At 40.6% G+C, this 69666-nt stretch overlaps 2 protein-coding genes across 5 annotated transcripts; both read left to right on the top strand.

Annotated features, from left to right (window-relative positions):
* The first annotated feature begins 1817 nt into the window (after positions 1–1817).
* Positions 1818–53994, top strand: ube2e2 (ubiquitin-conjugating enzyme E2E 2). Of its 2 annotated transcripts, none has more exons than XM_061237140.1 (6): positions 1818–1993; positions 4341–4523; positions 5604–5654; positions 48819–48951; positions 50948–51095; positions 53228–53994. In XM_061237140.1, exons 1-6 carry the CDS (start codon positions 1821–1823, stop codon positions 53323–53325), a joined length of 786 nt encoding a protein of 261 aa, XP_061093124.1. In that variant the 5' UTR covers positions 1818–1820; the 3' UTR covers positions 53326–53994. The 2 variants fall into 2 exon arrangements, with proteins under 2 accessions (XP_061093124.1, XP_061093133.1); XM_061237149.1 differs by lacking the exon at positions 1818–1993 and adding an exon at positions 2102–2239.
* Positions 53995–60838: 6844 nt separating this feature from the next.
* On the top strand, positions 60839–69301 carry LOC133132358 (ubiquitin-conjugating enzyme E2 E1). 3 transcript variants are annotated; one of them, XM_061247757.1, is made up of 6 exons: positions 60839–60995; positions 62046–62228; positions 62968–63018; positions 67678–67810; positions 68268–68415; positions 69100–69301. In XM_061247757.1, the coding sequence occupies exons 2-6, from the start codon at positions 62077–62079 to the stop codon at positions 69195–69197; spliced, it is 582 nt and encodes a 193-aa protein (XP_061103741.1). In that variant the 5' UTR covers positions 60839–60995; positions 62046–62076; the 3' UTR covers positions 69198–69301. The 3 variants fall into 3 exon arrangements, with proteins under 3 accessions (XP_061103741.1, XP_061103731.1, XP_061103748.1); XM_061247747.1 differs by lacking the exon at positions 60839–60995 and adding an exon at positions 61066–61209; XM_061247764.1 differs by lacking the exon at positions 60839–60995 and adding an exon at positions 61465–61936.
* The last annotated feature ends 365 nt before the right edge of the window (positions 69302–69666 follow it).

A 69666-nucleotide genomic window follows, 5' to 3' on the forward strand; every position in this document is an offset into this window, starting at 1 on the left:
AGAGTTCACAAGCTGTAGGGCTTCCACAAGCTTGGCTGACAATCGCATGATTAATAAAGTATAATAAAGTTAAAATGTTCCTAATAAAGTGCTGGGTGAGTGCATATATATTATATACAGTATGTGTAACAGACAAACACACACACACACCTGTGTAAATGAGTTTAATATGATCCTCTATCATAATAATAACTGGATTATTTTCTCTTTCTCCATGGGCGTTTGAATGAGACAATGCTGGATCATTTCCATGATACTGCATTTAGTGCTACATTCTGGATTTATGGACAGTTGCAGTTGAGGGAGTTAGACACCGTCCACAGCTCATTTTTCCATCTGTGTCAGAGTCATCAAAAGTCATCAGAGAGTTTATAAATTAGCAGATCCAGCTGCTGCAGAAACCCAGAAAGTAATCGACCAATCAGGATCTTTTCTGTCATTCCACTTGCTACAAGTGGCCAGATATACAGTAGCTATGGGCTAGCAGCTGTTTAAGGTGACACCAGGTTTCTATGGTTCATAGTAACAGATACACACACCTTTGGGAATATGAGAAATGAACACATTGTTTTCAGTGAAAACAATTGTATTTGATTTCACTGGAGTATTGTTGATTCTTCCTTTACAATTTCTGTATCATTTTTTAAAAGCATAACATTTGTTTAGAATAAAATCAAGCCAGTCCGATTCACTTGATTCAAACCTGTCCGGCCAGCACCCAATATCCCACAACTTCATGCCATGTATTGAAACATGATCAGCAATGTATATATTGAAAGAAAAAAGTTTACAACCCACTTCACCCAATGCTCCAAGTTGTTACCCTTAAACCCCTTAAAGCGTTTACCCAGCTAAGCGTTGCCCTGATTGTCCATAACAGACAGACCTTGTGCATTCCTGTGGCTGTCCCATTCATTTTAGTGCAGTAATGAGAGAGAAGGGTGAGCAGAGGCATCGCCTGGGTACAATTGTCCTACATTTGTGCAAGGTATTTACATCACAAAGCCATTCTGTCATTCTGCACACTGCAGCACAGCACTGACCTTGAGCCCTGACAGGAAGTGCTGGGGCAGAATCCACTGCTATTCACACCAGCCCACAGGGCACTGCTGGTCCCTCCATCGCCACCACGATTGTTATGCTGATCTGAGGGCCACACGGGGTAAGCCAAAGCCTGCGCAGATTTAGGTCTGAATTCATCAACGTTCAAAAAGGAGTGTGGAGGCATTGCCTGAAGAGGAGTGTGCTGTCCAAATTCAATATTCGTCTCAGTAAATAGAAAGAGATGTTTTCAGTTATCATAAATTAAACATTCCCGCCTTTTCATCAGGGGACAGTATGCACAAATCAGGGAAGATGGTCATTAACCTTGTACTTATTTTTGGGAAATAATAACTGATGGACATTGTACAAGACAAACGTTACTAACAAAATATGCATGAACCATATAAGCATTATTGTGTGACGTACAAACAGCATTGAACCTTTGGAATAAGCTCACAGCTGTGGGTGCTAAGCTTATTCAGTAATTATGTCGCTGTGTAATGCATACAAACTCAATCAAAATATCATACTCTTCCAATGAATATATAAGTTACAAGAAACTAAACAGCAGCATATCAGAATGGTCATTTTGGGTTTCTCCTTGTTCTGAAGAGATCTCTGCAACATTCATTTTCCAAAACCCGATATGATCCATACTTTTAAAATACATTTAATACACTATTTCCGTCCGATTCGGGGTATAGTTTGAGATTGATGGTCTATAATCCTATATTAGTCAACATTAATCGAGCGCACAAGACCGCGCAGCGCGCTCAATGTTTGGGAGCGCGCGCGGAGGCGGTCCGGTTACCTCAGTTTCTCGCGTCCTCCGTTTTTTTCAGTCGCTTAAGAAAAGAGAGCTAGGAACGAACGAGCGGGTTGGTAATCTGGAGATACTTTACATCGGGGTTCAAAACATTGATTTTTTGCAACGACAGCCGCTTTACAGGTAATATGACCGCTTCTTTTTGTGACTGTGCTTCGAAAGTGTTTACAAAGTGGGAAATGCCCCGTGGAAGTGGGCGTTTTCACACGGAGGGGGATGTGCTGTGTCTTTGTGCAGAGCCAGAGGCAGCTCTCATTGTGGTCACTGGAGAAACGCAGCGAGCAGAATTTGCACATATTCCAAGGTGCTTGCTTTTTGGTGCCTACATCGTATCGACCGAGTTGTCTTAGATTCCATGCTTCTTTGAGGGTGAGATTCCAGACTAATACGGGCTATCGGGCTTTTATTTCGTGCGGTAAAAATTTCAGGCCTCCTTAAATAATGATCAGTACATATGATACAGTGCTTATCCTGCAGTTTGATGTTCCTCCACGGCGTTTTGACAGCTCCGCATGAAAAGAGGGGTATATTTACACAACAAAGCGGGGGTGGAAGGGGGGCGAGGGGTGCTTGGGATTGAGATAGAGATTTTTCGCTCTAGATATCTCAACACAACGATACAGGCTTCTGGTTCAAACTTAACTATATTTTTAATTGACTCTACATGTCTCTGCAGTTACATTAACTTTACAGACCAGCTCGTAAGACATATGTGATATGAGCTATCGCTGTTTTGCGTGTGTATCTATAGGCTGTAGTTTTTTTTTTCAAAAGGTATTTCGAATATTAGTTTTGAAAAATACTAATCTGAATATTTAGTAACTGTCTTTGCTAAATATTGCAAATTAGTGCGCGAATGCAAATAAACATTTTGTTTTCAAACAGTTTACTTAAGTTTTCCAGCTATCTTATGTCGTCTATAAACAGTTGGTGTCTTGAGATTGTAGCTACCTGCTTGATTAATTTGATGAATAGCTAACCGTAAGATCACCCTCTGGATAAATAGCTAAACGTGCCTGGCTTACTATTAATTAGTAAAAATAGATGTAAAATGTTCAGAAGCCTATCCTCAAGCCAAAATATTGAGTTGAAATCTACGCTTAAACACGTGAGGAAGATAATTTTGCTCCTTGCTTGAAATAGATATGTCCCTTAGTCTATGATAAACAGGAATAGCTACACGTATGATGTTCATCTGCTTTAAAGATTTGGAGAAGTGAATTTCCTTTCATAGCAGCAACACGGCGTCGCTGTTTAAAAGTGATACGATTTTAGAAGTGTTGTGAATCAAATTGATCGCCAGTATTTTTTAATAGTATGTTATGTTGTTGCTAAAACGTGTTCATAAAAAATGTCGATATTGCTTTGACGGCAACATCGTAGCTGTAAATTTGACAGGTCTATTGCTGCTGAGATACATGCTTCAATTTCGCAGATAACTACAAATAAAAAAGCCTTTGTCATGGGATCCAGACATAACCCACATTGTCCGCATCTGTGCATTCGCAGTTTATGTTGTAGTCAAAATTACTAATGCTTGATCATTTGGAGCTCCAGGTTATTTTGTACTACTGATTACGACTTATTTTACTTTTAACTTTAGCTGATAGTATTTTCCTTTGTATCAGTGTGGTAACGTCCCACAGGGAGTGGATGGAAGTAACATACGCTCACTCACCAGTTTATTAGGTAGACCGCTTGTTAATGCAACTATTTAATCAGCCAACCATGTGGCAGCAACTAAATGCTTAAAAGTATGCAAATGTCCAAATGTCAGAATCGGGAAGAAATGTGAACTTTGACTGGGTGGTTTGAATATCTCAGAAACTGCTGATCTCCTGGGATGTTCACTTACAAAAATCTTTGCAGAGTTTGCAGAGAATGGTGTGAAAAAATAACAAAACATTCAGTGAGCATCAGTTCTCTGTGCAAAAATGTGTTGTTAATGAGAGAGGTCAGAGGAGAAGGACCCGACTGGCCAAAGTCGACAGGAAGGTGACAGTAATGCAAATAACCACACATTACAACAGTGGTATGCAGAAGAGTATCTCTGAACACACGATGCGTCACATAAAACCACAAAATGGATCGGCTACAGCAGCAGAAGACTTAATAAGTCTAATAAATAACTAATAAAGTTTCTCTTGAGCAAAAAATCAAGAAACATGCACAGATGTTGATGTGTCAATACAGTGTTTCACTGCTGTGTAGTTGTATTGGTGTTGGAATGGAAGTTCTTGGGAGAAATGTAAAATGTTAAAATAAGGCCAGATCAGATCTTTTGCACAGCTGATAATGTCGCTTTTGAAAAAATGTTTGAAAAAAATGTGAACTCCAGCAGATGGATGAAGGTTCCAGACGCTGGAGTCTGTAAGCATATCTCCGGTGTTGTCAGATGAGAGATTGGCCCAGCAGAATGCATGAAAGCTGGGGTTGTGACCAGAGTGTGGTATGGGTGGTGTGATCACAGGGCCAGGATGTCCAGTGAGGTGCAGAGACCAGACGACAGCCCCAGCACAAGCGGGGGCAGCTCGGATATCGAGCAGCGCGAGGCTGCTCCTGCGGAGCAGGAGCGAGAACAGACACAGCCCAAGAAGAAGGAGACCAAGATCTCCAGCAAGACGGCTGCCAAGCTCTCCACCAGCGCCAAGAGGTAACGCTGCACTCCTGCTTCACACGTTATCTCAGGTGGTGAACGCTGTTCTGTGCAGCACTCCTGTACCAATGACATGAGGGCCTAAGCAATACCCAAAATTGTCATCTCTGCTGTAACCAGTGTTGCACAGTGTACAAGTCAATTACATTGGGTAGCAGTGAGAAACTGCTCTTGTAACCTTAAGGCTGCATCCATGGTCCAAGTAAATGTTGCATAAATGCATGATATGTAAAAAAGTGAGATATGCAAGTGACCCTGGGCAAGGGCATCTGTAGAGCAAATACATGATGTATCAATAAGAGCATTTAGCGAGGTTGGGTAAAGAGGACGGCACCCCAAAGGTATCAGAGATGTGTCCTGTTTTGTTCTCAGCCTGCCCTTGCTCATGAGAATCGAAATCTTTGGGAGAAATACTGCAAGGATGGAATTATGCAACCAGCTGTGTGGTGAAACTCTCAGGCCTTAGCACTTTTATGGCCGCCCATGTAATGTGCTTGTTCCCGTGTGTGCGCCGCTGTAATCCGTCCCCACTCTGTTAGACTTTGAAGGAGAGTTTAATGTTGTGATGGGCATTGCGTTGATTTCGCTGTTGCCTCGTGCTGTGTGATTCATATGTATTCCACATTAGTGGGAATATTTTAAAAATTGCATGTCGTTATTGTGCATTGTCATTATCTTACCTCATTCCTGACATCATCAGTAAACCTTTCTCTTTTCCAACCCTTCCCTTTCCCAAAAGACTTTTATCTCAAAGCACAATATTGTCACGTGATGAACTTTCACACTTGGATTCTAGTGTGGGTTTGGGAGAAAACATGGGCTAGCTCTTACATTATACATTATAACCCTGTCATAATCAATAATAATGTCTGTATCATGTATAAGTACAAATGTCCTTGTTTTCACTACTCAATGAATGAAGAAAAATCCATAAATCTTATCAAAACATTCAAGTAGTTTAAATTTGATGTAGCCATACCCTGGAGTTATGCTTGTTGCATTGAGCTTTAATCTGTACATTTCTGTTTATCTCCAGTTTACATGTGATCAGTAATAATCTGCAACCTTTGTTTGCAGGATTCAAAAGGAATTAGCTGAAATCACACTCGACCCCCCGCCGAACTGCAGGTAAGGGCCAGCAGGCCTTAATCATTTCGAAGCAGTGTCTTGTTTCTCAACCAACCTTTCTCTGTGCCTCTGCCATGCAGAGCAGTCTGCAGTCGATTAGACCTGCCGGTCATAACATGAATAAAAGAGAGAGGTTTTCCAGCACAGGACAAGTGGATTCTGCACCAGCATGGGCCTGAATTAGTGGCTTTTGTGGGTTGAAGAGCTGTCATTAGACGCAGTAGTGAATCAGTCGTTTCTAGCGCTGAAAGTGTACGTAGCTTCTGTTTGCTGAAACGTGGGGTTTCGGAACTCTTTGTGCAGCAGTGACTGCTGAAAAAAGTAAATGTGGTTAGCGTGATTGCTATGCCACATGCTTTGCACCTTGACTTCATTACCATTTGAAGAGGAGAGGTGACAATACAGAGAAAGGCATTAGTAATTTGAAGTAAGAATTATGTGCTATTGTCCACTGGCAAATCTTGACTAATATAATGTGCAACATAATTGGGCCCATGAACTTTTATTTTCTAACAGTGGAGCTTTTCATTCTGTATTTTGTGTGGTTGTCAAAGTGCTGGCCTGTGGGCCAGTACCTTTTTAGTGTGAAACAGTTGTGCCTTTTAGCAGTGGCATTTACTTCAATCACCTCCATAAAAAGACAGATGCAGGAATTTTTCAGAATTGTAGAACTGTAAACATGGTAACTGCTCCTGGACACAGGTGCCTGATAAGTGCATGAATAATGGTAAAACATGATAATAACAGTGTGGCCACCAAGGCTGATATATTCGTCATCCAGAGCTCAGCACAGATGGGAAAAGTGATTTTAGGAAAACTAAATTGCGGTGAACAACGTAACGGCACGCTGTGTGAAAGATTGGTTTGCTGGAAGGCTTGCCAATTTTGTGAGGAATGGATTTGCTCTGATGACGGCAGCAGTTGGGCCCTTCAGACAGGTGCAATAACTCTACCCTAGTTGTGACTTGTCATTTAACTTGTGTTTTTGATCTTTGAGATTTTTTTTCCACCCTGAAAAATGTGAAGGGTAAGAAATGCTAAGAGAAAGAACGTCTACCTATCTGCTCTGTCTTGTTTGCGATAGAATTGCCTGAGATGAATTCACAGACATTGTGGCTGCAAAGAAATGTGCCTGTTCTCTTGTCAATATTTTGCCACAACATATTGTTGACATTTAAATACACAGTGCTTGAATCTTCATTTTTGTTTTTCTTCGTTTGTCTTGTGATCTCAGCTCCAGTCATCCAGCATGGCTAGTGTCTACGGTTTCCCAGACGCTTACCACTTTCTTTTATTTTTTTGCTTGCCTAAAAATTCATGACACTCGTCAGACTCCCGTTCCTGGAGAAATGCATGTCCTTGGAAGCGTTTTTTTTGAAGGTGGTGTTTATTCTTTGGGGAAATTATCGCAGACAAAGGTTATTGTGCATCTCTGTGGCCGGTGGTTCTCTGAGGCAGGGAGACGGCAGAGTGTGGCGGGTGCCAGACACATCGGCATCGCGGCTGAATAACAACACAGCGCTCCGCTGGGACCGTCTCTGATAAAGCCGGCCCTTATTGACTGGAATATTACAGCTTGACACGTCATTGATTATTCTCCTGTTTCCAGCGTGAGTGTAATTACTTGTGCTGCTGCTTTCAAAAGGCAAATCGGTAGAAAAAAAGCATTATTCACCAAGTGACTTCTTTTTTCTTTTTTTTTCTTTTTTACTGCAACTTGAGTTGGATTGGTCGGGACCCTTTTATCCCAAGTGCTAGAGTGAGACATTCTGAATTCTATAATCTCTGTGTGAAGGAACTGTATCCACTGGAACTGCAGCCCTTGTTGTTAATTTTGTGTGAGGAAATGTGTGTCTTCAGTTTGCTTGCTTGTTCAGTTCAGCAGCCACCAATCCCATCACTATGATAGTATGTGAGTAAAGTAACACTTGCTTAAATCCACCTGGTGAAGCCATTGAGCAGATTAGACAGCACACAGGCCGCAGTGCCCAGTGGAGGTTAGCTCAGGGAGGCTTGAGTTCAGACTTGCGCTGTGTGGTTTTATGTTTTTTGCTCTCTCATAAGGATACTCGACTCCCCTGTGGCTTTCTCAAAAGAGGAACGAGAAAGTTTTCAGTTTCATTCTTGTCTGCTACAATCTGTCCGTCTTCCAACTCTGACCTAATATGTTTTGAAATCATGTGGTTTCCCCCATGTTCCATGGCGACCTGTTAAATGATATCAAATACTCAATTTGACTTTGCTTCCTAAGGACCACATGCTTGGTTGTTTCAGATGTGGTGAAAGACATCAGCCTAAACACCCACTTAACGTGTAGCGCAGTCCGTCAATGGGCTGCCTCTCGAGCCACATGCGAATCCCCCCGCTCCGGGTGCGATTCCTGTCATGGACTTGTCTCCGTTGTGATTCATTCTCTGTCCTAGAACCCACTTTGTATTTTCGGTTTCTTTCTCGCTTTGCTGGAAGCATTGTGCCATTGACAATTTCCTGTACAAACAAATGAATGCAAAGCCACAATTTCTACACTAATCACTGTGTTGGCTATTTGTGGCAGGCCCACAGGTATGGTACATTTGCCCGTGTTGATTGGTAGGGAATGAAAACAGTATCTGTAAGAGAAGATGTTCTTCTCGTTTGCTTGACCAAAGCACATAATATGCCCTTGTATCAGATCCCTGTCTACAAGACATCTGTCTAGATGTTTACGAACATTCACACCGAAGCGGAAAGTGCTATTTTGGCCAGGGTCAGCAGGATGCTTCATCAGCTCTCAGGCAGGGGTATATTGTACTGCGGGTGTACTGGTTGTGTTTTGTGTTTTCACATTTATGCTCGCATGCTTTCATTCCTCGCTTTGCTTATCTTAGAGCAGTTTCATATTTGCGGAGAGGTGTCTGACCTCAGCGTTCTTCTCAATGACAGGGCCAACGTAAATCTGTTTGTTATGATAGAGATAAATTGGGTGCTGTTATCAGTTTGTAGGTTTTAGTTATCAGACACTAGGAAAGTATTCTGCAGTACACCTCATTATGTTCTCTGTAATGGGCTCATTTAAAAGATGTGTCCCTCTAGGCAGGAAAATAATGTTCTCATTAATATCAACACTTTATAGATTTCTTAATTCGCTCATTTTTACTCACACCGTAGTCATAAATATGTCATTCCCAATGGGGGGGAAAAAAACAGGGAAAAAAGCGAATAGACAGATTGTTATGCATTTGTTAAACCTGGATTTCAGAACAGTGAAGAGAAAGCTATTGTTGAGGATGATCATATTTTCTTGCATTCCCCTGGCAGCGTTATGATAACAATTGTTCCTTGTTGACAGTGTAAGCAATACTGAGTCAGGGGGAGATCTGTCACAGTGCTGCTCGTTCTGCCTTATGCCTACATGGCCTCTGTGATCCCTGGATAACCGCACAACTTGTAATGTGCTCCACGTGTCCAAAAGGAATGACCCTATTGTCAATACAACTGTGGTGCCCGTTCTAATTCTGTAAGGCAACTGGTATGAATTTGTGAACACCAGAAGTTAATGGCAGCTATGGTGCAATAATCATAACAGAAATGGTGTGCTGCTTTTATTACCTTATCATTGTGATTTGACTTGAGTCACAGGGATATTAGCTACATTTATTCCACTGTAAAACATATTTTTCTTTTCTCTGTGACCTTTTTTGAGACTTTCATTTTGTTTCATTGCAAATGACACGTTGAGTACATGGCTTCAGCAAAGGTTCTCGAGGCAGGTCATGAGATGGTGATGCATTTGCTCTCTCTCCCCCTTTCTCTCTCTCTCTCTCTCTCTCTCTCTCTCTCTCTCTCTCTCTCTCTCTCTCTCTCCCTCTCCCTCTCCCTGTCTCTCTAATGCACACCCTCTCACCGTCTCATTTTGATATGAGCTCATTAAATACACTGTCTGTACTGTCGTAAAGACTGTCTGACCTTCCAGTCCTTGTTTGGAAAAAGACATTTCTTCAATAGTAAGCTACTTAACTTCAGTTTGCTTGCTGGCAGTGGCTAGCAAGCCAAACTTAATAAAGTCGTACCTCATCAGAACTGCATGCATCTTGGTTATGCTCTTGACCTACTTCCATGCCATTGTAACAGCTGCTTGTTTAGACATAATTTACTGGAACCATCATTTTTTAATGCTATCAACATGCTGAAGTAATGGATAGTTGTTGGCTAAGTGAAGCCACTAGCTTTGCTGGAAATTGTAATAAGCTATGTTGTGTGTTCCATGTGCGAAAGTGGCTATTAATTGCTGCTGTCAAATAAAGATAATGTATTTGGCCATATGCTATTGTCTGACCATATGCTCCCAGTGCCTGCGCAACAAACTGTTTTACATAGAATGAGCCATTATGAAATCGGGTGTTGTCTGTTTGTAAACTTAACTTTGAAATGAGCATTGAAAAAGACTGCTATGTGTAAGAAGTGGCATTAATGCATTACCATTCATTGAGATTGTGTGATTGGCACTAATTATATTAATAACAAAGGTACTGAATGAGCAGCAAAGAGGCAGACTTTGGGTAGATGCTGTGAAACAATTTCTGTGCTTAAAATTATTTGGATATTTGAATTAATATGCATTCACTTAATGCTTTCACTCCTCTGAGTGCAGATGATTCTAGAGCGCCAAAATAAGTCATTGTCTCCTGATGATGTCAGAACACAGACGGATGGAGTCTGTTTCTGAGAGTCTGGGGGGATGCAGTAGAAGTCCAGCTGTGAAAAGCTCCAGTTGGCTTCATTCCAGTGCACCACTGTTCCACACTGCAGTCCTACAGAATCTTCCAAATGGCAGCTGCCAATGCAGAGAAAACGTACCAAACAGCTGACTGCTGATGGGTGATGAGAACAGCACTACTTCCTGTTAATGGTAGTCAGGCAGTCAGGGCCTACATCTGATTGGTGCTGGGCTCCTCAGGGATTCTGTGACCATACCTCATTTTTTGACCATTGATTAACGACTGCAAAGACATAAATATTCATGAGGAAGGAGGGCCACAAAGGCCTCTGGGAAATCTGTGTGTTGATATCTGCAGAAAGCCAATGTCTAAACATGTGCAGCCCTCTCAAATCAAGTCATTTATGTGCAGGTTTGAAGAGAAAGCTAACAATATTAATTAAGGAACACAACAAAATCCACCTGATCATTAATATCAAGCCTTGAAATCCAATAGGTGTTTGTCAGATTAATGTGTTCACACAGATCACATTGATGGTATGTTCTGTTCAAAAAGTCATCCGAGGAATCAGTAATACAATGTGTCTGAATGAACAGTGGATAAATGGCTTTTTTATTCTTTTGTTGTTTATGGATAATCACTTTTGATGTGCTGGAGACAAATATATAAGTCGTTTTTTTATGTGTGCAGGTGCCTTGAGGAATTGGCTTTAATCTATTTTAGCGAGCAGTATTTCTCTGTCAGTGCAGTATTGTACAAATGGCCTGTTTTACATGACTATAGTGCAATAGATACTACTTTAATGTTTGTTAGTTTACCTCACAAATGTGAGTTCCAAGTCATAATATAAGGCTGTAATTGCATACCCGGCTGACACAACATGGTTTTCTATTCTATTCATGCGTTAGGAGCTTCTTTTTTTTTTTTACTGTGCATGTTGGATGAAACCAGCTCCCGTGGGTTCTTCTTAAAGGTGGGCTTCAAATCTGTCTGCCAGCGCTTTGAAAATTAGCATGTTTGCATCATCAAACACTTTAAATCTAACACAAAGCAGTGTGAAAGAACCTTCCATCCTCATTAGTTCTGTCTTGTTCCGTCCTAGGCAGACGACACTTCTCTTCTCAGTGCTGTGGTGCCATTGTGTGTGGGAGTTTTGTAGCAGTAGGTGGACTCACTTTGAGTCAGCTTGTTCAGATACTTAGGCTAAATGTCAAAAAAAGCCCTGGAAACTCAAGATCTAATCATTTGAATAAAATGGTTCTCTCTAGGCACCAAAAATGTGCCTTGGTCAAACTATTACTAATGTGGTCTGAAGTATTTTCATGTTTGGTGAAGGGTTCAAATTGGAGGACAATTGGTTATCGTCGTGGATGCCTTCTTTTTGCACTTAGTGGCCTTCAAAATAACCACCTGCATGACCATAATCAATATATGTGTGGTGCCCTCTGGAGAAGAAAGCAGCTACCTTTTCCTGCTCATGGAAATATGTAATTCTCGAGAGTGTTTTCCACTGCACGTCAAAGCTGCACTGTTCGGCAGCCTTCTTCCCATGGTATTATGATCACCTAGATGTGAGCCTCACATGCTCTTTTACATCACACTCTCAAGCACTCACATCAGCCTGACTGCTGCTTTGTATAGCTACTTCAATGTGACAGGAGCTTGTCCATGAAAGTTATCATTGACGGAAGCTATCCAAATCCTATTTTGTCATGACATTCATAATTCTCTAGTTGCATAGCTATATTTAGTAATGTTTATGAACAACAGTTTGTCGTACCATGTCTGGAATTATACAGAGCCATCCAAATACAATGTGAGAACTTACAGCTGACTTACAAGTCATCACAATGAATCATAATAGTACAATTAAATATATATTATGTATATTATATATATATATTATATATATGTGTACAGTCAGATCCATGAATAGTGGGACATCGACACAATTCTCCTCTTTTTGGCTCTATACACCACCAAAATTTGAAATGAAACAAACAAGATATTCTTTAACTGCAGACTTTCAGCTTTAATTTGAGGGTATTTACATCCAAGTCAGGTGAACGGTGTAGGAATTACAACAGTTTCTATATGTGCCTCTCACTTTTTAAGGGACCAATAGTAATGGGACAATTGGCTGCTCAGCTGTTCCATGGCCAGGTGTGTGTTATTCCCTCATTATCTCATTTACAAGGAGCAGATAAAAGGTCTAGAGTTCATTTCAAGTGTGCTGTTTGCATTTGGAATCTGTTGCTGTCAACTCTCAATATGAGATCCAAAGAGCTGTCACTACCAGTGAAGCAAGCCATCATTAGGCTGAAAAATCAAAACAAACCCATCAGAGAGATAGCAAAAACATTATGTGTGGCCAAATCAACTGTTTGGAACATTCTTAAAAAGAAAGAACGCACCGGTGAGCTCAGCAACACCAAAAGACCCGGAAGACCACGGAAAACAACTGTGGTGGATGACAGAAGAATTCTTTCCCTGGTGAAAAAACCCCTTCACAACAGTTGGCCAGATCAAAAACACTCTCCAGGAGGTAGGTGTATGTGTGTCAAAGTCAACAATCAAGAGAAGACTTCACCAGAGTGAATACAGAGGGTTCACCACAAGATGTAAACCATTGGTGAGCCTCAAAAACAGGAAGACCAGATTAGAGTTTGCCAAACAACATCTAAAAAAGCCTTTACAGTTCTGGAACAACATCCTATGGACAGATGAGACAAAGATCAGATTGATGGGAAGAGAAGAGTATGGAGAAGGAAAGGAACTGCTCATGATCCAAAACATACCACCTCATCAGTGAAGCATGGTGGTGGTAGTGTCATGGCGTGGGCATGTATGGCTGCCAATGGAACTGGTTCCCTTGTATTTATTGATGATATAACTGCTGACAAAAGCAGCAGGATGAATTCTGAAGTATTTCAGGCAATATTATCTGCTCATATTCAGCCAAATGCTTCAGAACTCATTGGACGCCACTTCACAGTGCAGATGGACAATGACCCGAAGCATACTGCAAAGCAACCAAAGAGTTTTTTAAGGCAAAGAAGTGGAATGTTATGCAATGGCCAATGGCCTGAATCCCATTGAACATGCATTTCACTTGCTGAAGACAAAACTGAAGGGAAAATGCCCCAAGAACAAGCAGGAACTGAAGACAGTTGCAGTAGAGGCCTGGCAGAGCATCACCAGGGATGAAACCCAGCGTCTGGTGATGTCTATGTGTTCCAGACTTAAGGCTGTAATTGACTGCAAAGGATTTGCAACCAAGTATTAAAAGTGAAAGTTTGATTTATGATTGTTAGTTTGTCCCATTACTTTTGGTCCCTTAAAAAGTGGGAGGCACATATACAAACTGTTGTAATTCCTACATCGTTCACCTGATTTGGATGTAAATACCCTCAAATTAAAGCTGAAAGTCTGCAGTTTCAAGTCGTTTCATTTCAAATCCATTGTGGTGGTGTATAGAGCCAAAAAGAGGAGAATTGTGTCGATGTCCCAATATTTATAGACCTGACTGTATATAAATAACCGCATAGTCTACAATCTCAGTAGTTACCAATATCTATATTGTTCGTTTTTTTGGTATTAATAAATAGTTTTGTTATAAACAGTTAAACTGCTGTTCGCTGCTTTCTCTTGTAACTTTTGATTGTCTGAATGGGATAAGTACTTTTACAGTGTGTTTTGTGGCCTTCATGCCCTCATGGCAAATTACATTTTAGACTTACTGCCTTCTGAGCTGGCCTTCTGATTTTGGCTTTGCCAGGGCAATAGTGGACTTGCCCTAAAACTGATGAATTTGAAGGCCTGTCATTGCATTTCATTGCATAACTATGATTGGAACCATGTGTTTCTGGTTGACAGTAGTGACTGTTGTAACATTGCGGTTATTGGCTTTTCCTTCATGTAGAATACATCAGCTGCTCACTTAGTGCATGAGTGTGGGAAGATGCAGTCATGGTTTCAGTGTTTATATATATCCAAGATTGAGAGCTGAGCTGTCAAGGACATGTTGAAAATGGTAGGTTTATTGGTTTTCTGTGATCTCACAAACATCAAAATACCACAGCTAGTGTTAACAGCGTTTTAATTTAAGTTGTATATTGGGAAACAGTCTTGTGGCATTAATAAAATATCCGGTTCTACAAAACACATTAATTTCATTCTGTACTGTATAATTACAATATTTCTTTCTCGAAAAAAGGTCAACAAGCACCTAGTTTAAAAATTGCCTTCATAACATGCAACAATTGTAGGTGCATTTGTGAGCTGTAGTGTGTCAAATGTGTTATTTAAGATGCATTGCATGGTGCATATTCTTTACTTCCTTGCAAATTTACACAGTGTGCACAGACCTGCAGGTAACAGAAATGAAAGGAAATCAAAAGGAGTCTGAAAATGTAAAACAATATAGCCTATTACACAAGAAGTGTTACTTGCCCTAGCTGTGTGAATCATTTACAAATTAGCTTTTTCTTTAATGACTTCTTGTTTTGACACAACATGCCTCCAAATTTTAGCACCTGGGCTAAAGTGTGGGATTAGGTGAGATTCAGCAGCAGACAGAGATGTCATGTTTAAGTTTCTCAGAGATGCTGATGTCAGAGGAGATGCTGCAGTGGAACGCCTTCTGAGTTGAATGTTGAGATGAATGTTTTTATTTTATTTTGTATCATTATTTGTTCATCATCATTATTATTATTTATTTATTTTTCTTCATGTAAATCCTATTTAAATATTAGTTTGACACCTGCGTACCTAATACAAAAAAGAAAAAAAATCACATATGTAATATATCTGAACATAAGCTATACAAGAACCTACGGATCATTACATTTAGATAGCTAGCCGTTAGGCACTATATCACTGTTAGCAAAGTCAAGAGACCCTTTTCTGGTTACTCTAGCTCAATGCTTTCAGGCGCAGCTAGGAAGCAAAAAAATGTGACAGAAAAGTTCCTTTCCCCTGGTGCATCGAAATGTAAAGTTAATGATACTGAAATTAACTTGTCGCCGACCGAACATGTGGTCTCCTTAACTCTAAACACCGCAAAAAGGTCCCCTTGTGAGGTGATCCCAGCAGCTTGTAATTGCCACAGAAAGACTTCTTCTGGAGGAAAGGATTTGAACAGTGATCACTATAAGTTTCAGAATGTTGTGCCTGTCTGATTTTCCTTGCTGCAAATGTGAATCAGTTTGTGCGTTTCTATTTCCAATGATCCCCTGAATTTTCATATTCGTGTGGGCAACTAGAGCTGTTTTTCCAGTTCTTAAATCCAGTAGTCACGGCACTTTCTTTTTTTGAACAATACAGTATATTGAATAAGACAGAGCCACAAGATGGTGAGTAAACGCCTTTCTCTCAACGGTGTTTCTTCATTCAGTATTTTCTCACCTGGTCCCTCGTTAAACTCCATGCTTCCTGACTGAACACGAAAAATGTTTTCTTGGCCCTAATCTAGCCCTGTTTATCTTAACACTCCTCCACTGCAGCAGGCAGCAGAGCCTCATGTTTGGTCGGTCTGGTTATTTTTGGCCTCTTTTTGTACTTTTTTCGCTGCATTTAAAAAAATTTAATTATGTCATAGGCTATGACAACAGAATGTTGTGTGGTGGTAGCCTATTTTTTAGGACAGTGACACTTTACAATGGGTCAGAATATGTGCGGGAGCATTTGGTGGGGAGGAGGGCCAGAGAAAGAATGTTTGCCTTGTGTAATCTGGCCATTTAATCCGGCCATGCTGACACAGGCTATTTTTACCTCTCATCTCTGCATGCTGCCCAGCCACAGAAGAAGCCTGAAGTCCTGCCCACCTTTATTTATTTCCTTTCTTCTTTTTTATTACTGTTTTTGCTTTAAATATGTTTATTACAGAAGCAAGATGTAAAAGCAATTCAGGCAAATATACAATTGCTACAATTTTAAATGATTTATTTTATTTTAATAAGATGATCTGATCTCTCCATAACATTCTTCTTTTAAGCTCCTCTTCTGTCATTGAATAACAAAGTACAATGACTAGAGGATAAATGCTTATTCTAAAAGACAAACGATCATTACTATGCTATCTTGTTGGGCAAAAGGATATTTGGACTAATAAGGGGGAAATCAGTGTCTCCACTTTAAAAGATGTTATAATTTGTCCTCAAACTAGGCTAAACCATTGTGCATACAGTATATAAAGTGTTCTCATGTCATGTTAATCTTGAGGAACTGCAGTTATTTTAAGTCTTGAATAGTCTCCCTGTGCACATGTGAGATTGTGAAACTGAAATAATGCCCCGCAATAATCTGGTATTGTTGCACACTTGCCACCTGGGATATGCTAAATAATGTGTCATGCAGGTCTCAATTACAGTCATAAAAGAGCTTCACTGCATCTCAAAGGACAGAAATGAATATTAATCTCCTTTGAAACTGACTGATATTTTCCTTTGTGTTGATTAGACACAACGTTATTTTCCATGCTTATTTAGTCCATTACTGTGGATAAAGGCCTGTTCTTGAATTGCTACTTCAGTGCAGTAGGGAAAAAGAGTACTCATCTTTTTATGTGATGGGGAAGCAATAATGGGTACATATAATTGCGTTGTGTGTGCACTAATACAGCAAAGCACTAGCAATTGTTAGTTTTAAAACCTGGTGCCCTTTGATAATATTTTTGCTGAACTAGTTCACATCGCCCTGCAGTGCAGTTCAGAAATGATGATCTTGTGTTTTGCCAAGTTAGGATAATGCTCTTAAATAAAACATTTTTATGAATTTAGAATAGATTAATCAAAAATGTCAACCACGAAACCTCCAAACATTTGTTTTCCAGTACTCTGAATGACATTGCACTGTATAGATGGATCACTTCCTCTTTAACAAATGAATGTCAGCGCTGAGTTATTTCAGCATAGGTTATTTTATCTGCTTGAAGAAGGGAAAGATGTTGTGTTGTGATGTGCAAATTGATGCAAACCATAAATGTGTGCTTGCGCCAAACCTGTTTCCCCGTCATTTGTTTGACAAGGTAGCATGTGGAGCCTTCGCAGTCCTCTTGACAATTTATCATACATCTACAATGTGGAATCAATACTCAAGTGTGAAAACACAGCTAGCGTAAGAAAGATGTGTGGGTGCTATGCCCAGTCAGCTGGCTAATGAGCTGGCCCCTGTCACTCAGCACACAGTACTCTCTCCAGAGTAAGTGCTCTTTCACTGAGAGTCACTCATCTCTCTGCATTTACTGGCTGTCAGAAAAAATCTGATCCTATTCAGTCTTTCAATAAAATGCTCAGATTTGATTTGCCTCTTTTACATGACAGACATGTTGAATCAGTAATGCTTCAAGGTTTGTAGAATATCTAGACCTCTGGTGCTACTGGAAATAACCTTTATAGCATAGCCTGCATGCATATTTCATGCAGTGCCTGGTGTACTCCCAGTGAACAGAAAATGTGTGGATGCCACAACAGACATGCAGTTTAAAATTACATTTAGATTCTAAAACATGGCAGCACGGGGTGCCTCCATCTGGTTTTCTTTTAATAACCACTCCTTACCCTAGCTTTTGTAGCTGAAGAACAGCACGCACCATTTATAAGTGTAAAACAAATATTTCCAGGTTTGACCTTCCCATTTTTTTGTATCGCCTTTCAGGGTAGCTCTCGGATTAGCCTGTCTGTTTGGGACTTGTCACTGACCATTGAAATTTGCTGAATTCTCTGTGAGTAAAGGGAGAACACTGATTCAGTTTTGAGTTTATTGAATTTCCAGGGCTTTGTTGGACATTTAACCTACTGTAAGTATCTGAACCAGCTGACTCTAATCAAGTCGACCTACTCCTATAAAACTCCCACACACATTGGCACCATGGCACTGACAAGACAAGTGTCCTTTGCATAGGAAAGAACTGGTCCTAATGAGGATGGAAGATTCTTTCACACTGCTTTGTGTTAGATTCAGTTAATCTCAAAATACTTTATTCCTACAAGTGGTATATTAATAAAATAATTGTATTAATTTAAATGACTGAATCAACAGGATTTGCTAACAGGATATTCATAAGTTACAGACATACCACATTTTCTTACGTAATGTTAAGCCAAATGTTAATAAACTAAATGCCGTATTAATCCTGCCAGTGAAGCGTTTTTCATTATTCTTTCAGGATTAGAATTTCTAGTGAACATAACCACAATGAGATGCTAGATTTTAACTAAATTTGCCAACCATAATCTAAATTCTCTAATGCAAAATTAACTTGTGAAATGTAAATAGAGCATTTCACTCTTTGGAAAACCTGTCCACTGTTAGGGAACACTTCTCCAGTTTGCCTTTGTTTTAAATGACTTGAATGCTTGTGACTGAGACTTTTTAGAGCGTAGACAAAAACTGTGTTGCTTTACTTTTCAACTTTTAACTTTCAGACTGTAATATTAGTTGAACGGGACACATTTTTCATTCACAGAAATAAAATTTATTTTAGCTGCCTTGTTGAAGAACAGGCTCTTATTTCTTGTGACCCGGTTTAATGAAAGATTTTATATAGTAATGTAATGCTGGGTCGGCTATGCAAGTCTGTACAGATTTATAATGAAAGTTCCTCTTATTACCTCATTTATTATGCTGGAAAATTATTATTACAAGACATTTATAGATTGTGCATTCTATGAATTCCATGAATAATTTTGTTTTGCTGAGCTGGAAATTAGTAGAAATGGTAGAATTTTTATTACATGTCAAGTGTTTAAACTGCATTTGTATGAACTGTATGAACAATGCCATCCCACAGATTTTCATCATTATAGCAGCGTTATAATTATATCCAATAAGCTTACAAGTTGGTTCTGCTGCGTATTGGTCTTATTCTCAGTTGATCTTATGAATAATTGTGTGGCATAGTGTGTATACTGTGGTTGAAGGCATTTGTTCTTTTTGACCTTCTCTACATTTGGATTTAGCACATGGCCATGTCCTGTTTAGCATAGGTCTATATCTTCATTCTCTTCATTAAAATTCACTGCATGTTTCTCCTGCAATTGTACGACACGTCGGCACTTATTTTCTCCAGTGCCTTATTCTCAGTACACTGTGATAGACAATCAGGAAATGATTTGAGCCATCTATGTCAGTAAATCATCCCCCCGCAATATGTTGCTGATAACATCGGCCTAAGTGCAGTGGCATTGGTAAGGCACAGCGCTAGCGCTAATGCACCGCTAATCATCATGTAATCTCAAACAGTGCACCTTTTCACGCTCTTTATAGATTTTATTTCAGCCAGGATCATCCCCTCCAGTAAATCTCTGTTTAATTGTCTCTGTGCAGGTTTAGGTTTCACGGACTGCATGGCTGCTTGTTATTCATGGCTGCCCTTGAATTATCAGTGCACCTCTTCTCCCTTCTCACCATGGATTTCCTGCAGGGCTTTGCCCTGTACCTTGACCAACTTTTTCTCTAATCCCTTTTTATCTGGGCACTTAAATTGCATTGCTATTTAGTCTTTTCTGAAATAATGTAATAAGTTGAGGATAGCTCCACGATTTCTCAGTGAGGAACGGGCTTTGAGAAACTTGCTCTCTGGGGCAGACGAGGCTCTCGGCAGACTGACAGAATGGTAATCCGCAGCTGATGTGTAAGCAAACAGCAGACTCTTGGCATGTGAACAAATAACTCAAAAGCAAACACTTGCTCTGGGATACCATTACCGCTTTGGCACAAATGCCGTCACAGGCATAATGGATTCTCCTAGTAACAAAAGGAAAGAACCAGCAGGAGGAAGAAAAAAATGGATCTCTTTTATAATCTCAATTATCGCCGCTGGTTTATTAAAGTTAAACTGCCTAACATTATTAACCTGAGCTCAAAAGAAGATGATTAGCGATTGGTGAATGCTCACTACTACATAAACTAAACTGTTGTTTAGATCACGAAGACCCTACAAGTTTGTGAGTAATTTCTGTGTAGTCACACGTCATGCCAGTGTGACATTGAATCAATGCCTCTGGTCATGTCTACAGGCTGAGAGGTTGTGAAAGGCAATGATGAAAGACAATGTGGGCTCTCTTTACCTTTGAAGTTAGGAGGGGGATTTCATGTGAGTTAACAGCCTGCTTCTAAGTTCATTCAGCTAAATAATGGAGACTCTGTTTCATTTTACTTCAGTTCAACTTCCCTCTATAGGGAAGATGCCTGACTTTATGTCATTGTAATTATTTGCTGTGAGAATGTATGTAGATGTCAAGAAGAACATGTATAAACAAATGAGCATTGAGCATGAACAAAGAGTTTTAGAGTGCAAGTAAAGAGAGACTGACAGCCACTGGATAGCACACAGCAGAATTGACGCAGTGAGCAGAGGAGGCCAATAGAGTAGTACACATCTACAGCAGCTTCAATTGACATGGAACCTAACATAGAAATTGCCCTTATTCCGGCTCAGGAACCATGACCAAAACCTGGACATTATTCTCTGTGTAATATACTGTATTGTTAAACTGATTGTGTTGAAGTTTTTCCAGACTAGAGCTACCGTTGGGTTATTGCAGAGGAGGATGTGGGCAGATATATATAGACCCTTGAGAAATTGAGAGGTCAACAAAAAAGGAAGAACAACCCTGAACAAATAAAATGGCAGAGATTAGTTTGGTGAAGGTCTAAGTTTCAGATGTTGGGCAAACAGGAAGTTGACAGGGCAGCTTCACCAGAAAAGGAAATTTGTCAGAATGCAGAAGGGTTGGGCGAGACCGTGTAGGGAGCCCACTCACAGCCCATAGACAAACCCAGTGCTGCTGGGAGTTCTGTCCCCAACAATGGTACTGTATACTGTGACCCCGCTTCTCTACTAAGCCCTGTTTGTTTTCCCCCTTTGAAAACAAGAAAGAATACAGGAGGACAGGAGGGGGAAAGGGCATTGGCAGTGATGGACCCTACTTGACAAAGAAATATCACGATATCCGGGAGGAATGGCAGAGCCGCGGGTGTGATGGTGAGAACAGTGATGAGGAAAGATCAGGCCTAATTGACGTTTGTATCTGTGGATGGGAGATTGTGAGAGATTATGTGTGAAGCAGGATAAGAAAAGCTAGCCAAAAGGTCAGTACCGCAGTAATTAATGCTAAAATTGCAGTACATATGAAGAGAGCCACGTCTGCACAACATCGTACTGTTTCCAGAAGAAGTGCAGCACTTCCGATGCTCTGATAGAACAATACGGTCCCTTAATTAATGTATGTCTTCAGCAGAACAAATGTTCAGTGCTGCTGAGCTGGCGTTAATATTCATGGCTTCTGCTCAGACTTTGTCTTCCGAGCTGTCAGCAGGGGAGATGTGCTCAGTTTGAAAGATCATTTGGTAGCAGCTGCGGTGATCTGTGAAGCCCATTATCTGGTGTTTTGTGTTGTTTTTGCTGATTTCCTGTTTCTGTGCATGCTGGGAGTCTGTCCATAGATTGATATGTAACTTGTTATGCTAAGCTCTTTGTTTTCCATCACACGTCAAATTGAGAGCCTTCATCTCTGATTGACTGTGGCAGCCAACAAGGCATTTGAACTTCTGACTGGCAGCATGGAAAAAGCAAGAGCCATTTCATGCACCAGCATGAACATCAATGGCATCAGATTTTTTCCTCTGTGTGCATGTAGGTATGCATTTTAATTTAATCCCTGATTGCAGAAGAGCACAGTTAGCTTTGGTTTGTCCATTGGTTTATATGCAGGATGAATTTAATCGTGGTCATGGTCTAAAGAATACTGAATCCATTCACTGCACCCCCCCCCCTCCCCCCCCTCCATTTTGTCCCCCTCCCAGCGCTCTGTCTGCCTGCTGCTCTTGTTTGTGTGCCCTGTTCCTGGTGACATGTAATTGAGTCCACTGCCTGTTGACAGAACTAGCAGTGACATTTTTTCTATTAAACAGCACATTATGCTCTACAGGAGTGGAAGGTTCTTCCACCCACAGATTTGAATGGTTGTTTAAAGCCATGGCCAGGCACTGCTGAACCCTAAAACACTAATGATCCCATATTCTCATCTGGCCTGGATTAATGGCTCAAAACTGCCTCCACATTACCTAATGATAATGAGCGTGTGTGTGGTGTGGGGGAGGCGGGAGACTACTGAGAGAGACGTCCTATAGAGGAAGGCTGTTTCCCTTATTCGACGCCTGAAATGGTGTAGAAAATAGAATGGGTCTCTACAATATCTATTTCAAAGGACTTGTCTACAGTATTCGGCCAGCTGGATTCAGGAAATTAAAAACAGAGCGTTTGAGGCATTTCCCCTTTATTTTTTGCCTGCAGTGAATACACAGTATTTTGCATAGAAAATGCAAACATAAGCTGTTAGCATGTTCAGAAGTGTCAGATTATGATTTACTGCAGGGTCCAGTGTTGAGCTGCAGCTCCAGGATCGAATGTTTTCATTTTACCCTTGACAATTAGGTAGACAAACCTTTTCCACTACTTGCTTTTCTAAGTCCATCTTTCAGCAGACTTCCACACATTGACTGCACAAATGCACGCTGTCCTCTCCACTTACATTTTACCACCTGGATATTAAACAGTGCACTCTCTTTGGTAGCACATGGAAAGAAACAGTCAAGGCAAAGATTGTGACACCAAGCAGCTGTTCCCACCTTAGATGAGTCATTTAGAAAACGCCTGATTGCATCTTTTAGTTGAAGAATGTAGCATTGTGGCTTTTTAGAAGATAAAAGCAAGTTAAATTACAGTTACATTTAAGTTATTTGGCTGATGCTTTTATCTAAATTAGACTGATTAGACTAAGCAGGAGACAGTATCCCCTGGAGCAATGTGGGGTTACGGGCCTTGCTCAAGGGCCCAACAGCTGTGCGGATCTTATCGTGGCTACACCGGGGATCGAACCGCTGACCTTGCGGGTCCCAGTCAAGTACCTTAACCAATTAGCTGTTTCAGGAGTTGGAGATCTTTGCTGTCTGCCTACATTAAGGTGCCCCAACAGTACGCCTTCATACTGTGTCTGTGCAGCATTGTACTGTAGTGTTCAGGGAGGTTGACTTGCCACACATGCTGAGTAAAACCCTGATTCACCAGCTCTGCCCTTTGTTCCACACTCTTTAAATGTGGATAGCGTCGTCTCAGTAGATGTTGAGAAGCCGCACCGTGTCTGAAACAAACACGCTTTAGCTCTTTACCCTTCTCATCATGCATTGGCTTAGGTCGCTCTCGCCCGTGGTTGTCGCCCTGCGCCTGCCCATGTCGCACTGGGATTGGCGAATGTGAGAAACGGGCAGGGGGCTGATGTGGCACAGAGGGGCGTTTCTTCTGTTGAGTCTCAGGTAATTGCCGTCTCATTATGTCTGTGCTGATGTAGCAGCTGCCCTGTCATCACAGATTACCGTTGACACCAAAAACACAGCCTGTGCGTTTACTCTCAGTGGAACGTGGCACTATGAAGCAGGTTGACACGAGCTACTTCTAAAGAGCTCCCCCTGCTTCTCTCCCTCCAGGTTTGGAAATCAGGATTTGTTTAAATGTTTGCATGTTGCTGTATTTGAAATGGAGATTCTTGCCAAAAAAAAGAAAAGAAAAAGGAATGGCAGTTTGCCTCAGTCATCTTGCATCATCTCCGTTTCTTTCCTCTGGGAGCCAGTTCTGCCTTGGTCTGTGACTTCTGATCTGAGTATTTGTCTTCTGGAAATAAGAAAGAATATGATATGAATATGACACAAGGTGACATACTAGAAAGTGGTACAAAATAGGTAAAATGACACTTCAATGTATTAGAGTCAGGCAATATGAAAATAAAGAGTCAATGGCAAAAGCAAAGAGAAATGAAAGAACCATTTCAGCTGGAGTGAGAATGGCATTGAACCTTTCAGCATGTCAGTCTTTGTGCTTGTGGCAATGTACAAAAGGACGCACACAAGCTTTCCAGACCTTAACATATAAGTGTTCCATGACATAAATGTGTGAACAATAATTCAGTTGAAGGCCTACAAAAATTAAAAAGGAAATCACCTACAAAACTTGTTTGCCTGAATGTCTTATTGTGTTCTGTCTTATTCCTGATTCCTGGAGCAGTGAGATATATATTTGGCCTTGCCCTAAATTTGAGGAAATAATCTACCCAAGCCTGGCATTTTTGTTTGCTTCCGCAAGATAAATGTAAAACATTTCTAACATCATCACTCAGTTAGGCAAAGCATATTGTGCTTCGTGGCTGTGACACCCTCTAAAGAAAATGAAATGATGTGTCTGACATGTGGATCGTTCATTGTCCAAAGCATCTTTAAAAAATACTGTCTGGGACCAAAGTGTTTACACTACCACAAAGGTAACATTTCTCAGTCATGAGCTATTCAAAGTGAAGAGCCCCCAAGCAAGAGGGTGAAAAAATCAATACAGTTTACTGCTTCATATATTAAGTGGTTCTGCCTTATACTTAAAAATAGTCATGCCAAAGCACCTTAGAGCAAACTAATTGGTCCACGGTTCATTTTTTTGTGTTGAATTATCCGGTATATACAGAATCAACCAGATATGTCTCTCTATCCACTCCTGCACACTGGTTCAAGTGCAGTGGCAGCTATGTGCTCTGGTAGGCAGCCAGTAAAAGAACAAACCAAATTCCTGAACCGGGTTTTGCAATGCGAGTAATGTTTTGTTTTTATTGGAACCCAAAATAAAAACATTTACATGGGGGGAAAAAATCCAATGCTATGAAGCTCCAATATTCCTGCGAGAGAAAATAGCAGTGTGACATCCTGAGTGTGGAGATTGGGGATACAAAAACTGCACAAATGTAAAGAGGATGTGAGGAAGCCTCCGTTTGCACACACCCAGCTGTGCAGGAGGCCTGAGACCAAGGCTCCCTGCTTTACTTTCTTCAACTTCCGGCCTGTCAGAGCTGATTGATGTCTCTATAAAGTGCCAGTGAGACGTGCATATTTTTACAGGTCGTTTGTGCTGCCAGCAGATGCTGTGAAATATCCCCGGATAAAGACATTGCAGTCTGCACCTCAAACAAACACTTCTTTTTTTATAGCAACCTTTATTGCTCTCACTGGATTTATGTTACCACGTGTGTGTTGAAAGACACAAGACCAAGCTAATTCAAACTTGTAGCGGTTTCAACTTATTTAAAAATATAGTAGGGGAAGACCAACACGGTACAGGCTGTAGTTAGTAATACCGTGCCGTGCGTGTGTTCAGAGGGAAAGACTTTCAGAAACTGTCACAGACTCTTCTCAGACTTCAGCTTTCTCTTCTCTTCAGGAAGCACACTGTGCCTATGAGACATTAAACTGTCTATTTGCAGCTTCGAGTACTAAGGAGATATACATATATATTCAGCTTTTTCTTAGTCCGTGTAGTGGAAGTGAAAGGCAGTATTTAAGGAACTGTATTTTTGCTTGAGTCAAATATTCACCTCTATAAATGGATATGTAAAATATAAGCTGTGTAAGTCACTCTGGAGGATTGTTCCCCACATGTTGAAAGCGCAGAAATGTAAACCTGTATGCATTGTTGGGTAGTGTTGATGAGAACTGTGGGTTATGTTCACCACAGGAAAGACAGTGACTGCACAGGGTGTAGGGAAAGAAAGGTCTGGACTCACACTGCTCAGGGCAATACACAGTTGTGCCAGTTATAGACAGAAGGCATTGTGAAGGCCTGTAACTCTGCCAATATTCCACAACAGCTCTTGTGAGGGGTAACAACTGTGCAACTTTTCTACAGCAAACGCCAGGGGCCACAACTGTGGGATTATTGTAGAGGAAATACTGTGAGGGGGATCCATTCAGCTAAAATTCTATAACTGCCATTGTGGGGCAATGACTGTACCAATGTGAGTCTCAGGAGGCCAATAAAGGTATTGATTCTCTCTCTTTCCCTTTCTCCATTTCTCTCTCTTTCTCTCCCCCTTCTCTCTCTCTAATCTGAGCTAAGAACAGTTTTATTGCTCTCCACACCCACATCACACCAGATTATTTATCACCTTATCTGTGTCCTAATGAAAGCTGTTAATGTTAAAGGGCACATAAAAGGCAATGATAAAACATTTGCTTTCCCTTTAGTACTTTATTATGTAAGCAGAGGAGTAAGAAAAATGTGGGGAATTTTATCCATTTGGATTTACAGTGAGAGAGGCTTGCCAACTGCACATGTGCAGGAAATGGGGTCAGCAGGGGACCTTGAAGATAATTATTACTAAAAATATACCATCCATTCGCAACACAATAATTTATTTATTTGCGTCTGTTACCATAACCTTTGCTGCCTTCATATGAAATGATTTAATTTTAATGAAAATGTGTTGATTATATAGTTTTACCCATTGATTATATCGGACCCATAATAATCAGTCATAATCAGTCGTAAATCGCTTTCATAATCTGTATGTCTTCATTTTATAGATGAAACAATATCTTGGCTTTCATAATCTGTATGTCTTCATGCCAAATTCAGAGTTTTAAAAATATAGTTTTTAAGTTTTTAAACACAAGATGTCAAAGTGAAAGTAACACCCGAGTAGTGCATTGTTTGGAGGCTACCCAGTCACCGTTCACCAGTCAAACACAACCACATCAGCTGCATTTGTGGCTGCATGTTAATGTATTTGCTTTAGTGGTCTGTCTGTCTTAATGTCAAGAGTAAATTTTCAGAGTAAATAGATAGAGCAGGTCACATGTGTAATTTCCCAAATAATTAAAATGTTAATACAATAGTATTCACTTAAAAACTACGGTATATCCCTTACTTTCAAAGGCACAGAAAAGGATGTGGATCAGAAAATGGTAATATTATCACTTTATAAGTAGGCCTCTGGCTGCAGAAAGGATGTGTGGAGAAAGGCTCTGTAAAAATGGGTCTTAAAATAAAGTGCTAATAAAGCCCATTTTTTCTACTTATGCACTGGTTTTTATTTTGTGTTTAGTCTTGTTCCAGAGTCCGATGTTGAAGCCCATGGAGACAAAGTGCCTATTACCTGCACTCAGATTAAGCTGCGGCACATTTGTTCTGTAGTCTCCCCTGTGAGTTGCTCATAGGCCGTTGCTGGAATGAAGGAATGTGAGCCACATTGACTGGAGAATTTTGCAAATGAATTCATCGAGCCCTATAGACAAAGAGATGATGGATCTTTTCAGCACTGATTGTTTTTAAAAGCTAAAGAGGTCATAAAGGGAACTGAGCCTCCCCACCTTGTGTTTAATTGCCTGTAAAACATGAGAATCCTCACCACTATTGACTTAACCTTTCTAAAGTGCAATTCAGCATATTATGACATTTATTCAATTACAAAGAACCATGATCATTTTTAGCTTTACATATGCCACCCTAAAATTGGGATTTTGTGTCTGTGTGTAATTTATTGATGGTCTTAAATACAGGTGTCTGCAAACCGCCTCAGTATTGAGTATAGATCTTGAAGTGTAGAACAACATGTTGAATAGGTTGTATAAACGTTTTATGATTGCTAGTATTTACTGGATAGTGTTGCAGTGAATCATATTATTTAGAACATGGTTTAAATATCAACACCATGGATTCATGGTTACTTTCTATGTGGTTTGGAAAAGGGTTGGGGACTTGGTTATGACAGAACACCCCTTTTTCTTATAAATTAACAGAACTGATTGAAAGTCCAGATCTTCTCCTTCCTCATGGTTGAGGAGGTTTTCCACATATGGAATTCAGATTCAGACCTGCTGCCTAACGCCATCTGATGTCCCACTTATGTGCCAAATCAGTTGTGAGAAATTCATTTTCATTTCACATTCATTAATGTTGTCTGTTTATTGCCCTTGATGTATCTAACATAATTTCTGCATTTCACTACAGTTCCCAGGAAATATGTTGCATAAATATGTGTACTCCAAAAAGCAGTCAGCTCACTCGAGGCTAATCCTTTCTTTTATTGAAAAAAATTGGAATGAGACCCAAAATCATTATGGTAAACAGCTTGGTGCTTGTGCTTTTTCACATGGTTCTGATTACTGGTCATGTTATAACCTCACACAGCAAGTAATGTTGGAACTATAAGTTCCATGTTGTGCAATTACAAACATTATCACTAAATAGTAAGGCTTGTTATATCTTCCAGATACCCAGCTGAAAAAAGTTGTATTTGAAATTTTGCCACAAGAGAAGTGTCTTGGATCACACTTATATTACATGAAAACATGTTGCAGTGAAGATGAATATTTATTTGATTTTTATTGAACGTCCCTTGTAGTATAGGTTTCAGCATAGTAGAGTATGGGGTGACTATATCCCTGCAGGGGATAAAACTGAATTGCTGGGAGGATATTAGCAGAGCTTTACACTTTTAACAGTAACATTTCTTGTTGGCAAAGTGGAACCCTCTGGTTTCATAGCAGTGGATTTATTAGAGGAGTTTAATACATCACACCACCTCCTATGTGTATGGATCACAATCCTTCTTGACCAAAGTGTGTTGACTGGCAAATGCTTTCCTATCTGTGAAAGGCCTGAAATTCGGTCACCTCTCTTTACAAAAATGACTGTCAAAGATTATAACAATAACTTTTGGATAATATCCTGAAATATTTGACAGAGATCAGCTTTGTGTCTGAGAAAATAAAAGCTCACCATATCCTGGATATCAGGTATTCTGTAGCGATTGTCTGCGAGTTAGCAATTTCTTATTTTTGTGAAATTTAAACCCTAAAGAATCATTTGAGCTGCATTTTTGGCAAACACCCATTGGTAGTTTTAATAAGGAAAGTTTCTGTTTGTTTTTCCCACAAAATCCGCAGCTCCACAGAGTCGTAGATTAACCTCCTGCTGATTCCGACAGGAAGGATGGAAAGATGTGGATTGTATTGAAAATGAAACGACTGAGGAAATGGCAGTGTTTATACGGGCAGATTACGAGCTGGACCAGAGCCAGTGCTGCTAATAGAAAAGGAAGATGTTTTATTTCCCATCGAAGCACAGGCCTGGATTAAACCTTACTGCTCTGCATATACTCATTTTAATATGTCAGTAAAAACCTTGCAACATTTTTATTCTTAACACATTTTTATTTTATTTGACTGACAAAAAATTCATTTTCTGTAAGTAAGAGGTAACATTAGCAATGAATGTTTCATTCTTTATTTAAGTACTCACAAACTGCAGTACACTTAAATTTTTTCATTGGTTGCACTGAAGCTTACAATGTAAAGGAGCGTAAATAACAGACATTTAAGGGGTTTATCATATCATATTGTGTGTACTGATGTCATTTCATATTATATTACAAACTTAGTACATTGACAATATCCCCTAGGATGCATTCTATAACTTCATAAGTCAAAGCACATGCCTGTGTACTTGAAGCACAGGCCCTGGTTTGGCACAAAAGGGTATTGGCTTTACGAGGGGTTTTGTCTGTCACAGCTCTTTGTGTCAGGAACATAATTCACACAGCTTAGGAGAAGTGCTGGAGACATTGACATGTAGCCCATTTGTTTCACTTCCAGCAGCACACAATGCCAATGAATACTAGATGCGTTCAGGCTTTATTTTTAACATTTCATTGCCGTCACAGGCCGTAAAAAGAAACTCCTCGTTTTTCATGACCATAAGATATATTTTAGTGAACATTCATTACATGCAACGCAGAATGTAATGAATGTCTGGCATCAATGGCTTGAACACGGAGTCCTGGAACTAGAAGAAACGCAGGTAGCTCATCAGTTTTCGCTTCAAGATGATATAGTTCCACACAACCGCTGTTTACGTTATTGAGAACGATGAACAAAATGTCTAATTATAACGATGCATGTCATTTTAGAGAATGAGCATTGGAGACGGGAGGGAAGTGTCACCTCTGCAGTGAGGGCGTAATGACTCTCTGGGCCTTTCATGGTCAGGGGAACGGAAGATTTCCTCATTAAGTGCATGCTCTGAATGGCTGATGAGCCCGGCTCTGCTGATGCGCTCCGACGCTGGGGCGAGCCTCTCCACAAGCCGGGGACTCGGAGGCAGTGTGGGAAGGAAATGAGATAAGGGCAAATCTCGCAGATAATGGACGTGTCGTTTGCACAGCCTTTTAATTGCGGCACAGGAATAAACTCTGATCCTGATTAGATCACAGAGCAGCGTAGAACACACAGAGAAGATTTTCAAATGAGCGTGCAGTCATCGTACCTGTCGCGTTGTTATTGTTGCCTATGATCGCCTTGAGCTTGGAATTAAACGTTTCTATCTATGTTCTGGGAAGTTTGCAGATATTGCGCTTCAAAAATACCAAAGTGAATGGGTTCCAAGCGGATACAATCTTTTAAATTTGACACTTTTAAACAGTAGTTTTGTGTTAACCTTCACACATATATTTAGTGCCCAATAAACAACGTATTTATGACATTAACTCATTTATTTAAAATTTTTTCAAGGTTGGACCTTTTCATTCTAAAGTCTTGTGCTTTCTGTGGAGTCGGATGTCAATGTGACCATGTGAATTATTTTGTTACGCCTATTCAGGATATTTTGGCAGCCATTATTACCAAGCCTGCTCTTTTCTCTACTATTGTGTCATTCTTCCTACTCAACTCTCTCTCTCCTTCTACATTGTTGTGGCTTGTGACTAACATGTTCTTTTTTTAAATGATGAGTCTCCATTTGTTTAACTTTTCTACACATCTATTACTCCTTGCTCTGGAAGTATAGGATTATTATTTTATTCTTTGAAGTACTGAGAAGTGTTTGGTGTACTTTAACATGTACAATATGTGTATTTCATAGTGATTAATAAAGGTTTTTTGTTGTTGCTGCTCAGACTTGATGGCAAAGTGTACTGCTGTTACACTGAGTCTGCAGCAGCTTACCTTGCATGCACATCATAGCAATGTGTAGTGTGCACTTGAGGTTCTTGAGGTCAGAATGGCCATTTCAGTAAGACACAATGATGTTTTAAAAGGCTTGTATGTCTGTGGTCAGAATGGCCATTTCAGTAAGACACAATGATGTTTTAAAAGGCTTGTATGTCTGTGGTCAGAATGGCCATTTCAGTAAGACACAATGACGTTTTAAAAGGCTTGTATGTCTGTGGTCAGAATGGTCATTTCAGTAAGACATAATTACATTTTAAAAGGCTTGTATGTCTGTGGTCAGAATGGCCATTTCAGTAAGACAAAATTACATTTTAAAATGCTGTCATGTCTGTGGTCAGAATGGCCATTTCAGTAAGACATAATTACATTTAAAAGGCGTTCATTTCTGTCATCAGAATGACCATTTCAGTAAGACATAATTACATTTTAAATGGATTTTGTTTCTGTGGTCAGAATGGCCATTTCAGTAGGACATAATTACTTTTAAATGGCTTTCATTTCTGTGGTCAGAATGGCCATTTCAGTAAGACATAATGACATTTTAAAAGGCTTTCATTTATGTGGTCAGAAGCTTGAGCTTGCATAGTGAGTCTGTGCTGCAGAGGAAAAAACATTGGCGGCCAACGTATTAATTCAGCAATTATGAGGTAATACAAAGAGCACCTGAGGCTATGACTCTGAAAAAGTACCCGGGGTTCACTCTACAATTATCATTTAACATTTATTGAAGCTTGAAATGAATCATGCTTCTTCCAGAAATCAGTAAGCATTTGAAAATGAACCCCGGGCTAAGTGTTCACTTTTCAGCATATATAGTTCTTGTATAAATACTTTTTACAAAAAAGGCAACCTGACGCTATGCCTGAGTTTTGGTATGTCTTTGAACCACTCAAGGTGCATTTGATTCTGATTGTAGGTTCTACATAAATCTGGCACCAGTTGGGTAATTGCGGTGTGTTACACCAGATCTGTCCTGGTCATGGATATCTCATAGATGGGCTTCCTCAGCAGAGAGCCTTTGTGCAGGGTGAATTCTATAGCACCATAGCATACAGTATGTATCTCATTGGCCATATACACAGCTGGATAACTACAGTATTTTAAGCAGTTTGGATGAAGTAACTTGCTCAGGGGTACAACAACATTTTAATTACGCTGACAATTCCTCAACAGTTTCTTCGTACCACAAATGGCTAAGGGCTGGTGTGTCACTAATCTGGGAAAGGCCCGTCTGTGTAGCTGGGCTGTGGAAATGAGAAGGGGTTTTTATCACAGAGTGCACAGATGGAACTTTTACTCAACTCTCTGTCAATGAGATTCCTCATACTTGTGAGGAGAGTTAATGGACAGTCGTGGTGAGTCAATTGAGTGTCTCAGCCTACAAGCCCATGTACTTACTGTTGATCCAGGACCATTACAGCGTTGCTGAGGGGCCTGTTCAGCATGGATTTCTGGCAGAAAATGTCTGCCATTAGGTAGTAGAGAGTAGAGAGGTCTTAGGTTTGATTCCTTTGATGGGAGTTGAGTAGTATATATGGCTTATACATTATACATGGGCTAAATTCAGGCAATGCGTCTGCTGAATGAATGCATAATGCAATAATGAAACATGTATGTACTGTAATAATAGTTGTGGGCTTTTAATGTTATCATGAACAACAACTCTATCATCGTCCCATGGGTTGTCAGTTTTAGAAGGGAGCTTGTTACTGGCCAGGGTTTTCATTAGCTAGTTATTGTGTCTGGTGGTTCTATTCATTTTTTTTCCCCTGATTATTTTTGAGTGACTCTGAAGGGGTAAAATATATGGAGATATATATATATATATATGTGGGTCATTATTCAATTTCCTAGTTGTGTGCCTATTGTTATATTAATGAGGGTGTCTTAATTATTAACAATACTGTGTTTTTACTACAGTCCTGGGATCTGAAGAATCGACACAACACATTTTAACATACCGTACAGCCATGTGGCCCCAGAACCCTTAGGAATGATTAAAAAAAACTGCCACATTTGTCAGTTATTCACTGATGATTTAGTGAGTGTCACAAAGGTAAACAAAGAATGAATTGAATGAAGTCAGATTGAAATTTAGACAATCCCACACTTTGGAGTTACAGAGAGCAACATGTGTAGGAGATGGACTAATGTGTTAATGTGGAGAGTGTTAAGGCTATGAAGAATTTCTCTGTACAGAAGCTTCAGAAGCATTTGTGATGTCATCTTGGGAAAAATGGAGTCAGTCGTCATGGTAATCCCATACCTCCCCTGGTTGACTGGATCCCTGCGCAAATAGAGCCGCAATGACAGCTCAACTGCTAAACTGCAAAAGTAGTTGACATCAAAGGATCTTACAATGGTTGGACAGGCTTGCAGCAGCAATTGGCAGTTCCAAATTGCAGGACAAAAATTGGAATGTAAAGCTGAAATGTTTCAATTCATAGCAGGATAGGAAACAGGAACCATTTATTCTGCGTTGAAATAGCCCTAGACTTCTGTGAATCTGAAACAACCCAGCCAGGCTTTCCTCATTCTTATGCCTGTCAGTTTTGTGGTTCATACGGGTCAATATTTCACATATAGCCATAAACACACAGTGGCCTAATTTTACAGCAGCCCAGCTTGCACATATGGCCTTATATTGAATATTACATCCAGTATTGACTCTTGGGGATGCTTACACACATCATTATTCCATGTTGCTGGAAAATTGATTTGATCCATTCCAGCACTTTGTGAAATCCTAGTATGTAATAGCTATTTGACCTCTTTGATCCAGATGTCTTTGAAGCATTCACATATGTACCAAAAAAGACTTTTGTCAGCAATTTAAACATTCCCTTGTTCTACACTTTACATAGCTGAGTAGAAAAAACCCGTCTTCCCCGCTCCCAGAAAATAAGTAATTTTAAGTCCATAGAGAGTGAATTGGGGTACAGGCACACAGCCATGTAACACAAGATGGTCTCTTGCTGTGCACATGTTCAGCCAATCGCCCCAGGTAAAATGTTCTTCATCATACTCATTTACCCCACGTGGTTAAGAAGCATTTTCTAGTTATAGCATTTGATAAGACACAAAGTAACTTCTAACCCACGTTAACTGATTTTCTGTTTTAACTCTTTAATATACTTTCTACTTTAACTGGAATAAACTCACTGGGTCTGTTTGTTTGTGGGACCATGTTAAGTGTGTGTGTGTGTGTCTGTGTGTCTGTGTGTGTCTGTGTGTGTGTCTGTGTGTGTGTGTGTGTGTGTGTGTGTGTGTGTGTGTGAGAACTTGCCTGTGGCACTGTGTGTGTACATGTTTGTGTTCGCACCTGTGTATGCCTGTATGCGAATGCACATGCGTATGTGCTCATGGCTCCTGTCTTCTGACAGTGGAAAACAAGTTCCCTTTGTGAGTTTAAGTGAGTGATTTATGGCTGAATATGTGCTGCTCCCACAGCCCGGGGGCCTGCTGCAGTGGAGGGGGAGAGGCCACTAGTTCCCACTGTTGACAGGAGACTTAACATGCTCTGTAGTGTTTACCTGCTTCTGGACAGTTACATGAGAGCCCTGGGTTTAAAGGACACCCAGGGCACTTTTCTCGACAATTACACGATCTTCAGCTTATAGCTGTCCTTTCACATTCTTCTTTAATTGGAGCTTTAAACTGATTTTACTTTTTCAAGAAGCTAATAAGACTGAGGGAGATAAAAAATCTACAACTGGGACAGTGTTCAGCTGGGCCTGCCAGTCAGACCACTCACAAGGTGGAGTTTTAAAAAAACTGCTAATGGCAGGCAATTATAGTGTGTAACATGATATCCTAGAATTATAACATATTATGATGTTTTGTAAAATGCCTTTTCAACATGAAAGAATGTATGTTTTTCAGAGATTTATGTACAACTCTCAAAAAATCTATAAACATTTGCGTTCGGTTGGTCTTGTTATTATCTGTTTTAATCTGTGAATAATTCTGCTTTTAAATAATTACATTTCTGTACATTTATTTTATCCTGTCTAATCCTGGCCTGGTCACTCACTGTTTCCCAACACTCACTCCGCCTCACACAGTGAGAGGTAACAAAGCCATTATTATACTTATGTAGTTTAGCTGTCATAGAACACATGCCTTTTAAAGCTGTGCTACAGTACAAAACACACATGCATGCACACAAGGTGAGTGCATTTTCCTAAATTAATTTCTAAATTAATTAATTTTTAATTATTTTTGGGCTGTGATTGGAGGATGCTTCTCTTGAAGCCCTGTGTAGTGAAGTAACATGATTTTTGTGGGCAGAAAGGCTAGTCCAGGGGTCGGCAACCCTGGTCCTGGAGAGCCGCAGGGTGTGCTGGCTTTCGTTGTTACTTGGCATTGATTGATCAATGAAAGCCGTTGAGTACACAGTTAACTCACCTCACCTGGTTTCTTGGGTCTGAATCGGTTGCTTATTTTAAGGTGGAGACGAAAGCCAGCACACCATGCGGCTCTCCAGGACCAGGGTTTGCCGACCCCTGGGCTAGTCAATTTGGTGCAGCTACAGGGCTACCAACTTCTTTTACTGCTTGCAAGGAATTTAAGCGCACTATTAGTAAGGGAACTTCCATTATTCAGGTTTACACTTAAGGGGGAGCAAGGGCCCAGAATTTGAATGTAAAACTGCTTTATAAGTACAGTACCTTTTCTCCATTACCTCCATTTACCTCCAGTGCAAGCCTCGGCTTGAGTTTCCGGTGTTCCGCAGAATTGGCACAGAAGTAATCGGTGCTCCCTCCTATTTGTGGGCTTCCTTTAAAACACCCTGAGTTTGTGTGGTGCCTGACGGGATTGAAAAGCCTGCAGAGACAGCCACCCTCCTTGGCCAAGGTCAAGCAGTGCTGCCCTGATCTCTGGATCCCCTCTCTGAGAAATCAGCGCATTCAGCAGTCACTGAGTCACTGAGTCACACGGCTTCACTCTCGTTACTGTATGTGTGCATTCTGTCTAAGTTCTTTCTTCATCTGCTTCTGGTCATTTGCATATAATTTCCCCCTGATTGGATGTCATCAGCACTGTCCTGCTCCTGACCTGCTGCTGAAGTGACATATACAGTAGCCAATGTTGTTCTGTTTGTGGAAGTGTTTTAGTATACATACGGTAAAGGTCCAATGGACTCTGGGCTGTGGACTTCATGCTGTGCAGGACTGGTAGGGCACAGTCATTGAGAGAAAAAGGTGTGTGAGTGTGAGTGTGAGTGTGAGTGTGAGTGTGAGTGTGAGTGTGAGGTGATCCCTCGGCGTCATTGTGACTGTAAGAATAGTAGCTATGAGCACTGCAATTCTGAGCACTGAGTGTGCCTGTGAATGTGTGCGATTCTTTTTTTACACACGCACACACGCATACGCATACGTGCACGTGCACACACTCACATACACGTGCGCACTCACACACACTTACGTTTTGCAGTGCCGTCTGCTGGTTGGGATGTGTAGGGCTGCCACACTAGTGTGCTGCAGGACCAGTGGTCTAATTTGTTGATTAATGTCCCTGTCTGCAGTGGAAGCATTTAATTATCTCCCCTGACCTTCTGGGTAATGTGTGTTGGGCTAATGATCACTGCAAAGTGACAGCTTATTCCCAACTTGTGCATTTGCTCTTGTGTGTATGCATTTCTCAGTGTGCGTTTGGTTTTGGTGAGTTTTTCGGTTTTCTGGTTAAGGTTGTTTATTCAGCCATAGTACTTGGGCGGCAATAATTCATACGAATTAATTGTGCAGACCAAAATGTTCTTCCTCTTAATTTACCACAATGGCTTCTCTTGCAATCTGATCTCATTAATTATGGTCACTTGTTTATGCCATGACTATTAGGAGAAGTTCACTGAAAGCATGGATTGATCAGCTGGGTTTAAATGAATAAATTTGCAGGCCGCACAGGAAGTCTGGGGATCCAGTAGTGCGGGCACTGCTGGCCCACTGAGGCCACGTGTGATGGATGCAAAGGCAGCTTTATTGATAGCCCAACTGACCCAGCTACATAGAGGGAAATATTTAAGCTAACGACCCACGGGACAGTTAGTGTGTATAGGTTAGCTGATTTACCATACTTATAATTCTTTACTACATATTTGCTGCAATCTATTTTCTGCCTGGTGTCTAATGTAATTCTAGCCTGATTTATTCAGAAGAGATTTAATGCCACTTGGGTCTTCAACAGGATGTTTTGCGGTTAAGAGCAGCACAATAAAATTGGCGAAGCCCAAGCACGCATGCTTCCAAGTGCATTATGAGTAACTTATACCTCTCAAACACTCAGTTTGGTAAGCCAAGCCAAGGTTTGTTTACACACCTCTTGTCTATAGTGAGCGTACCCATTTTTTCAATACTGATACAGCTAGCTCTTGCTCAGAAAAGTGAATCTTTGTACAATGACATAATATACACACAGTGATCACTTTATCAGGTAGACCTGTACATCAGCTTGTTAATGCAAATATTTAATCAGCCAACTCATGTCGCAGCAACTAAGCGCATAAAAGCATGCAGATGTGGTCAAGAGGTTCAGCTGTTTTTCAGACCAAATGTCAGAATGGGGAAGAAATGTGATCAAAGTGACTTTGACTGTGGAATGATTGTTGATGCCAGACAAGGTGGTTTGAGTATCTCAGAAACTGCTGATCTCCTGGGATTTTCATGTACAACTGTACTTTTGAAAAACAAAAAAGATGAGCAGAGAGCAGCAGTGTGTTTTTAATGAGCAGTCAGTGGAGAATGCCCAGACTGGTAAAATCTTGCAGCAATGTGACAGTAACGCAAATAACCATGCATTACAACAGCAGTATGCAAAAGTGCATCTCTGAACACAGAACACATCAAACCTCTAAGTGGATAGACTACAGCAGCAGATGACTTAATAAGTCTAAAAAAAGTAGTCTATTAAATACCTAATAAAGTCCTCACTGAGTGAATATTTACACATAACGGTCATTCAATGCTTTGTAGATAATGGGAATTTCAACCCACGCAAATGCTATCCCTTGCCACAGAAATAAACGCAAATGCAAATGCAAAATGAAGTGTCACAAACAGAGGGCCCATTTTCTCCCCGATGGCTGTAGCTTCCGTGCCACACTCAATTAGAGACCAAACCAAACCCTATCATTTACCATGTACTGTAGGCCTCGGCTTGGATTTCCACAAAAATGCCCTCATTGCTGTCAAACTCAGTAGGAGGGTTTTGTTCATAAGCGAACCCAGTGAGAGTGTCTTCTTTGAGGGCTTACCGCAGATGATGCAGTGTTCCAACTGCAATGCTGCTTCCCACATGAGTGTAATCTCTGTGGACAGATAGCTTGGAATTCTCACAGACACCCTCATCACTAATGCATCCCAGATTCTGGGAACAAATGACCCAGATGCTCATTAAATCTAGGATTCCTCTGATATTCCACAGATTGCTGTTACTGTATTTCATGCACGCTGCACAGTACAAAGTAATTTTGTAGTTTATTCACTGTCAGTTATTTACGTGGAGTCTGTGTTGAAATAACACAGAGAACTGCTTTCAAAGGTGAAAAATATTCATGTTTCTACATGTAAAGGTATTAACATTCTCAAATTTTACATTCAATGCAAAATTCCATTTGTGCATTTACTATTAACAGTCATAAATAGATATGATTTCTGTTATGAGTATTTGCTAGATTCTTATGCAACATCAATGAGAATATTGCTTGGAGATGCAGTATCTATCTGTAGTTTTGCTCTTTGCTCTGAGTTACTTGTGATTGTATTTTTCTGCTTATGGCTGTAAGGACTTTTGCTGAAGTAACAGAGATATCATTTGATGTTGCCTTCATTTGCTCTTAACATCATTGAGTATTTCTCTACTGCAAATAGACTAAAGAGATGTAGGCCTACTCCTGTCAAAAGCATATTTTGCCTCTGTAATTGCTAAGTACAGGATATGGTGGTGTTTATTTGATTCATTGGTAAATAACAGTTAGGAAATGGTAATGTTGAAGACAAATGTTGAATTCCCCACCCCGATATCTTTACAGACCAACACAGCATTCAATGTTCAAGCTAAATGGTTTTCAGTCCAAAATAGTGGTCTGGTCATGTTGGGTAGTAGTCATTACAAACACATGTGCATTTGTAATGTGTATTTGAAAGCCACCAGACGCTGCAAGTGTTCATTCAGAGCAGGTCTGAATGAGCTGAATGGCTGCAGGGGGTTGGCCAGGATGAAGGAGCTGACACAGGGTAATTGGGGCGCATGTATAGCACCGTATTTTGCATTGCAAACCACCTGAATACTGATGGAGTATATCCCCGTCCAGTGTATGTAAGTTTAATTGTTGGGTGATGCAACTGCTATCTCACTGCCACCAGATACATTTGAAAAAAAATGTTTTTTTGCAGTGCACTGCTTGTATCTTGTCTTGGTATCGAGGTTGTAGGACTGCATTCGATTGTTATTTAGCCTACCCCTGCAATTAATTAATGAGTTGATGACAAAAGAGATTTGTATGTTTTCTGTGCAGGATATTAGAATACCAGTGTATAGTATCATCCATATTTTTAAATATAAATGCTAAGCAAAATGGTTATAGACCAAGTAGGCCAAAATTGTGATTCTCTTTTCTTAAGGAAAATATTTATATACAATATTGTTACTGCTGTTTTATCTTTGAATGGCAGCCTAATATATTAAATACATATTTGTTTTATTATAATCTGCCTCTAGCAGGTGTTTCTTTAATTTAGGTAAGTAAGTAAGGTTTGTGGGTCTGTGCAAAGAAACATCTTCCTGAGTAGAGTTGCCAGGCAACCACCAGTGCTGACAGGTATTTATAACACCTGACTTCCCATTTACCCAGAGGTCAGGAGTTGCCAAAATTATGCTCAGGACTGCTGACCTCCTTATATCACACATTGTCTGCCAGCTTTCAGACAAAAGTTTAAATATGGAGCCCTTTGACCAAAAAAAGACAAAAATATACCCTGTCTGACTTGGAAAATCTGTCTCTTTCTCTACAACCAGTTTATGGAACACTCTTTGTGGGTAGTGAACAAATACCAAATAGTTTTGGTATTTTTTGCAGGAACTACAGCTTGAAAAGACTACAGTTCCCATGAGGCAGTATAGTCTCACCACATGGCAGAAGCAGCCTGGTGATAATCACTATTAATTAATGAAGGCTCAAAGCACTGACACGCTGACAGCTTAAACTAATGAGGATGCATGAAACCGGCCTTTGCTGGCACTGTAATAAGGGAAAGGACTTTTTCCCTGAGTTACATTTTTTTTTTAATCCGTCTGTCTGAATTATTTTTTTCCCCATTTCCTCCTAAATTCCAAATCTGCAGTTGTGCTGCTCAGTGTGCCTCTGTGCCATCCTGTCCCCATGCAAGGACCATGCCAGGTGAACCATGTGCACTCCTCCAATACTCACTATTTTCCACTACAAGGACTACGCAGGAGAGAGAGAGAAATAATCAAAGATACTACCGGTACTGGTGATGACAAGTAGTAGCCTGTTGGTGCCTGTTGAGCCCTCAGTTTATAGGCTGTAAACTCAGTTGTGCACCCAGGCTGCACTCTTGGCAAGCACCTTCACCAGCTGAGCCACTTCTGAGCTCACTGATAACGTTTCTCAACTTTAATTAGACTTTACTTTGAGTCAAAACTTTGTAATTAGACAACATGTGTATGACTAAGACTTGGAAACGACAGCAAATTGTGTCCTCCTTATTCAGTCTACACCTCAAGGTTATGTGTACAGTGCTAAACTTCACTCTACACTCATAGTGAGCATGCTCACAGACTGAGCCCTGAATATTACATTTTTTAAGTAATGGCTTAGTTGGCAGCGACTTGACTTAATTCTGGAATTCTGTCTTTAGAGATAAGCACTTTTGTGTTGTTTGCTTGTTTTCCTCTGTGTGCTTTGCTTATATCAGTTGTCAGTGAGTGAAGTTTGAAGCTGTATTTTTATGTCAAAGACACACAGTCACAGTAAGGCCCATGTTATTCATCATCCGGGGCGGAATTACATATGTATCATTCAATTATCTTGTTTAATTACTTTGTTCATTTATTTACTTGTTTTAATAAAACATTTTTGTAAATTAAGCCTAATAATCTCATATTGACAAAGCCATGTTAATAAATGTATCCTAATAATCTCATTTGACAAAGTCATAATCTCATTTGTCTGTTTATCTTGGCATAGTATCCCATTTAATTTTGTGTATTTCAATTGTGTGTGTTTTAACAGAAAATCTGTATTACAGTGTTTCTGTTGGAGATTAAATAATACAAATGTTTATGAATGGTGTTCATGATTAATATTTCCCTTTGGTCTTTTAAATGACACTTTAGAGTAAATACTTTTCTGGTTCCTTCACTGTAAAGTCTCTGAGGTATTTTTAGGGCCAAATGCTGGTATTGTTTTTGTTTTTCCATAGTTTTTCTCTTTTTTTCCTGCTCACAATGGGTCAGGCAAAAATGGATTATAGTACAGCAGATAAATCCTCTCTCTGGACGGATATGTCAAATTATTTACTAATTGTGATTCAGCTGGATATCTTTAAACCACTGAGATTTCCCAATGACAGAAGTTGGCTCAATTTATTGTTCGAAATAATTGTTCAAATTAATTTTAATTCTTTTAAATATTTTTTTGTGCATAAGCTGTTAAGCCTCAGTACTGTTGTTTTGAGTAAGTTATTTATTTAAGTGGAGACTACGTGTGTGAGTGTGTGTTTGCTGTGTCAGTTAGACCGTGTACAGTAATTACATGAAATCTGGGAGATTGTTTATTATCCTGCTCTCTCAGAACTGGATCATGTCCCAGACTCTTGGCTCTCCTCCAGTAAGGAGCTCACTGACCAGCACTCTCACGGTACACTGGGCTGATCTGAGCTGAGCGGGGTGGGGAATAGGGGGCTATAAATCTTAAATATAGAAACAACATTAATCACACAGGAGGCCTGCAGATGTGGCCATCACTTGCTTCCCATCAACATAACTTTTATTAAACCAATAATGGGGCTCTTCATATTAAGCGCTTCATTAAAGAAGTGCTCCAGTTTTACAGGATCTCCATTTTCTTCGTCGTATCTGTTGAAGTGTAAACACACTGTTTCTGTTAGGTGAGTAATGAGCAAAACTGTAAATGGGAGCAGGATAGAGACATTTGTAAAAGGAAAATAAAAGCTGTTTTAGCCGTTTGTCGAGTTCAGGGTATAGGCAAGCGAACACTTTGCAGAGACACTGCGCTTTTGGAAAAGCTTATTTCTGCAGCTTGCTAACTCTGTGATTATCTTAGCAGTCTGCATCCTATGATTTGATTCAAATGTGTAAATATGTTGGTCTTGTGTAGCATGTTGGTCATCAGTTCATGAAGTTGAAAAGTAACTGCTCGAATACAATTAATAAAACAGAATTACTGCAAATGAATGCAGTGTTGGAGTCATGAGAAAGCACTTTATAGACAGTGTTGTATGTGGGAAACTGTAAGCAGTGTACCATGTCCTGCTACCTTTTTTAGGTATTGAATTGAATTGTGATGTTTAGCAAATGCTGTACCTATTTCCTGACACAGGATGTTATTAGGGTTTTGCACTGCTCTTTAGCTTCTGTGAGGAGTATAAACTAAAGAAATACTTGCTCTCGTCATGCTAAAAAAAAGCATGTTTGATGGTGATTAGAGTGAAGCCAGTGATAAGGAAATTCTACAGGTGAAGAAGTCAATTTACGTCAACTCCGCCTGCACAACCTGTACCCTCTGAACCATGAATGGAAAGAGACCACAAAAGAGGATGTACTTCTTGAAACCCTGATTCTGAGTACATCTGTGGGTGTGAGAAACAGTCAGTTTAGGAGTTAGTGTAGAATTCATCTGGCAGTCCACCTATCTGAAAAGAAAGACTTTAAATGCTTCCTTTTAGCTCAGCTCAGAGTCCAAATATAAGGGCCTTCGATTGTCGTGGGTGTAAGCACTCAAAGACTTTGCCCTGGAAAAGTTGTGCTTTTCTTACCAGTGACACCTTTCTCATTCATAACCCTCTGAAGTATGTGCCATTTTATTGTGGGATAAACTAAGGACTCTAAGAAGTGAGAAAAGACTTGTATGCCAGGATTGGCTGTGCAAAGCCACAATCTAATCTAAATTGAGAATGTCTCCAACAGGCAATGCCAAGCCCACATGACCTTAGCAGTGAATTATGATTTAGTCACCTGCGATGTATTGTAAATGGTAAATGGCAGGCATTTATATAGCGCCTTTATCCAAAGCGCTGTACAATTGATGCTTCTCTATTCACCCATTCATACACACACTCACACACCGACGGTGATTGGCTGCCATGCAAGGCCCCGACCAGCTCGTCAGGAGCATTTGGGGGTTAGGTGTCTTGCTCGGGGACACTTCGACACAGCCCGGGCGGGGGATCGAACCGGCAACCCTCCAACTGCCTTACTGCCTGAGCCATGTTGCCCCACGATTGTATTGTAAATTGCAATTTCTGCGTAAACATTTTTATTTTTTTTTATTTTATTTATTCTTTATTTATATTTAGGCTATTTTAGTAATGACTTAATCTCTTCTCGTTCCTATAAAGGAGACAAAAGTGTACTGCCATTGAGTTTAGAGACCCCAGTTTTATGTGTGACTAATGACATGACATTGTTTTCTGAAATGATTGAGTCTGAGACGAGTGTGAATGAGATGACTTCGGCCGTGGAGTTAAATTAAAGCCACCCTTCTTCAGGCAGTATATGTAGTACTGCATTTAGCCCCATTTGGTTCGTTGACATCTCCAGTCATTGGGTATCATTACCTTTTTACTACTTGAACATACTAAGAATGATGTGCTGTAGACTCCTGGTGTTTACTGTATTTTAAGTATGTGACACCCTACTCATGCGGAGTCATATTTCTTTTTAAAGTTGAGTCAGTGCCCCAACCACTCCTTCCACCCTATTGGCATTTAATGAGGAAATTAGCGAAATCATTGAACTTTATTGTGTGGGGATTTATTTGATGTTTGAGCGCATACTGAGTGTTTCGGGTAGCTCATGTTGTAGAGAGGCACGGTGCAGATAACCATGCAGTTTTGCTGTCAGAGGAGACACAGTGTTAAAGTAGCCAGGCCTCCACACAGCAGTTTGCACCCCTCCCCCCACTTTGCCCTCCAGTGAGGTACCTAACCTGCCTCACTTCCATAAATATCCAGCAGTAAAAATGCAAGTCACCCTGGGTAAGGGCACCTGCTAAGCGGATAGATGATTTAATGTAATGCAATGTATATGAAGTATTTCAAAAAGACCTGAAGTCAATGGCTTTGCTGAAAGCTGAATATCCTGGTTGTGTATATCAAAAGCAGATCAGTTTTAGAGCAATAGTGAAGAGTAATCTCTTGTTGAAGTAAAAACTCAGCCAAGATCCACAGCAAGAGAGTGTCTTGCAGGTCGTAAATATCCTGTCTGTACGCAGTCTCTTAAACGCTAAGGGTGAGGGATATTAATCCTCATTTTTGCCCCACCGCTTCCTGCTCCTGGGTGGAGGGAGGAAGAGTTCCAGAGGGGCCGTGGGGTTTCTGTGCAAACAGCAACTGGAGGTCGTCAGTAGCTGTACAGGTCACCATTCATCTGGGAAACAAGCCCGGTCCTGTGTCACCAGGAGAAACGTTTCCAGCAGGAAACCTCAGGAGTATTATTAAAAGCTGCTACTTTTTATTGGCCTGACGGATCTGTTTAAAATGGTGTAAAATTAGCCGGCTGGAGTGCTTCACAATGTGGGTTGTGATGAAATTGAAAACACTGCAATATATTGTAAATATGCTTATACCTTTTGGAAAGCATAATGACAAACATATTTCCCAGCAATGTTTTGATTTTATATATAGGGTGGACTGGTGGGGTGGATTTGAAGAATAAAGGAAAGTGGCTGTATGAGAAATGTACAGAAGCTGTGTTGAGATATGCAGAGTTGCTTTATAGCCTATGGCTGTTACTGTGATTTCCTGTAACATCCTCAGAGCTGAATCTAGGCTGTAGTAACACCATTACTCATTTTGTTTCTAATGAACATACTGCTTCCTGGATTTATCATTCTTCATAGGTGCCAATGGTTGTGGGGAAAACACTGGGTCTTTGAAGAATCTGATTTATATTTAGAGATCATCCACTGCTACTAGTATTTGCTGTTATCTTTTGGTTACTGGAGTTTGAATTGGCCTTAAAATTCATTTTAAGTTATTTCAAGTGAATTAGTCCATGAAATCAGACAAGTGTCTACTTTGACTTTGCAACCAGGCACAATAGTCCATATATGCATGCAAATCCAATCTGATACCCTTTAAATGTATTAAAACATGCAGCTGAGTAGCATGCTGCTGAAATGTATATTTGCATTGAGATGCTTTATGCTCTCATTTTGTGTCGAAAAGCTTGGTTGATAATTCCATTACCTAAATACTCTTTTCAGGGTTGGACAACCAAATGCACATAAATGTTATCTGTGGCTGGAAGGTTGGTCTAATCTGCCAGCCACTTTGACAGGAAATCGCCCATCACTTGTGGGTCCTGTTCTATTCTAAATATCTAGTGTAGTAGTCTGGTAAAACAGTCAAATTGGCTGGTGAATTTTGGAATGCACCAACCACTGTGGCCAGTGGATACCTTGCCCTGTCCTGCTGTGTGTCTTGGTGGTTATCTTACACGGTGCAGTAATCTGCGTCCACCTCGTGGTGTGCTTGTTGATGAGTTTCTGAGTCCAGATGAGAGATGAGCGATGCATATAGGGAGAGCACAACAGTGTTGATGTCAAGGATTGTTGGGATGCCAACATCTTGTTGCACAGTACTCTGAAGTTGTATATTAGGCCTGATTAGCCTTAAAGCCTCTCATCAGGTAGTTTGCCTTAATGCCAAGACTGCCGGAATATTTTCTCACTAAAATCTGACAACGTGCACTGTGCACCTGGCGTGCTGAAATATATGTGCCTGGTTTCTTGGTATTAAAAGGTGTAGTGTAGGAACAGACTGTCTGATTGGATCCAGATGTGTTTGTGATGGCAGAAAATAAAAGGTAACTGAAGGGTTAAAAGTGCGCGCAGTTCCCCAGCTCCAAGCTGGCACTGTGAATGATCAAATTCCCTCATTACTCACCATACTCCCCTGTTAAAATGCGCCTGCGTTTTTAGTTATGAAGTTCCACCAACCCCCCCCCCCCTTCCCTCAACCGCTCAGCAACACCGCATTAAGACCTCAGCATGACAAAATCAATAGTGATGTGAACCCGGTTGCAGCTCGTTTTTTATCATTGTCTAAGAGAAGTACAACACACAGAGACTCCAGCTATTCATGCCTAAATTGTCTCTTGACAGAACATTTATTGACTTTAGCTGTTATGATCTGACAATAGACAGTGATGTGCTCCAGAGTCAGCTTTAATCTCTTTCAGAGGACATCAACACAGGATGTACATCATTACTGCACGCAGAAGATAGTGAAAAATTATGCGGGACTGTGAAACCTTAATGTGTGAAGGAATCTCTGCTACTGTAAAAGGAGGCTACTGGCTGTGGAATTTTCCATGCAATATTTCACCTGAAAATGGATCAGATTCACGTTTCTTTCCACTTCATGAATGGAACAAAAGGACAATTTTTTTCCACTAAAAAATAGATTATCCAACCCTCAAAGTGTGAATGCACTGTGGACAGTGAGGCAGCCTGGAATAGTTTAACATTCTCCACACAGACAGATCCACTGGTGGGAAGGCTGGGGGAGTTGATTAACATGACCTTTGACCCCAGCCTATTAAATCCAGCCCAGGCCCACATGTGTCATATTGTGTCCTCTCAGCTTTCCCAGAGGACGGTTGCATTTCCTATTCCTCAGCCCCTCCCCCTCCCTTCTCCTCCATTCAAACAGCCTGTCTCAGCTCATGAACCCTGTCAACTGTGAGTGCTTGTGTGTATAAATTGAAGCAGGTCTGCCTTTACCTCAGCCTACCCTCAAGCCACACTTTCTGCTACTTTGCAGCAATGGGATTCTTTGTGTGTGTGTGTGTGTGTGTGTGTGTGTGTGTGTGTGTGTGTGTGTGTGCGCATGTGTGCGTGCAAGAGAGGGACAGAGAGAGAGAGGTCTGATCATGCCATACATATTGCCATATTACCCATATTGCCATATTGTGTGACATTGACAGAGTGTACTGTGTATCTAGTTTATAAAGTATAATTTATTTTATGCACTTGCTCCATTTATTTTTTGCTGTGAGTAAGAAACAACATAGCTGGATGTCTTGGGTAAACAAAAGCAGTTTTGTATGCTTGTTCTATTAATGTTATGGCTTTGTTTTCACTAATGTCGAAACAGAATATTTCCCTTAATGTTGCTACTGTGGGTCTTTTGCCAAAGCAGCCTTTTTCGTATGGCTCTCATTCACCCCAAAATATTAAAGCCCTGTCACCTTAGAGTAAGGCTGCATATGTGCAAGGAGGCAGAGAGAGAAAAGGAACAATATATAGGCCTACATAATGTTTATCTGGTTTTCACACCTTAACCTTCCACAGCATGGTTGAACACTAGTCACTTCTGCTTATGTGTTCCTGTTCAGTTCCCCCTAATTTTCATATTCTGTTCAAAATTGCTGGAAACAAGATCACAATTCACCTTGTCTGCTTGTGATTGGGGTTAACAAGGGATGTGTGGTTTCATCATCTATCTTTAAAAATAAAAGGAGAGATTTAACCACAGTGAGTGCTTGGCATACACAAGTATAGATTACATACTTGATTTAAGCACAGATGTCAACTGAAGATGTAAGTTAATTGTTCCAGGCCCCAGGTTTTCTGCCTGGAACAAACTCCTTGTTGAAAATGTAGACGCCCATGTTTCTGATATTACTACATTGCGTCTTATTATGCTGAAATGACAGAAATAGCTTTGGAAGGTTAAATGGTCAAAGCATCGACTCCATTTGTCAGCTCTCAAATTGTTGGGAGAGTGAAAGGCAGGTGAGGGCATTAAGAGAGATGTGACCCGACTCCTACACTCAGTGCCTCCTGGTCTGATCTCTCAGTACGGAGTCCTGAGGAGGAGAAGGCTATCAGAGAGGAGTTCATTAGGAACACTCAAAGACTGATGGAGTGAGAAACGTGCTGACTGCTCCAGCTCTCCTGAGGACAGAGGTGAATCTGGAGACAGGAATGTAACATCATCATTAACCCATCAGATACAAGGGTGTCCTTCCTCCCCCTCGCTGTCCCTCTCTCCCTTTACTTTGTTATTTTTCTTTTTTTGACAGTCCTTTCATCAGCTCTCTTTCTCATATCCCTCTCCCCCCCCTCCCTCCCTCTGTATATTTCATTTCCTTTCCTACTTTCTATTTTCCCTGCTCTCTGTAGTAATCATACATCATCAAGCGATGATGAATTTATTTTGCTTCCTTCAACCCCAGACGGATGAGATTGGTATTTTTGGAAATTAAGTGATTGATTCGATTTGCTGGAATCTTAAGCAATTTGTATGTAATAAATACACAAGCAAACAGCATTGGCCCTTGTTTCTAATGAGACACGATGAGATTTTCAGGATGTAATGGATGCAATGCATGTAATTGCTGACAGAACTGATCCGTCTTGCTGTTCTGATTCTAGTGCCGGGCCTAAAGGAGACAACATCTACGAGTGGAGATCCACGATCCTGGGACCCCCAGGGTCTGTGTACGAGGGAGGGGTCTTCTTCCTCGACATCGCCTTCACGCCCGACTACCCCTTCAAACCACCCAAGGTAAGACTCAGCATATTCCCAGAGGAGTTTTTGGCTACTGTTATTCTGTCTGACATTCATTGCTCCTTATGTGTACAGTGCTCACTTTGGCACATTTGAAATGATCTCATAAAATTGCAGAGGCGCAGTTATTCAGAGCATGAGATGAAAGCCGCATTCTGCTCCTCTGATAGGACTGATAGGTGTTTTGAGCGGCTCCTGAAGCGCTTGCATCTCATGTTAGAATACCATGCTCGCAGTGGTCTCTGTCAGATACAGGACCAGATCACTGCTATGCAAAGTCTTAAACAAAAGCCTCTTTTTGATACTGGAAAACATTGTTCGGTTTTTATGGGGTAATTTCTTTTGACTTTTACCCTTTCAGTTTACAACAGTTGTGTACGTTTTGATTTCAAAAGAAAAACAAAAGGTTGCTGGTTTAAATCCAGGGCATGGCACGGCACTGACGTTTTAATATTTAAGCAAACGATAGCATAGTACACTACCCTTTAACAGAACATATTGTCAGATATACATTTTGATAGTCAAACGATGCCTGGCTACTTATGCCTGTAAATCATCTGAACCATGCCTGTTCGTTGCCATAGGCATCTCTCTCTCTCTCTCTCTCTCTCTCTCTCTGCTCATATCGGTGCTGAGGCTCTGTAAATCAGCATTCCCACACTACCGGCAGATGTCAGCTCAGGTTTGTACAAAACGCAGCTGCAGCCGTGCCCCGTGTAGCCTGAGGGAACAGCCACAGCTGTACTCCAGTCTCTCTCTTTTAGAGATCACATTGAAGGTTCAGGTATAATTTTTTACACTGTTCTTCCAAGCGTGCCGTTGTAAAGGACTCGGGTCAGGTAGGAAGGGAACCCACAGTTGTCCTTTATGGTGAAACCCACTCTGCGTCATCACATCTGATGCTCGGTATATTGAAAGAATGTAAAGGCCATTTGATGCTTCCGGTGAAGGTCAGAGTCATTTCCCTCATATGTTAGTGATTGGCGGAGTGGAGAGGCCTATGTGTGCAGTACTCATTCTGAGTTTCTGCTGCATTTGCTCTGGTCTCTGTACCTGATGTCACCAGACACTCTTTTGCTGTTATTCCCCAGGTACTGAGATGAATCCACTGATCCCTGTTTAATTATTGGATTGAGGAATAATGTGAAATGTTGAGACCCAGATGTTGCCGTCTTTTGAAAGGCTGTATATGGAAATTGATTATGTCCAGAACAGCTGCCTGATTTAAACATTTGTTACATTTTGCATTGTCCTTGTCATGTTTATTAATATTACATACAAGATACCACCGGGAGAACGATGAAAATGAAAATCACAATGTGAATTTAAAACTAAATCCATATGTGAAACGAACCTCAGTGTGACCTCAATGCCCTCCTCCACCTTCTTCTTTCTTCTTTCTTCGTCTTCATCTTATTCTTCTATCATGACCATTGACATCATCATCATCATCATCATCATCATCATCATCCAGTAATGACAACACTATACACCACTTACCTGTGTCATTTAGAGTTGTACAAACGGTGATGGAAGAAGAGCTCCATTTCGGCCATTCTCAGCTGTGCTGCTGTATGGCAGTTTGAATGCGTCTCCTGCTCTGCATGTGGCTGTTATCACAGAACAGACACTGTGTCAGCACAACAGACTGGAACAACGGAAGACATTGTCACTGCCATTGGCACAGCAGGGAGTGAAATTTTGTTCCACAGTAATGGCAGAGAGCATCAGCTCTCTTACTATCGCTCGCTGTACTCCTGCGCTTAGATAGACACTGGTTGTGCTAATAAGACAGTTGATCTGGGCTAAAAAGATTATTTCCGCCAGAACTTCTCGTACAGACACCCTAATTCTTCCTTCTCTGGGGAGATGCCAAATGTGACGTAATGGCTGTTTTCTACTGCTTATAACCTAAATGTGTTTTTGCCACATGATTGTAGATTAAAAGACTAACCCTGCAGACATTGTTGGTTATGAATAATTTGTTTTCCAGGTTACGTTCCGCACAAGAATCTACCACTGTAACATCAACAGCCAGGGCGTGATCTGCCTGGACATCCTGAAGGACAACTGGAGCCCCGCCCTCACCATCTCCAAGGTGCTGCTGTCCATCTGCTCCTTGCTCACAGACTGCAACCCCGGTAAGACACGCTCCCACCCCTAAACACACCACCTGCCTTCTGTGGAAAGCTAAATGATGAAATGGCCTTTATCAAGCATCACTGTAATAGTTTTTATGTTTAAGGAAGCTTGCCCTGCTGTGTGACATTTTCCACAGTGTATGGGGGGGTTCAGACATTTGATCCTTGTCCCTGCCATTGTTCCCACCAGAATGACCCAAATGTTAAGACCAGTGTGCAGAGTGCAGTTTTCAGCAGAAAGTACCTTCTAACAAGACTATGGACATTCTGACCACAATAATTGCAGTTGTGTTCCATGAAATTGGTGAGGTTATGCAGGATATGTCCCATGACTGTAAATCTCAACCCAGCAGCCCTGAGAGCCTGAAGCTTGCTTGTGTCACTTATCATACCACAAATCTATCATGTAGTTGGGAGGCATATTGACAGGTAAATTATGTAAGAACAGTTCATTTAGAATCAGTACTGGGGTCCAACATGAAAATGTGTAAAATGCGTAAATTTGACTTCAACACTGCAAAATGTGGAATACATTCAATGACTGAAATTAATATCTGAAGAGCAATTCTCTTAAACATTGTCATTGAACAGTGTTGTTACACAGCAGGTAGGTCAGCTCTGAAACTCAATCACAGCATTAACTAAGAAGCAGTTGTAGGCAATAATTAATGACACAGTCATCTCTAATTACGTCTAATTATATCTAGTCTGATATTATGTCCAATATCTCATTTTCAGTCGTCTTCCAAGCAGAAGCAGTGATTATATCTGTGTTGTTGCTAAGGTGACCTGTGGTAAATCCCTCTAATCAGCCCATATCTCAAGTCTAGTTTGACAGCACTTCCATGTGCATCTGCATGCGCAGGAGATAAAACATTTGAGTTCCCCTTTCAGAGTGGCGTGGGTCTTTCCTCCTCTCACTTTCTCACCTCAGGCAGACTTCTGCTGAGCTGCCCTCTACTCAATGGAAAGCAGTGCTCATAACAATGCTAGCTCTGAGAGACAGGCCACCCCCCCCCCCACCCCCCACCCCCCACCCTACACACAGAGACGCTGGGACTCGTGGGAGATCAGTGGTATTGCTCTATAGAGAAGCAGGATAACACTTAATTAACCCTCAAAGCATTTATTATCTTGCCGTGCACTGCAGCCGTCCTCGCGGTCATGAAGCATGCCTGGGCACACCCACCACGGGCTGTTAAAACCACTAATGACCCCTCTGTCACTGGCACAACACTGTTGTTTTGGCAGTGGACAACCTATTGTTTACTGTACTACTTTGGAACGAGGAAAAAGATCTGTCTTGACTGTGGTTTTTAGTCCTTTAGTGTTATTCTCTGAAAAGTATAGCCTGGGCAGATTTTTAGCACTCATAGCATATGACCATTCATGAACCCGCTTTTTCTGACAACAAAATGGCTTCCATGGGTGCAGTTTTGTGCTGTACATTGTTTTCACAGGAAAACACATTTTTTCCTGGTTCACAGCTCCAATTATATAGCTAGTATATGCATGTGTATGTGACTTGAGTGTTTACACATCAAGTGGTGAGTACAGGCTAGTCAGTTTTTGGCAGAGTGCAGCCTTTATTGTCATTACAATGGGAAGCTGATATTATGTACTGAGCTACTTTTCAGGATAAGAATGAGTGATAATGTCAGCTTTTAATACTTAAGATGCGGGTAATAACTAGAGATGAACATGAGACAGTGTGTGGACAGGACTGTGCTGCTGCCATTTGAGGCAATGCTAATTACACTCCAGTCCTCCCCAACATGTCACCCCTCCCCCAGCTCTGGGGCACAGCTGCTGTCTCCCAAGACAGAGGAGCCCCGTAATGTGTCTATCACATACTGTAATGGATTCTCTGTTACGCTGAACTTTGTATGGAGACACATCGAGCAGGTTTTAGGACTAGGGCTTCAATTTGACTGACAAATTCAGTAAAGTTTTACAGTAAGTTTACGTTTTCATATTAACTTTTTTTTTGGTACATTTGTGAAATGTATTGTGTATGAATTGAAGAAATATTATAGATGTGAATGGCACGTGGCATCTCTCTGTATGAAGCATGTTCTTTCCGTGCCCCATATGAACACATGCTCATGTTTGTTTAATCTCCTCTTTTTCAGCTGACCCTCTGGTAGGGAGCATCGCCACACAGTACTTGACCAACAGAGCCGAACACGACAGAATAGCCAAACAGTGGACCAAGCGATACGCCACATAGACCCCCCCCCCCTCCACACTCACACAAACTCCACACCCCTCTTCACCCTTTCCCCCACCTTGTCAAAGCACACTCACTAAAGTGCAACCTTTGACCTTTTACCCTCCCTTGTACCTTTTGTTTACCTTTTTTTTGTGAAAAGAAATGTCTTTCGTTCCTTGTTGACTTGAAAGCTTCTTTTTTATACAAAGAGTAGATTGGGATTTTATTTTCCAATGAACTGAATGTTGGAACTGTCATAGAAAAAAATGTTTTATTATTATAATAACTGTTCCCCCCTCCCCCACTCTGTAAATGTGCCCCCTCCCCCCTCCCCCATCCTTTTTAAGTGGTCCCACAAATGCAGATTATATCTTGTTTCTACTATACTGTAGTGTTTAGAAGTTTTTTGTACGGAATTCATTCATGGTATGTGCATGTTAACAGGATGGAAATTGAAGATTGTATTATTTTTTGCATTCACGTGGCATCTAAAAAGAAACTGTTCATGCTCTACCATTGGATTTTGTTTGTATGTATTATTTTTTAAAAGAGGCTGTCGAGGCGGACTGCCTGTGAGAAGACGGGACGTGTAAATTTACGCGCTACATGCCACCTCTGACATTCCAGAGTGGCTTGTTGTACACTTTGCATTATTAAAGCACCCAATAAAACACTGGCTGAACTGCAGCTCTGGGACCTGTCAGTGTGGCATTTCATTTACTTCTCATTTTAGTCACGTGTGAGCAGAACTGTGCTCGTTTTAATCAGATGGGTAATGCCTGTGTCTCGCTTTGACTGCCAGCCCACCACTTCCTGAAATCACTTCCTTTCAAACCACACACATTGTTGTAATTTTATTCCAGTGTTGGGTTTGTAACTCTTTATATATGAGAGAAGGTGAGACACAGAGACAGATGATATACACAGTATCTGAAAGTGATCCAGGGGAAGATTACTTTTATCTCCACAAGGTTATATATCTGAACTGTATTCAAACCCAAAATTTGAGACACGGCCAGGAAGTTTTAAATGGCGGTAGACCAAGCTGATGATTCCATACAAGATGGGGGCTGCCCATTCTGTAGGATTAGTTAGCATTTTAGTATCAGTAAGGACCATCATACTACGCTCACTGAGCACTTTATTAGGTAGGCCTGTACACCAACTTGTTAATGCAAATATTTAATCAGTCAATCATGTGGCGGCAACTAAATGCATAAAAGCATGCAGACATGGTCAAGAGGTTCAGCTGTTTTTCAGACCAAATGTCAGAATGGGGAAGAAATGTGATTTAAGTGACCGTGGAATGATTGTTGGTGATGGACAGGGTGGTGTGAATATCTTAGAAACTGCTGATCTCCTGGGATTTTCACACACAACAGTCTTTTGCAGAGTTTGCAGAGAATGGTGCGAAAAACAAAAAACAACCAGTGAGCAGCAGTTAGTTGGGCAAAAATGTTTTGATAATGAGAGAGGTCAATGGAGAAGGGCAAGACTGGTCAAAGGTAACAGTCACACATTACAACAGTGGTATGCAGAAGAGCATCTCTGAACACACAATGCAACAAACCTCTAAGTCAGGGGCGCACAGCAAGGGCCGATCCGTTGCACCCTGCTCTAAGTGGATAGGGCACAGCAGCAGATTAAGTAGTTCAAAAAACTAAAATGGACTATCCTATGTCCATAATGATGTGTTAATAACAGAATCCAAGGTTACCATTTTAATTGCCAAAACAATTAAATATTGTGAATTGTCTCGACCAGCATTTGGCTGTCTTTTGTCTTTTGCATAAAGTAAATACAAAAGCACAGAACTTTTGTGCTTTCTGCTTCATCATTGTGCTTCCCAGTCTGCTTCCAAGTGCAGAAGCTGTAATGTAACCCCCCAACCCAAATATGCATCATTTTTACCCCATTTGTAATTTGCAGCTTTGATTAGAAGGGGCCTGTATCATGAAGCAGGATTACTGAGATAGCTGGATAACTGGACTGAGCAAAAAACCCAGAACCCTCCCAAATTTAGAACATGGACTGCGGTAAAACGAGCTTATCCAGTAATTCTGCTTTGTGATATAGGTCCCTAGAATCTTGACAGACAGATCCCATAATCTCCTCTGTACATATCATTTCATCAGGTGCTCTTAGCTGTCGCTGCCTTGGCGTTCTCTCCCTAGAAGACACACCACTTCACTTGCACACGAAGGAAGATCACTTCAGTATAGGCTTTTCATGAAGCGGGTGAGAGTGAGTATGCATTTGTTTCATTCTTGGCACCAATCATTGTTACAACAGGTCTCTTCTTTAGAAAAATAATTTGGGTGCAAGAGTTTCCAGCCGCAGCAGAGTTTGACCTACTTATGAGACAGTCCCTGCAAGCGAGGAGAAGGGCTTCCCTGCTGAACGCTGCTGAGCCAAGTACACTGGAAACTGACAGGAAACTGACAGAGACTATTCAGCCTGAGTGTGACAGTCACCCTGAAGACCTACTGCTGTGTGAAGGCAGAAAACAAAGACTCACCTGTGTCCATTACACATCACTGGCTCCATTCACCAAGATCCACAACTAAACTGCTTTTTTATACAAAACATGGAGGAATTTTAACAACTGAAAAACTAATTGAAGCTTTTTTTGCCATGTTATTTAGTGTAATTCATAATTCAGCACCCATATGAAATATTTTTATGTCAGACTTACTGCCACACTTTAGATAACACTCAGAATTCATGCTGGAATAATTGGACAAAAAATGACTTGCAAATTCAGGCCCATTTAAAAAAACAGGTAACAACTGCATCCGAAGCCATTGTCACATCTCACAACAAGCAGTACACACAGCTTATACACTCTGCAGTACCTTCTCAGATCAACATTACCAGAGGCATATCATGTTGTATGTTATGATTATGATTTCTGGCTCCTTGACAATTTTTCTTTCTGTAAAACACTGATTTCTGTTATGGGCACAGGTTCACCCAAAATCAGATTTATTTGTATAGCACACAAGTGCACAGTAGTGGCTTTCCTGTTTCCTTTCCCTGCTATGGCAATTATCTGCATGAGCCCACACCTGACCCAGTTGTTTGTTTATGCCATTTATGGCTCATTCAAAAGTCAGTACCAGATAACTCACTCATCAATGTGTTTAAGTAATCGCCCATTTAACAATTCAATATCGATCCAACTGACAAGTAACCAATCCTCAAAAACATAAATATAGATTTTTAGCAGTCTATAAAAAGCAATTGATGATTTAGATTGGTAATAAAGAACAGGCGAAGACATAATTCAGCAAAAATAAGAATTGTAATAAAAATGATATTTATATTATGAATAAGGTATGCAGGTGATAGTGTTCTTAGAATTTCCATTGAGATTACTGGAGATACAATTCATTTCAGCCAAATACTGTAGCTCAATTGTACCATATTTTAATTCCTTTTCTTCTTTCCATAAAAGCAGTCTTGATTATTATTGCCATTTATCAGTTTCAAGGAAAGTGCTAAAATAATTACAATATGACCACAAAAAAGATCTGGAATAGAAAAACATTTTTGAGCACTTCAAAAATATTACATTGTCAGAAAATGCAATTATCTATACACTCAGTGAGCACTTTATTAGGTATTTATTAGATTTATTTTTTAGACTTATTAAGTCTGCTGCAGTAGCCACTTAGCAGAACTCGAGAACTGCTGCTCACTGGATGTTTTTTTATCTAATCAGTTAAGAATATATCATACAATTCAAGTAAATTATTACTAATGTAAGATAATTAAGCAGGAGAAATTTTTATCAATTTGAAATCAAAATGCAGTCCAACCATTCACTGCATTGAAAAAGAGATGAGAAATTGTGCTAAATGTAACTGTTCAACTTTCTACAGGACTAACAGTTGGCTGAAACAGAAAGATCTATGCATGGATTCTTTACATGTCTGTGGTTATTTCGTAGTGGTCTTGTAAGCAACATGTTCTTGCATTTCCTGTCATTTGAAAGATGAAAGCTATACCACGCCCCCTATCCTTTTTAAGGCACTTAAAATACTCTACTCTTCAATTTATTTTTTCTTCTTCTTATTTTGGCTAGATGTGATAGAGACTAAAGTATTAAGAAATATATTACATTGCTGTACTTAGAACTGTACACTATACACTTGCTGTGCAGTTAAAAAACGATTTATTCATGTGTCTCCCAGCGACTGTCAGATTAATTCCACAGTCTCTCCCTGTATTCATTCAGAATCCAGCAGCCCCATACTCCTGTTACAATTTAAAAAAACTTTTGAATGAAAGCCTATTTTTCTTCCACACAAAGGGCCTTGCGTCACAATTTATCTCATACAACATCACATATGAGAGAGAGCTTATTATGCATGTCTGTGGAAGGAACACACAATGTAACACACAATGTTTAGCTTGTGCACTTCAGTAGCCTTAGACTATATTAATTAATCTAATCTGTTTGTATATACACTTTATTAGGCATTTATTCATCTTATTTGTTAGACCGATTGCACTTCTGCTGCTGTAGCCCATCCACTTCATGGCTTGACAGGTTGTGTGTTCTGAGATGTGGTTCTGTATACCAGTTATAACGTGTGGTTATTTGTCACCTTCCTATCAGCTTTGACCAGTCGGGCCCTTCTCCTTGGACCTCTCATTAACAAGGCATTTTCGCCCACAGAACTGTCACTCACTGGATGTTTTTTGTTTCTCACACCATTCCCTGTCAACTCTGAGTCTGCTGTGCGTAGAAATCCCAGGAGATCAAAAGTTTCTGAGATACAAACCACATTGTCTGGCACCAACAATCATTCCACAGTCAAAGCCATTCTGAAGTTCGGTCTGAAATACAGCTGAACCTCTTGACCACTGTATGCTTTTATGAACGTAGCTGCTGCCACATGATTAGCTGAAGATCCTGTGGCATGATCATGTGGCATGATCTTCAGCAAATATTTCAAATTTCAAGTTTAAGTAATAGAAGTTTGGTTAGATATATACTTTTGTTTTTTTATGAAAATGAAATGACATTAGTTTGATATTGGGGTCATATCTGACCCCAGTTGGTCATTAGTGTATGCAAAATATGTTGGTCGCTTCAGATTAAATAGGATTTTGCTTACTACTATGTCAGTAACTATAAAGTATTTAGGTGTCTCCAGAATTATTTAAAAGAGCCTCAAGATGACTTTATACATTTATAAGTATTAACAACCAAAATTGGGCCACATATATTCAGAGATCACACAAATAATAATATCCACCTATGCTGATTTCAAATACATCTATGTTATGTTCAATTGCATGATTGCAAAATAAATATCACCAACTGTGTGAGGTCTCTCACAGCAGAAATAGCAGATAAGATCAGTCATGCAGTCATGAAGACCAAGGAAATATTTTAGATAAAGTTATTTCTAAGCAAAAATTTGAATGCGGTTATAATAAGACTGCCATATCTTTGAATTTCACCAGGACTACCGTTAAGTCCATTGTGATGTAAAAAAAGTAAAGAAAAAAAGAGGCAAGATACAACACTGACAGTTGCACAGCTCACTGGCTGAAATGAAGGAAACATTCTCTTCAAACAGTTGGCCATTTTGGAGTAGAAACCACCTCTGAGAAAGTACAATAGTTGTACCCAGAGCTTGCTAGAAGCCATGTGGCAGACCCTGAAATAAGATTTGTATAGTCTGATAAGACTAAAGTTAAGCTTTTTGGCCTATGAACATACAAAATTATTTGCCTTGTTAATGAGAAAGGTCAGAGGAGAATGGCCAGACTGGTCAGAGCTGACAGGAAGGTGACAGTAACCAAATAACCACACATTACAACAGTGGTATGGTAGAAGAGCATTTCTGAACACGCAAATGTATCAAACCTCTGAGTGGATAGGCTACAGCAGAAGACCAATAAGTCTAAAAAATAAGTCTAATAGATACCTAATAAAGTGCTCACTGAGTGCATATTTTACTTCCATACAATTATAAAACCTGCTTTATTTAGTAATATTGTTTTCAAAAACAATGATGTCAAAAATATTGACACCCCTAAAGATGAATTTCAATGAAACTGTGGTTATCTTGGTCTTAAGGAACTGTATTGAGGCCTTTCATCACTTCGTGTTTCACTGTGGTGTAAAAACTAGCTAATAGGCCTACATCATCCATCACCATGGGCAGAGCCAAAGACCCATCAGGAGACAGATTGTTATTGTCCTACAGAAATCAGGCAATTTAATTCTTTTTTTATTTAGCAGTATTGAGGATGAGGCGATTTATCTAACACTGAATTTTATTTTCAAGGCGAGGCCAAGTTAGCATGTTATACTTTCGTAGTTTGTCATATCTGATTTAGCCAAAAGACATTTATTAAAATCCAATTAAGTTGACTACAGTCAACTTGGAGCTATAACAGACTCCATGGAACATCTACACCAACAGACAACACATGCTCGTGCTTCTATTCTGTGGTATTCCTCTCACATTCCATACAGAGACAGGACCCCAGATAGACTGTTACGTTCACAGTCAATCAGCCAGTTAATCAAATCAACAGTCTTTTTCAAACACTATTAATAGGAAAATGTCCTAGGTAACTATTATTATAGTCATTTTTATTGTTTAATTTGTTTTGTTTTTTTAGATGAACTCACACCAACAAAGACAAGTCCATGGAAATTACTTGGAAATGATACTGGACACGAGAGAAGAAAATTACTTTGGACAAAACTGCACTGTCTTCTTCTCCAGGTTTGCTGGTATTTGTATTAACTGTACTAAAGAAGAAGACCCATATAATTCCCTCTGTCTTGAGCTCACATTTAATACAGTTATTCAGGTGATATTTCATAAATAGTGTTTAACCTGGTACACTTCAGAACAAGTGTTATTCAAGAAAGGACTTCTGGAATTCTGTTCAAACCAATGCAACCAACAGTTTTCCTATAGCTACTTTCGTGTAGAAAACAGTGAGGCTGAATGAATTATGGGCACAATTGGTAATATTGTGCCATAAAATGCTGTCCATTAAAATGTGACACATAGTTTCCTGACTCATACAGTAGTTAGGTAGGGTTTGGGACTGTGGGTGGATGAAACCGAGTGCAACAAAGCTTCCTCGTTGTAAATAATTCACAATGTAGCAGTATCACTATTAATAGTCTGTTGATTACACAAAGCAATAGTCATAACTCCTACATTCTTGGTTACTTACTGGTGCATCTTGCAATGGTGGGTCTATGAAAGCACACACAGCAGGACTTAAAGTGGAATGCCTAAGGCACTTAAAAATGTATTTGAATTAATTGATGAAGTGATGTGAATATTTCCTGCGTAATTAACTGTTTCTGATTAGATCATAAAATAATACCCTATCATTCATTAAAGTGGTCGTATTAAATTGAAAACTTACAGCAGCTTGCAAAACACCGTATTTAACTATATATAAGGTATGATCGCGCGTTTCATTTATGAATTATGTTTTACAATTAAATGATACTCCTTAAATCATTATGTATCTCTTCGCTGAAGTGGGTCTGATCTTAGCTCAAAACGGTTATCTCCCAGTCTCAACTGCACTCTGAGTGCGACAGAACAAGACTCCATAGCTGCCTGCTGCAGCACTTCCGCTCCGCAAGAGGCGAGACACGAGCCTACGCGGCGGAGGCAAAGACACAAAGAAAGGTACGGTTTAAATGGCAAAGTAACCGCTAAGTACGATAAGTACACAATCTCATTCGTTCGGGTTTAATTTCCAGGATATATGGAGGGCTTCTCGTCGAACTTTCGTGACATGAATGAGGATTATAGCTATGGGGGAAAGGACGAAGAAAACGATCCCACCGAGGAGGGAAGGCAGAACAGACCAGTCCAATAGCGAATTACTATGGGAAAAGATGTAAAGAATCATTTAAGCTAACGTTTCTGTTCGGGGTGTAATTGAAATGGAATTATCCGTATACGTCTACAATAGGATACAAACGGATAACCTATAGTTTTTTCTGGGGCAAAGTTTCATGAAGTATTCAGGAATTAGCGAGTTAGCCAATTGGTTTGCTAGCACGGAAGAGTCAAGTGAAAACGTTCCCAGAACGGAGAGCAACGAGACTGCTGTCCATGGGGGATTTAAAAAGTCAACTAGCATACGAGATTTGTATTGCCATAGCGGTAACGTTAGAAACGGAAAAGGTTTTTAAATAATTTTAGCTTGGTATGTAATCATAGTAAGCCTTACTGTAGACAAGGCAGATGTGTAGCCAAGTCAGCGGACGTTAATGTAAACATTTAACGTTAGCTGGCTAAGTTAATGCATGGCGATAGTAGTAGCCCATGCTAGTAGTAGCAAAGAGCAATTTGCTGAATAGGGGAAATAACGCAAGAGCATTGGTTAACCAGCTAACGTTAGCTAACGCAGCAAGCATTCGTGAAGTGGAATCCAAATGCCAGTTAGCGTTTTCCCTGTCTAGCTAGCTAGCTAACGTTAAGTGTTGATGAGAGTCAGACGTCGAGTAACGTTAACTTACATTATAGAAGGACACCCAGATAGCTAGCACAGTAGAGGACTTCGCTTACAATCTTCAAGTTAAGTTCCATATTGTGAGCTTGACTTCGCTCTAGTGAATTAGGTACTTAACATTGTCTAGCAAATCATTAACGTTATCCCTGTAACGTTATAACGTTACGTTAGTATATCTAATGTTACCTAAACTTGCCTGTCTGATTGATTATTTTCAGGTCTTTCCCCCTTTTTTTGTTTGAGGCCGGTATGTCGGATGAGGATTCGCGTGCCAGCACTAGTTCTTCATCTTCCTCTTCCTCGACTCAACAACAAAAACAAAGAGACACACCTAACAAGAAACGAGAGAGTAAAGCCAACATGAGCAAGACCTCGAAACTGCTCTCGACCAGTGCGAAAAGGTATAACATTATCTACATACATTCAGTGAAGAAATTTGGTTGGATAAATGTCACGCGTTCATGTGATTAGGGTGGCAATGGGATGCGGAGGGTTAAAGCTCTGAGTGTTTATCATTCATTCCATTTATGTATTTCCCTGGTTGTACGCAACCTGCTAGTATAAACACCGCAGTATCAGTAGCTTGTTTTATTGTTGCAGAACATAATAGAGTTAGGCGGCAAACAACAATTGTTATAGGCAGGTCTGCCAACCCGAAAACGATACATTATCTGGAATATGTTAAAGCATTTTTGCCAGTAACGCTAGATATGACCGACCGGCAGCTAGCTATACGCCCTGGCAGTGGAGTATTCTGTTGTCGACGCGTGTCTCCTAGCTATAACAGATCTCGGAACAAGCGGTGCTATTCTATTTCAATGGGGACCATCTCATTTGCATATTAGCTTATAGCGTTTGTTGCCTAAATACGGCGAGGGGAATCTGCTCTATTTGGTCCGGTACCGTTGAACAGAATTATGTATTTGTGTGCAATGTTAAGATTTGTACGATACGGACTCTCGTTGGTGGTCGTTTCATCTTTTTTTTAAAACGCATCTAATGAATATAAGGCGGTGTTGGCGGCCATGTTGTTTCTCGTGCAAAGGTCAGTAGCTGTGCGTGTCGGCGCAAGATCAGTCGGGATTCTCCGCGATGGCACGGGGCGCCAGATAAAGTGAACGCCTTTTGATGTTTGTACAGGATTCAGAAAGAGCTGGCAGACATCACACTGGACCCGCCGCCGAACTGCAGGTAGGCGACTTGTTTCTGCGCACTATGCACACACACATGCACCCATGCTGCCACAGCTATTATGTTTTTTTTTTTTTTTCCTTGCAAAAATGTCTTGCACAAAAGCGCGCAGAAATCTATATGCTTTTTTTGAAAGCTTAAGTGATGGAAATGCCTCACGGTGTCATGTGTTAGCGCATGTAATGCCTATCATGGGAACAGGAAACGCATTCAATCCGTAGATGTAGTTGTTTAGCACTGTCTTGGTGATCAACCAAATGTTATTGTGGAAAAAACATTTTAATGCTCAGGTAGTAGGAGTACTTGTCTAAACATAGCAGGATGAAGCATCAAGTGGAGCAGTGTTGCTATTGAGCGAGACACTGAACACTTCTTCAGTAACAAAGCTGCTGTCTGAACTGATAAGTAAAACGTAAGCCGTGAAATATAATTTAAAATAATATGTAATATTCAAGAGCATTCCTCTTTACCTGTCATGCTTTTGAAGTGCGTACTGGTGGGAGGTGACTAGAAGCCATACCCAGTCTCATCAATGCAGAATTTTGCTGCCTTTTGAAGTTTGCCCCCAATGTTTTTCAAATGTCTCTACATGGTTTTCATGTGAATGTGATGTTATTTGATGTCATCTTCACAGCCACTCACTACCTTGTTCAGTGGTCAGAATGGAGTGATTCTGTGTCTGATTTTAGAGAAAGGTTCAGTAGTCTGTTCATCTGTCAGTACGCTGCAGCAGTATTTATTGAATGAATGCACACATTTCCTCACATGACGTCAGAGAGCCGAGCATGCCCCTGAGACATATTTCTGAATGGCAAAACTGCTAATTGCAGTCAGCTGAACATGACTTTGCCCAATATTGTCTTCACTATTAAGGTTGTTTTGATGCGTTATTCATTGAAATATCATCCAGTTTTTTTGAAGGTACAATATTTAATTTTAAAAATATCTGTCTGGGGAATGAGCTTAACTCAACTCCAATAAGCTGCAGTGATTTGATAACTTATTGATCATTTCAGTTTCATTCATATTTTCCTGTTGCGTTAAAATAGCATGCTTGACAGGCGTACACAGCTTGTTCCTTTACTGTTCTGCATTATAGACCAGTACACATGCATGTCTTACTGTTCTGCATTTTAGACCAGTACACATGCGTATCTTACTGTTCTGCATTATAGACTGGTACACATGGATATCTTACTGTTTTGCATTATAGACCAGTACACATGCATATCTTACTGTTCTACATTATAGACCGGTACACATGCATATTTTACTGTTCTGCATTATAGACCAGTACACATGCATGTCTTACTGTTCTGCATTATAGACCAGTACACATGCATATCTTACTGTTCTGCATTATAGACCAGTACACATGGATATCTTATTGTTCTGCATTATAGACCGGTACACATGCATATCTTACTGTTCTGCATTATAGACCGGTACACATGCGTATCTTACTGTTCTGCATTATAGACCGGTACACATGGATATCTTATTGTTCTGCATTATAGACCGGTACACATGCGTATCTTACTGTTCTGCATTATAGACCGGTACACATGCGTATCTTACTGTTCTGCATTATAGACCAGTACACATCCATATCTTACTGTTTTGCATTATAGACCGGTATACATGCATATCTTGCTGTTCTCCATTGTAGACTGGTACACATGCATATCTTGCTGTTCTGCATTATAGACCAGTACACATGCATATCTCACTGTTCTGCATTATAGACCGGTACACATGGATATTTTCTGAAAGGTAAAATGGCATTTCCTGACAATGACGCAGCAGCATTTTAACCTAAACATAGCAGTCAGGATATGACTGGTTTCTGCTTGTTGTGTATGTCTGAGCATATTTCAGTTTGGAGATGCTGGGGTTCATGCATGCTGCAGGGCTGTTTCAGCCCCACGAGAACAGACTCTTTAACTGTTGAGTAATAGTTCATGGTCTTATCTTGGGTGAGCGGTGCTTAAAATGTATAGGAGAATATTTCTATTGATGCTTCTGCTCTATGTTTGAACAGCAAGTCAATATCTTGTCTTTGTCAGGTCATGTGGTTGTGGTTTACTCTCCTGGGTTGGTATGTTAAAATTGGATTTCCTCTTCCTCTCTCCACTTGTATGTCAAAAATCTATGTGAATTGGTTTCAATAAGAACTCAGAAGGGCAACATATTTTTCCTTGTAAGAAATGACAAATTAATTGTAAACACTGACTGGTCACAAAATAGATAATTCCTGTCTTTTTAACCGCAGATAAAATGTAGAATTGAAACAAGACTGTGAAATCTTAATGTGGGTATTTTGACAAATGCATTGAGAACTTTCCAGTTGTTTGCGGGGCTCAATTTGATTTAATTATGCCAGCATTCATTTAATTTCATATCAACTGAATACAAAAATAAACTTTTACCATTGGTCTTTGCTGTGTCAGACTTCACTCTTAATTTTCTAGGCCTGTAGCTTGACATCTTCTGTTTTGTGCATGAATTTCAATATGATGATATGAAATATGTTGAAAATGGAATGTCACATCAAATGATCTAGTTTTGTCAGTGAAATTGCACAGGGACATGCAGACGCATTTCAGCTGAACTAACAACATAAAACAGGAACGTACAGAGGGTGTTGTCACACAGATGGGTTTGTGTTTGGCGAAAAACAGACGGATTCCATTCAGAGTAGGTCTCCAGGCACCGGGCGCTGTTTGGTTTATTTTGGTTGATTCAGTAAATAAAGTGTTTGTGTTTGGCTCAGCGGTGCTCTGTAACGCGGTTGTTTCTTGCCCAGCTTCTGGTTCTGAAAGCACGTTGCAGTCGGACACGTTCTGGGAGCAGGGAAACGGGCGCTGTAGTGAATCCTGTGACTGCATGCAGGAATGTGAACCACCCGGCACTGTGCTGAGCATCAGGGCTGGAGTGCTACAGGCAGGCAGTTTACCTCACCGCTGTGTGTGATGGCAGCTCAGGCCAGAGGTGCATATTAGAGTCCGCACCCAATCCCCCCCCAGCGTTGCATTACAATGGAGATGAGAGCGTCGTCATCTCTGAAACATCTCCTGCTAGTTTTAACTTGCAGGCTTCAGCCAATCAGCTAGCCATTTAATAATTTGCTCAATCAGTCGGCCGTTTCGCATCCACCGCAGTTGTATTGTGGCAGAGGGCTGTACAGTCACATATGGAAAAAAATGAAGTGTAAATGTTCTGTAATTACAATGATGACTTTAATAAATCTGTTTTAGAATGTCAAAATGGAAGAAAATTCAGACGGAGAAATATGCATGCTAATGTCTAATTATAATGGGGCCAAGGAGAATTTTGATTGAATTCTTAATGTGACCTTCCTTTTTTAGGGGTGTTCTACTATAACGACTTCCCAATTCATTTATTGTATCCCCAAAGCGTATAAATATGTATTACCTGATTATTCATTTGCTAGGGGAACCTCTCATCAAATCTGATATAATCATTCATAACCTGCCCTTTGAAAATGTGTTTATGCCAGTTTGGTGTATTCCACCCAATTTACATGTGATATGAGAAGTGGGCTTATGCACTGGCACACAATTCCACTGCAATATGATTTAATAAGGAAAGTGCGTCTATGCCCCTGAGGTGTTCGCACTATTACCATAATAACAGCATCATAGTTTGTGTTCCATGACCAGTGTTTAACTGTAATGCTTATAAAATGGACAGATGTGTGTGTTAAGAGATCATGCATTTAAATGTTTATTTTTGGGCGAGCGCGAGGGGGTGAGGATGGATAATCCTGGCACACCATGCCAGCGTGATGCATAAGGCAAGGAGAGAGGGAAGCGGCTGGCTCTTCCTGCAGTATGAAGAGTAACATAACACGATAAACCAAGACAACAAACTAAATTACTCCCGCTTTCGTCTCCGTGGGGGCAGGGGAGGGGGCAGGGGGGGGGGCGGTTCCAGGTCAGTAAGTGCTTCCCCTGCACAAGCTGTCCTTAGAGAAAGCCATTGTCTGCTAATTGCACTTCAGGAAACGGTGCGATTCCACTGCCTTCAGCTCAGCGCTGGGCTCCAGTCCTCAGCTCCTGCCAAGAAGCCTTTCTCAATGCCCCCGGTCCCCTGGCTGCCTGTTTTTATTACTGGGGACACAAAGGGGCCGCAAGCCATGCGTTAGCCGCTGTTTTTGTGTCGTTAGTGTCCCAACTTTTGACATTCAAGAGGCAGCTCTCGCCAATTCAGCATTTCCCTTGGAACACTTGTAGTTCATTTCCTGAGTACAATGGAGGAGTACAGGGATGGGGTTGTTCTCCACAGAGTTAATGTTTCTGCTCGGTTCCCAACATTTTTCAGTGCGTTTGAAGTGGTAGTATCTGCATTTTAAGTCCCTGAAATGATTTCATAGTTGTTTTATCAGCTGTTTAGTAGTAGTTGTATGGTCAAGTTTCACTCGAAAGTAGTTGTTCGGATGTATAGGACTTGCAAGTGGAAAAAAAACAAAAAGTGAGAAAAACTATAACCGTCAGCATATGCAAGAAAATACTTAAATAAATGGAGGACCCCTGAGAGGGAGTGCTGTATTTCATATACATTTTATATTTGCTCTTTTCTAGCACAGTACATCTGCTTATGTCATCATCATTGACATCACTGTTGTGCTTTCCTCAGTGCCGGGCCTAAAGGAGACAACATCTACGAGTGGAGATCCACGATCCTGGGACCCCCAGGGTCCGTGTACGAGGGAGGGGTCTTCTTCCTCGACATCGCCTTCACGCCCGACTACCCCTTCAAACCACCCAAGGTACTGAGCACTGTTAAAGAGTCCCTTAAAACGGAAAGACAGGTTTAAAGAGGGAGTTCTTCCAGTCTTGCTGCTCAGTCCTGTATGCCGTATGAATGCATGGAATGTTTATGTGCTGGCGGTTGTTTAACATTCCAGTGGCCTGCATCTGGCACTTCCCTGTGTGGTCTATCTGCAGAACAGTTGTTGTACCACTTTTCCGCCACCAGAGGGCAGTCAAGTTTGTATCACTGCTCTAACAAGCCACTGTAATACAGTTTTTCCAGGGAGTGCTTGTGGAAAGTTTTCAAGGACCTTTTGTTATGCTTGTAGAAGTATGGTTTAAAATATGGTGTGAGTTTGTGTTTGTACACACGAATAGACTGAAAATTTGCCGTTTGGCCATGTAGCACATTGTTTGTCCACTTGAGTCCTGGGAAAACCTGTTTATATGATGAATACGGTCTGTTGGTGCCAGGTTACGTTCCGCACAAGAATCTACCACTGTAACATCAACAGCCAGGGCGTGATCTGCCTGGACATCCTGAAAGACAACTGGAGCCCCGCCCTCACCATCTCCAAGGTGCTGCTGTCCATCTGCTCCCTGCTCACAGACTGCAACCCCGGTAAGACACGCTCCCACCCCCCCTTTCACATGACACCCGCCCCCTTTCCCAAAGCTCCTACTCATGCCTGATGCTCTGACTATATCACACATCCCTCACAACCCTGTTCACCTCGTATCCCTTCTTCCTGCATGCAGTCACAGGATTCACTACAGCGCCCATTTCCCTGCTCCCAGTCTATAACATGATCGGACTGTGGTTGAATATAACTCTTAAGTATTTCTTTCTTTCCAAGAAAAGGACATGTTATTAAGTTACATGTGTAATTTAAAAAAGAAAAAAAAAGTGATGTATTTTAAATCTATGATTATCATAGATTTTCAGAAAATCATGATTTGTAAAAACTGAAGATTCGTATTTCTCTAATTGAAGAAAGCATTTAGTCTGGCCCTCCCACATTGTCAGTTTCATGGCTTCTGATGCATGCAGGTGGTGTACTTTGTCCATTTTCACTGGTGTTTCGCAGGTGTGATGCTTACAGTTTCTTATATCTGTCTGAATTATGAATTTAAATATGCTCTTAGTTAACTGAAGCAAGCTCTATTCGGTCTCTTTTTTGTATCTTGGCATAGCTCTTGCTTCAAAGTGGAGAAGAACACAGCACTTAGCAGTTAGACCGAATTGTGGCCAAAGAATCAGCTTGAATGTGCATGAACATGTTCTCTCCTCTGTGACTCCCTCCAGCCGATCCCCTGGTTGGAAGCATCGCCACCCAATACATGACAAACAGAGCCGAACACGACAGAATAGCCAAACAGTGGACCAAGCGGTACGCCACATAACTGCACCAGGAGGCCCAGCTCCGGGACCGAGCCGCAGGAGGAGCTGCGCAGGGAACGGATGGGGAAGGGGGAAGGCCTTCAGGCTGGGCTGGGGTTTGGGCTGGGCTGGGGTTTGGGCTGGGGTTTGGGCTGGGGTTGGGTGGGCCGGGGTTTCCATTGCAGATTTTAAGTCCTTTATTGCCTGATATTTGTTTTTGTTTTCAGTAAGTTATCTTGGCACAGCTCAGAATAAATAATGCAATAAGTATCTTTGGGTTCTTTAGTTTATCTTTCTCTTTTTTTAATTTAGGTATTTTAGTGAATTAGTGCTGTTAAAATACAGACATTTTACTTTTTGACTGCTCGTTTAAAAGGTATCATAGCATGTTTACTCTCTTTCCTGGATTTCAGTTTTAAATGTGAACCATTAATAAAGTCTCTCAATGGTGAATAATTGATTATAGTTTCATTTCAGAAGCGTTCTCCTTCT

The sequence above is a fragment of the Conger conger genome, chromosome 1, assembly GCF_963514075.1.
Source record: "Conger conger chromosome 1, fConCon1.1, whole genome shotgun sequence".
Classification (NCBI taxonomy): Eukaryota; Metazoa; Chordata; class Actinopteri; order Anguilliformes; family Congridae; genus Conger; species Conger conger.

Bases quoted from the DNA above. Each gene is read 5' to 3' on its own strand.
- ube2e2 (XM_061237140.1), top strand. From the start codon at position 1,821: ATGTTTGGGAGCGCGCGCGGAGGCGGTCCGGTTACCTCAGTTTCTCGC. The intron at 1,994-4,340 runs GTAATATGACCG...GTGTGATCACAG, and splicing joins CAACGACAGCCGCTTTACAG to GGCCAGGATGTCCAGTGAGG. The intron at 48,952-50,947 runs GTAAGACTCAGC...TTTGTTTTCCAG, and splicing joins ACCCCTTCAAACCACCCAAG to GTTACGTTCCGCACAAGAAT.
- LOC133132358 (XM_061247747.1), top strand. From the start codon at position 61,109: ATGAGGATTATAGCTATGGGGGAAAGGACGAAGAAAACGATCCCACCG. The intron at 61,210-62,045 runs GTAAAGAATCAT...GATTATTTTCAG, and splicing joins GAATTACTATGGGAAAAGAT to GTCTTTCCCCCTTTTTTTGT. The intron at 63,019-67,677 runs GTAGGCGACTTG...TGCTTTCCTCAG, and splicing joins GACCCGCCGCCGAACTGCAG to TGCCGGGCCTAAAGGAGACA.